Source organism: Dermacentor albipictus, chromosome 2 (genome assembly GCF_038994185.2).
Source record: "Dermacentor albipictus isolate Rhodes 1998 colony chromosome 2, USDA_Dalb.pri_finalv2, whole genome shotgun sequence".
NCBI classification, from domain to species: Eukaryota; Metazoa; Arthropoda; class Arachnida; order Ixodida; family Ixodidae; genus Dermacentor; species Dermacentor albipictus.
Window position 1 is genome coordinate 166,725,002 of NC_091822.1, and position 60,948 is coordinate 166,785,949.

The window sequence follows — 60,948 nt, forward strand, 5'->3', positions numbered from 1 at the left end:
GTATTTCTAGAATATCCGTCGAGTATGTGGTGTTTAATTTGCTTCATGGCATCCTGCGTGGAAAGTGCAGACCTAAAACCCAGCATGTTGTGAGTGTATATATTATTGTCTCCTAAGTGGTCTTTTAGCCTGTTAAGGATTGCGTGTTCAGCGACCTTCCCCACGCATGATGTAAGTGATATTGGCCTTAAGTTGTCCAAGCTTGGAGGTTTACCCGGTTTGGGTATTAGTATAACCTGTGAAGTTTTCCATTCTTCTGGGACTTCGCCTGAGATCCATGCTTCATTAATGAAGTCTGTCAGCGATTCAATGGACGGCTCATCGAGATTTCTAAGTGATCTGTTTGTTACTCCATCAGGACCGGGGGCTGAATTTCGATTTAGTTCACTTAACACCCTCCGGATTTCGGATATGGTGAAGGGTTGGTCGAGTTCCGGTTGAGCGGCTCCCCTGTATTCTGATGGAAGTGGCTGGTCCTGCTCATTTCTAACTGGTAGGTATTTGTCAATTAGTTGTTTGGTAACTGTTTCGATGGGCTGATCCCTAAGGGCTACGTGTATGGCTCGGGCAAGGCTGTGTCTTTGGTTGGCTTTAGTGCCTTTTTCATCCAGCAGATGCTTGATCAATTTCCACGCCTTGCCGTTCCTGATTTGCCCATCGATTGACTCACAAAACTCGTCCCACTGTTGCTGGCAGAGGGTGTTACAGTATTGTTCGATTTGTTTGTTAAGTTCTGCGATTCTTTTTCTGAGCCTACGATTTAGCCTTTGTGCCCGCCACCTTCGGGTTATGGCTTCCTTGGCTTCTAATAAGTGGGCAAGTTTCGAGCCCTTTGCTTCTACATTAGTATCTGTAACAATTCTTTTGGACGCTGTTTTGATGTCCCTTCTGATGCCCTCACACCAGTCTCTGAGATTGAGTTTGGTGGTTTCTTTTCCGCTTTGGGCTCTTAATTTACGAAAAAGGTCCCAATCTACGACCTCGAATTCTCGAGTTCGGCCTTTCTCAACTTCCAGTGTGACTTCTATTACGTAATGATCGCTGCCAAAATTCATGTTTGTATTAGTCCATGAAACATGCTCTGTGTTCTTAATGAACGTAAGGTCAGGTGTGGTGTCTCTGCAGACAGAATTGCCAAGCCTTGTAGGATGTGTCTTATCCGTGACTAAGACCAGGTCTAGCTCATCCGCGTGATTCCACAGATTCCTGCCCTTGGCATTCGTCCTAACGTAGCCCCATAGCTCGTGGGCTGCATTGAAGTCTCCTAATATAATCAGAGGTCTACTTCCAGCTAAATTAGTAGCCTTTTCGAATAATCTCTTGAAGTGTTGTTTCTGGTGTTTCGGATTACTGTAAATGTTGAGTACGAATAAGCTATTGTTCCTTTGATTTTTGTGTGAAGTTGGTACTACAACCTCAACCATGAGGTACTCTAGGTTTTTGTCTATGACGCCTAATTCATGTGGGATGTGTGTAAGCTGCTTATTTACAAGCACGTACAGGCCCCTACCGAACGTTTGACACTCTATGGCTCTGTATCCAGTGAGTGTGACATATCCATATTTTGTCTCTTGAAGTGCGATAATATCCGGTTTAGACTGAAGTGACCTAAGGTATTGCTGGATGATGGAACGTTTGTTATTGTACCCCCCGCAATTCCACTGCCATATTCGAAATTCCCTCTTATTGTGAGCCATATTGCATATTCATCTCCCCCGCCTGGGGAGTTAGTGTAGCTCTGAGGAATGACGACCCGCATTGTTCCCTTACGTCCATTGACATAGTCATCATTTCCAGGGTTTTAATTCTTTCGCCAAAAGCCTTCAGTCCCTCCTTAGGGTCATTCAGTGCCGTCTGTATATGGCCTACATTCATTGTCAACTGTGAGACACTGTCCATAAGCATCTGCATGTTGTCTTTAAAAGACGCCAGCGCTTGTTTGACTTCCTCCATCTGTGTTTCAGTGTTCTTGAGTTTACTTTCAACAGCCCTACGCTTGGCTGACATTGGGCCTTCACCAGCAGGCGCCGGGACTGGGGCTTCTTTGCGTGTATTAGTGCTATCTTTGTTTTCTGCTTGTTTAGCCTCGCTTAAGAGTTTCCTTATTGCCGTCATCTCTCTAATCTCTCTAATCATGTTCTGATTCATTTCCCTTAGTTCTGCATTCTCTTTCTTAAGTCTTTCTATTTCACGATCCTTACTTTGCTCTGGGGGTGGGTCACAAAGCATGGCACTTACCGGATCGGTACGCGCGTCGTCGGCCCAGATAAGTCTTGTTTTATTGTTGTCCCGGTGAGGAGGCGTCTTGTCCGCTATGGCCGTTCCCTTGACTTTGTCGGCCCATGTGGATCCGTTGATTCCTTCCCCGGGTTTCGATGCAGCCGATATTTCTCAGCATTCTCTCGTTGCGGCGTACTCGCCACAATTATGTTTTGGTTCACGTTCGGGCATATGATGTCTGATGCAATGTGGTCCGAGCTTAGACCAGCTGCTTCAACGATGGTTTTGCCTATCTTGGTAGAGCCAATCTTGCTAATATTGAGTCCGCCGCGTGGTCGGAGTATGATTTTAAAGTGATCTTTCGGCAAGTATGGCATTCGGGATGCCCTGGCGACCCTGTTCTTGACTCGACTGCCGTTCTCGAATGTTCTAGGCGACGTAGCCATATGAGGCCTAGCTCCGGCTGAATTGCCGCTAACAGCGGATCTGGTAGAAATTCGCCTAGAAACTGCTGCCTGCCATCCGTACTCTTCGGTGCACTTGTCGGGAGGTAGTTCCTCCCCATCCATCATGACTTGCATGCCTGACTCGCCTCCAATTGCCACACTCAGGCAGCACCTGGCCTAGCGCGGCGGCAATGGTGGCTGCTCGAAAAAGTCTCTTAAAATGTGAATAGTCGACCCACCGTAGAAATCCTGGTGTCGCCGTAATCCTCTTGATGCTAAGCGTCGATTGATGTAACCGAACCAAGGATACACTCAGACTAATGGGTCGAAACCGATGTTGAAAGCGGGAGCCGATCTTTCTCCATGTTCTTCGATGCTTCTTCTTCTTCGTCCATCTCTGGAAGGGAAGGCTTAGGTAACGTTGTCTACAGCTTTTGAGAGAGATTTACCTAGAAAATGACGTTTGCGTTGAATGGGAAGGGATGAGGAGCGAGGAGAAAGTTCATATCAACAAGGGACTGAGGCAGGGGTGCCCTTTATCCCCGCTGCTGTTTATGATGTACATGGTGAGGATGGAGAGGGCGCTAGAAGAAAGTAATATCGGGTTTAATCTCTCATACAGACAGGCGGGTACAGTAGTGGAGCAGCAACTCCCAGGTTTATTTTATGCGGACGACATTGTGTTGCTAGCTAACAAGCAAAGTGATTTGCAACGTCTGGCTAATATCTGTGGACAGGTAGGTTTCAAACAATTTAGGTTTGAAATTTAGTGTTAGAAAATCAGGTGTTATGGTATTCAATGAAAACAGTGAACAGAAAGTGTAGATACAGGGCCAAGAAATACCTCGGGCAACAGAATAGAAATACCTTGGTATATCGAAAAACGAAGCAATAGATATATGGAAACACAGGAAAGAACCATAACAGTAAAGGGGAAGAGAAATGCAGCCATAATGAAGCACAGAGCGCTATGGGGATACAATAGGTACGATGTCCTCCGAGGTATGTGGAAAGGAGTAATGGTTCCAGGACTTACTTTTGGAAATGCGGTTGTTTGCTTTAAATCAGGGTACAATCAGGACTCGACGGGAACCAAAGATCAGTGGGTCGCCTCGCATTTGGCGTTCACGGGAAGGCTACGAATGAAGCTGTGCAGGGTTATATGGGCTGGACTAGCTTTTAATTGAGGGAAGCTCGCAGTACAATTGAATATGAAGAACAGCTGAGGAATATAAAAGAAAGTAAATGGGCTGGGAGAGTGTTCAGGTATCTGTACGGGAAAAAACATTGATTCACAGTGGAGGGAAAGGACTAGGGAGCTTACCAGCAAGCATGCGGTCTGTAGGGTGGGCAACACAGCAACAAAGAAGGTCAAGCGGAAAGTCAGAGAGGCTGAAATAATCTCATGGGTGGCGGCAATGGAAAAGAAACTTGCCATGAGTAACTACTTAAGAGGAAAAAACAAAATCAGGAAAGAAGCCGTTTATGATAACTCAAAGGGAAGCTCATTACTTTTCGAAGCGAGATCGGGATGCCTTAGTACACGCACTTGTAAAGCGGGATATAAGAAGGAAGAGGAAGCATGTGGTTGCTGCGGTAAAGCTAGGGAAACGACGGAGCATGTTTTATCAGAATGTGAAGACGTATATCCAGCGGTCGATTTAGGCACCACTGGCCTCCTTGAAGCCCTTGGGTTCAGCGGGAGCAGTGGTAAAGCAAACATGTCCGCAATAGGCATTAGTAAGAGGCGATCGGATGATTGGTGGAACAAAAGTGGGGAAATGACAAAAGGCGGAGACGTACAAAAGCACAGTTGGTAATAGGGGATCAGAAAATTTGCGCGTAGTAGTTCTTAGTTGTTTTTTTTAATTGTTTAACCTAGGTAGGACATTAGGCAGTATAATAGCTGGAGCTTGGTGACGCAACCCACCGCGCCGTTCCAAAGGGGACGCTCATAACATTCATCCATCCATCCACACGCTGGAAATTGTTGGGTGCCCTATAAGGAGTGTTCTACCGCAAGAATTTTTCAAAATATAGTTCATTAGTAGCCGAGTGGAGGTATAGAAGTGCCGCGAACGCGTGATGTGAAGAGGCCAGCGCCACTGCCAAGAGACACTCTCTCCACTTGCCCCGTCTAGCCTCCGCAATCGGAATTCCTTCCCTTTATACACGGACACATCACGCACTCAAGAGGGCTATACCTCGGTAGTTTTGCATGGCACCGAATCCCTGAGAAACTCCGCTGCAATGCGCGGAACAAATGCCGCTTACGGAGAAATTCTCGGTGTTGCTCTTGCGATTCGATACGCCATCCGTGTTCCCGAGGAAGTGTGTATATTGACGGACTCGCAACAGGCATGCCGGGCGTTCCTATATCAGGACATGGCATCCCGAGAGCGGCGCACCAATTTCTCAAACAGGTCCCGCAAAATGCACCAACCACACCTCCCCGCGTCCACTTATACTCTGGACTCCTGGTCATACCTCGCTGCCGGGTAACGGACGCGCACATATGGTTGCCCGAGGAATTTCCCTCCGGAGGGCTCGGCGTGGCGAGGCGATTAGTTCAGAGTGGAGGGATCCCTTGCTCCGTTAAAAAGACATACTCCGTCATTATACACGCATTCGTCGCACCCACGCCGCACCACCGCCGTCCTTCTCGCGAGAAGAAGCAGTGGCATTACACCAGCTACAAGCCGCAACTTTTCCAAATCTTGTCTCTCTCGATAAAATCCATCCACATTGTTATGCAGATCGTTGCCCTGGCTGTGGCAGCTCGCCCACAATCTTCCACGTCGCGATTGAGTGCACTGCAAACCTCTTTCCTCCCTTGCCAACTCTCCTTCACCCCCTACGCAACAAAGAGCTGTGGGACGAACCCCTCAGCGACGGACCTCCCGAGGTCCTCCGAGCTGCGATACAACGGGCTCGAAACATCGCCGGAATCCTCTTAGGGACCCTGGACTGAGGGTTCCTCCCACACTGCTCTCGTCGTCCAAATATTAATAATAAAGATGTTTTACTCTCTCCCTGCGTTCTCCTATGACGGTACCGGAGAATCACGTGACGTTTACGTCACGGGCCCCGCCTCCCTCTTCTTATTTTTTTATTTTATTTATTTATTTATAGATACTGCGATCTGAAATCAGATCATAGCAGGGTGGGTATACATAGAAATATACAAGCATGTAAACACCTACAAATCCATCACATATGCAGGCATTTTCAGACATTGGTGAAGTATACATAACATACAAGAAAAAAACATACAAGCAGATAACGCACACTAATTCATAACATTTGCAAGCATGTTTCAAAAATTGGTAAGGAATTCTGGGTAACAATATGAGAATTAAGATTATTCCAGTCTGTTATTGTCCTAGGAAAAAAAGAATATTTGAAATAGGTATTCCGTGCGTTGATGGGGGTTATCGATAAAGCGTGCCTTCGTCTCGTGTTATAACCTGATGAGTAAGTAAAGAACTTGGAAGTGTTAAGCTTGTAATGGCCGTTTACAAGTTGAAAGAGGAACTTTAATCGATAGATACGGTTGTGCACAGTCACCGGGGGTAATCCACTGCGCCTTACGAGCTCACCAACAGACGCGCGGCCGTATGAACTAAAAACAAACCTAGCTACCTTGTGCTGTACACGTTCCAGTTTTTTAATAATGGTTAAAGTGAATGGGTCCCAAATAATTACGGCATACTCCAACAACGGACGAATGTAGGAATTGTACGCCAGTAAACGAACATCAGACATAGATGATTTCAGTGAGCGCCTCAAGAAAAACAGTTTACGCAAAGAATTCGCAACAACAGTATCTATGTGCTTCGTCCAGGAAAGCTCATTGGTTATCCATAGGCCCAAATATTTGTACTCTCTTACCTATGATAGAGATACGTTGTCAACATTATATGCAAATTGAAGAGGTTCTTTCTTATGTGTGATTCTCATAAAAACTGTTTTTTCAAAATTAATAGACATTTGCCATTGTTCGCACCAAGCAGTGACCTTTGCCAGGTCGTTATTTAGACGCACCTGATCATCAACAGAAGATATCCTTTCATACAAAATACAGTCATCTGCGTAAAGTTTCACAGAAACTGTAAGTTCTGCGACTATGTCATTTATAAATAATAGAAATAAAAGTGGTCCCAAAACTGATCCCTGGGGGACTCCAGACGCAACCTCTGTATTGTTAGAAGAAGTATTGTTTAAGGTGACACATTGGTGTCTGTTAGTAAGATAGGCTGTGATCCATGTAAGTATCTGCTCATTTTTTATATAATACCCTAATTTATGGATTAATTTGTTATGTGATACCTTGTCAAATGCTTTACGAAAATCCATGAACACAATATCTGTTTGCTTCCCTTCATTAATTGCCTGTGCGAGATCGTGAACAGTCTCAACTAATTGAGTACATGTAGAAAACCTATGCCTGAAACCATGTTGGACATCTGTAAGTACCTTGTGCTCTTCTAACTGAAATTCTTTATTGCTACCTCTCCAAAGAAACAGCTCATCTGAACATTTAATTGTGATCCTGCAAGGTTGCACAGTCCTAGCTGTTGTAACTGTGTTTGTGCTTCATGCTTGCTAGCGATTAAAAAAAAGCACACTGTATTCACATGGTACATATTGCTACATCAGCGAAATATCCGCACCAGAACCCCGATTGAGCGAGTTAATATGCTCGCTCGGTTTGGTAATGGGATGTGCCGGGCGCATGTATATGTGTACATGTGCCAGCGCAGGTGAGGTTGTGTATCCAGGTTGAGCCTCTAGGATCGAGAAAGACTGCGGTTAGCCGGACCTGCGCCACCGCGTGGTTAACCGTGAGAGGTCCATATACAGGGGAGACGGTCAGGGCTTGAAACGGTGCGTTCGGCCGCTGCGGGATGTGCACGGGTACGACCGAGAACACGTTCGCTTCGATTGGAATGCATGGGCCTTGCCGTGCACGAGGCGAACGTGGTACGCGGTCGTAACTGTGAACAGCCGGTGATGGTCGAGCGAAGAGCACGGGGCATAGGGTCAACTGCCTCGGCGGTTGTAGGTGGGGCGCTCAAGCCGTTTTAGCACTGCCTCATATTATAACGCGTACAAGAGGCGCGGGCACATTTAGTTTTGTCCGTTTTATTCCCACGCTACCACCGTGCATTAAGAGCAGCACCGTCAAGTGCAATTCTTTGGGCGCTGATACGAATTGTGCCGCTCTGCATTATGTTGTGACACGCTGACGAAGATGTCAGCTTGGTCGGAAGAAGGACGCTCTTGTACTTCGCGCGCTGTCTACCATCTTTTCAGCTGCTACGATTATTTTAAATATTGACACGTGTACTTGGTTTGTCTTTATCGGGCGACACGTTTCACCGCCTAACAAATGTTATCGCACAGCGCACGACGCGCCTGCGTGTATCGGAAGTTTCTGGAATGTTATCGATGCTTTCATATCCGCTGTCTGTGACCGAAGCTTGTGTAATATGATCGCATGTGTGCGCGACACGAATGATGTAGAACTTTTGTGGAAGGCACGCGGGTCACAGCGATTACTCTGGTACATTCGACGACTGACGTATAAAAGCCGACGGGCTTGACCCGCTGATCAGATTTCGACGATCGCCGATCGTGTTTGCCGCTACCGTTGTTCTTTGAGTGCAGCCTGTTTTTGAATGCACAAGTCCGCCAAATAAAACGCTCGGTTCGGTAGTCGCAGTTTTGCTGCCTCCCTAACCGTCACTACAACGTGACAATATCCTGTACATATACGCCTGACTGTTTTTAACCCTGTAACATTTTCGGTGGAGGTAGCGGGATCATTATCAAGACGGATTTACGCAGGGGGCGCTCCTTGGCTGCATCTACAATGCCAGCACAAGGCGAGGATGCTTCGGGCCCGTCGGCAGCCACGCCCACGGTCATTCTAGCACAACACCGCGACCCAAGAACCTTTTCTGGCACCGATGACACTGATGTTGAAGACTGGCTTCGACCATATGAGCGGGTGAGCTCCAGCAACCACTGGGATCAGACCATCATGCTCGCTAATTTGATATTTTACCTCGCGGGCACGGTACGCGTCTGGTTTCAGGCCCACGAGGAGGAACTTACCAGCTGGGACATTTGTAAACAGAAGCTCAAGGATTTGTTTGGCAAGCCTGTTGGACGTCAGCGCGCCGCCCAAGAAGACCTCGCTTCGCGTGTCCACACGTGCACTGAATCCTACCTCACGTACATCCAGGACATGCTCGCTCTGGGCCGCAAAGTGGATCCGAAGATGTCCGAACCTCATAAAGTTGCACATGTCATTAAGGGCATATATGGGTTTACGTCTTTGTTACGTCACACGCGAGACCAATCACCAGAATTTTTCCGTGTAGCTGTTGACGGGTTTTTAGTGATCTTAGGTACTTCACCCATTTTCCGGAGGCTATGTAAGTATGTGTGCAACCATTCTTCCGCCTACCTATGTCACTGGGTAATTTGTAGTCGAATGGGCAGCTGTGCTTGAGGGAAGAGGGTTCAAAAGCAACCATCGCTCGAACTGGGGTCACTGCATGATGAGAATGTGTTAATGTGCACTTGTGCCGCTCTTCAACGAATTTCGTTCCCGCCGACGTAGGTTTGTACATATGCGTGACTGGCTAGGTAAAAGTTGATTAGAGATATTTGACGAAAACTTGATTGAACCACTGTGTACGTGCCACTCAGTCTGCGATGGTCTTCAATGAACCTGTTTCACGCTCTCGAATGACGGGCCACACAGCAAATTTTGGATATACGCTGGAAATTGTTATGTGCCCTCTAAGGAGTCTTTCACCGCAAAAATTTTATTCAGATTAGTTCATTAATAGCCGAGATAGAGATATTGAAGTGCTGCGAACCCATGATTTCAGGAGGCGAGCGCCACTGCCAAGAGAGATACACTCTCTCCACTTTCCTCAAGCGAAATTCATTCCCTGCGTTCTCCCACGACGGAGCCGGAGAATCACGTGATGCTTACGTCATGGGCATCGCCTCCTCTTTTCTCGCTCTATTGGTGCGCGGCGCACTTCCGGTGACGTCCTCGCCGCGAGGGGGTTGCGATTGTCTTGTTTCGCGCCGCGGACGATTTTGCGCGCTCTGCACGAGAACACCTGACTAATAATATTTGGGGTTTTACGTGCCAAAACCACTTTCTGATTATGAGGCACGCCGTAGTGGAGGACTCCGGAAATTTTGACCACCTGGGGTTCTTTAACGTGCACCTAAATCTAAGCACACTGGTGTTTTCGCATTTCGCCTCCATCGAAATGCGGCCGCCGTGGCCGGGATTCGATCCCGCGACCTCGTGCTCAGCAGCCGAACACCATAGCCACTGAGCAACCACGGCGGGTAACACCTGACTAGCGGCATCAGTCATTGCTACACAAAGGCGCAAACTGATCGCACAGCACGACCGCACGCTGGAACACGCTCGAAAATGACGTAGTTCCGGTCTCTGCGCGAACGCGACTACAACTCATGGGAACAAGCAGACGAAACGTAAGTGCGCCTCTCTTAGTACGGCATGAGGTAAAACAAAAACACGCAGACATTCGGTTTGTGTGTTGTATTATTTCTCTAAACTTTAATTCGTCTATTTGGAGCATCAGATAACACAAGTAACAGATCTTGCCCTAAATAATTCTCGAAGTGTCACGTGTCACTATGAGCGACACTAGCAGATACACGCCAACCCTCCGGCTTGTAGCGCGGCGCCCGCGATGAGAAGGGTAAACGGCGTTTAGCTGGAAATTTGAGCTCTTTCCACTAGAAATTTGGCAATGGAATTGCCGCACTTTTCCCAAGCGCGCAGCCGCACTCCAAAATTATATGAACGGTGCACCAATCCGACCAGATGTAACATGCCTGCAGGAAATTGGCCCCCAGGTGGTCAAGCTGCAAGGATATTACACCCTGCAAAATTCAACTTAGCCCCGCGTTGCCACCCATGGTGAGCAGGACTATCGCGGCCAAAGCAGAGCAGATAGAAAATCTTCAGATCAATCATCAGATAATAAGCTAATTCCCTCAAAAAAGAGGCAAGGAAAGAACTGTAATAGTAAATTGGTACAGTCCCCCCAAACACAGTAATGAAGATTTTAGCAAAGTCCTTGCGGAGGCTCTTAAAATCTCGGGTATCAAGGACCACCTCGTGGTGGTGGGAGATTTCAACGCTCCCAACGCCGCACGGGGCTACCCAAAATTAAGACACACCCAAGGGAACGCGTCTCGAACACGCTGCATCCAGGCTGGGGCTGGGCCTGATCACGCTCCCCACCATGCCAACCAGGATGGGCAATACAGCGTGAGTAGAGAAACGTTCCCGGACCTCACTTTCACACGCAACATCAGGGACGCCACCTGGACCAACCTAGATGAAAATCTAGGAAGTGATCACTTCCTCATCAGCATTTCCATATCGACTCCCAAACTACGCCGGGTGGCGGGGGTAACGACGCTGACAAACTGGACGAAATTCCGACTACAAACCCTTCATCCAATGCCGAACCGGATTCAATGGGGGAATGGTCCGATTTCATTAAAGCAGCACACGGGCGGACATCGACAAAGATTGCACGGACGGTAGAAACACCGGCGGTGGACTGCCACCTCACAAGCCTGTGGGAAAGCGGGCGTAAGCTGCTAAAAAAATGGCGAAAACGAAGTTTGAACAGAAACCTTGTGTGCAGGATCGCAGCTCTGGCAGAGGAAGCAAATCAACATGCCAGTAAATTGGCAACTGAGGGCTGGATCCTGTTTCTCAGTTCGCTACGAGACACACTGAGCACCGCAAGAACCTGGGCTGTCCTGAGGAATATCCTAGACCCGGGAAAGTCCAAATCCGCGACCAGCACGACATTGCAAAGGATCGGGGAGGAATTTTCCAGGCACGAATGAAGCAATAATAGAGGATCTCAAGGAAAGATATGTCGGAGGGAGCGCGATACAGTCAACAGGCCTAATTAATTATACGGGCGTCCAAAATGCGAAGCTAGACGCTCCGATATCCAAGGAACAGGTTTCTGAGGCAGCCCAGGTGGCCAAGAAGAATACTAGCCCCTGGCGCCGATCAGATTACCAACGCTATGATTAGAAACCTTAACGATAAAGTCATAGAAGCTATCACAAGGCAATTTAATGAAAACTATTGGCTCAAGGGAGAGATCCCGGAAGAGTGGAAAACTGCAAAAATTATTACAATACCAAAACCCGGAAAGAAGCCATCCCTGCAGGCGCTCAGACCCATTTCGCTGACGTCTTGCACGGGAAAGCTCTTCGAACGGGTCATACACACTATAGGCTTCAAAATTTCATTGAAGACAGGGGCTTGTTCCCTGCCTTCAATGAAAAGCCGTTGGGCTTCCACAACGGCCTCTCGACACAAGACGTGCTCCTCCTGTTACAGGAAGAGATACTCAAAAGCGTATACCCAAGGGCCCACCCTTGGGTATACGCTTTTGAGTATCTCTTCAACACCTATTGTCACCTTTAACACCTATTGTTAGCTCTTGACCTGCAGGGCGCCTTTGAGAATATATCACATGAATCGATACTTTCAGAGCTTAATATGATTGGCTGCGGAGAAAATGTATTGAATAACATTAGAGCATTCCTCACGGGGAGGGAGGCTACGATAGGAATATCGCATGTCAAATTCGATCCGTTACAAATGCCCAACAAAGGTACGCCTCAGGGAGCGATCATCTCTCCTCTACTTTTTAATATCGCCATGTGTAGACTTGCGCGGACCGTAGAAGGGGTCCCGCTGCTGGGTTGTACTATTTACGCGGACGACATCACCCTTTGGGCCAGGCGCGGGTCCCTAGCAGAGAAGGAGCAGACCCTCCAAGAGGCGGCCACTGCAGTTGAAAACTTTGCCAGGGCCAGCGGTCTCAGCTGTGCTCCCGAAAAATCGGAGATAATACGCATCCATGGGAAACGATATAAAAGTAATGGGAACATAGAAATTGAAATCAAAAATCAGCAAATCAAAGAGCTCACTGTTGCTCGGATCTTGGGATTCTGGGTTCAGAGCAACGGCAGGGCCAGCCAAACCATCAATTTACTAAAGTCGGCAACAAAACAAGTGGCGAGGATGATTCAAAGAATCACCTTCCACAAACAAGGCATGAAGGAAAGCGATACTGTCCGTTTAGTACTGGTGCTCGTTATCAGCAAACTAACATACAGCCTCCCTTTTCACACACTCAACAAGAGTGAGGAGGAGCTGGTTGACACTATTATCAGAGGCGCCTACAAGGTGGCTTTGCGCTTTCCCGTAAGCGCCCGGCAGACAAGCTCCTTGACCTTGGTGTATACAACACATACGCCGAACTCAGGGCGGCAACCTTAATTTCACAAAGAAGCCGGCTTAGCCAGACGAGATCGGGCAGAGAGATCCTGGTGAGGGCGGGTATTGCACTACACCCCCAAAACTTGGACGAGGTACTGGTGGATATTCCCGGTCCCGTCCGAAGCAGGATCTCAGTCGCTCCTGTCCCGAGAAATATGCGCAAAGACAGAAACAAAAAGCGAAGAGAAGAGAGGGTGAAATGGTTAGGCAAACTAGTCAGAAATAATGAGAATACCGTTTATGTTGATGTCTCTCAGTACAACTGGAAGCGCGCGGTAGTCACTGTCATAGGCAATGACGAGACTAGCCTAATCTCAAGCGCTTCCCTGATCACGTCCTCTATTTCCAAGGCAGAATGCTTCGCCATCGCCTTGGCAATCAAGGACCGGGAACGGACGGGGCCGTCGTACAACACCATCATCTCGGACTCTCAGGAGGCGTGCCGCTTCTTTATGAACGGCCGTCTCCCTTTCAAGGTTAGCCACCTCCCGGGAATGGAACTGAAGAATCCCTACAGACTGGTCTGGTGTACGGAACACGCAGGCATGGAGGGGAATGAGAGGGCTGGCGCTCTAGCTCGAGAGCTCACGAACCGAGCGGAGCAACCATCACCCTCCCATCCACAACCCGCCACTTCACAGGAAAGCCGTCGCGAGGAGGAGGGTAACGATCCGGCACGTATGGCACCACGCGATATTCTTGCTCACCAGCGCGGCATGCGGCAAAAATACCCCCTCCCCCCCCCCCCCCACACACACACATCTTTGAAAGGGGAAGACGCAACAGACCTTCGCAGGATTCAAACGGTGGTCTACCCAAATTTATTAAGATTGAGCAAACTTTTCCCAACGATGTACGGGCTTGCCTGTCCGTGGTGTAGCGACTCACCACCGTCTTTGTACCACACCTCATGGGGATGCCAGAACAGACCGCCGGATTTAAATGCCTGCTTGGGTATAAACTAACCAACACACTTGAGCAATGGGAGGCACAACTCGCCAGCTCAGACCCGAAGGTGCAGATGTCTCTTCTTGGTCACGTTCGGCTAGCGGCAGAAGCCAGTGGAGCCCTGGACTTGGGGCGCCACCCATCAAGCTCCTAATCCCCTATCCCCTTTCCCCAATTCAATAAAGTTATTCTCTCTCTCTCTCTCTCTCAGCTCTATCCGCGGGGCGTCGCGATGCAATACTTAGCAGACAGTGCAGAAGAGTACGCATTTGGCCTGGTTGGTTCATGATTACGAGCAATAAACAGCGCTAAACAGGACAAGGAGAGTGAAACAGATAACAGCGCTGTTGTCTGTCTGTGTCTGTCGTCTGCGTATTTGAACGGCCTATGACTATGTGCCGTTCAAATAACGTTCGCCTCTTCGAACCCGCGGTAAAACCATCTGAACAGGTGGAATTAAAAAAAAAAGAAGCAAAACGCAGTGCATCTCTACGAAGAAGTTTCATTTTTATGTGTCTACTAACTGGAAAACGGCAAACGTTTTAGTCTCCCGGCAAGCGTCGATAGCCACACAAATTAAAGCAAATTTCAGACACCAAACACCACACATTGCAAATTTTGAAATGTTCCTGCACTGTGTCTACTTACTATTTTTTTAAATAGCAGCCCCCGCCACATGAATTATTGATAAGTCCGACAATACATTGAAACGACCAACCGTTACTGGACGCCGCTTCACGAATAAATGACAGTATATCCAAGAATGGCGCGTCAAACAAAATATTCGGAAGCTGATAGCATCGCAGTGATGCGTTCTCGCATGCCGTATGTGAAGGACAGAACTCTCCCCGCTTATGTCTGTTTGTCGTCAAAATACGATAGATTTTCACTTACGCCGAACGCACCGTGTATTCCCTCGCACCGCGTATCCGTGTTAACTTCAATCTAATTTTGAAAATTGCCCTCTTTACTGTGCACGCGGCGACGTATGTTTATTATTTTTTTGGTGTCATATTTACCTCTCTACGGCACCGGGCTCCCGGGGCCGCCAGCGGACAGTCGTAGCGTCCACACAGCGTTCCTCAAGACACCAGCGTGCGCGCATGTGACCAGCTATAAGCGCGTTCGGCTTTCGTGCTGTCTAGCGCACCATAGAGAAAGAAAGATTTTTTTTTCTTTCTCTATGAGCGCACTGTCTAGCGCGTGTCTTTCGTACTGTCTAGCGCGTGCTGTCTAGGCCGCGCTGGCACGCGACATCAGTGACAGCGTTCCAGCGTGGCCAGAGTTGGCGCTCGTTCACGTGGCGTTCGATCACTCGGCGGCGAGCACGAGCTGGCCGACGCTGTCGTCCCGACCACGTTACTTGTCTTCGAACACTTCCTGTCCCGATCGAAAACTTCCAACGAACCCGAAACATGCTTCACTTCCTGGGCAACTTGCGGAAGCTCTTCAGGGCGCGCAAGGTGAACACCGACGGCAATGTCTTCCGCCTCCACACCGTCGTCACGGTCGCCATTCTGATGGCCTTCGGCACGATCCTCACCACCAGGGAGTACGTGGGGACGCCCATGGACTGCCACTGCCCGACGGTTCCCAAGAGCGTGGTCGACTCCTTCTGCTGGGTCGAGTCCACGTTCAGCTTTCGCGCCCTTTTCAATGCGTCGTACAACGGAAGCGTCGTCTATCCTGGCGCCGGCCACAAGCCTCCGGGAAGCGGACTCGGAGACCGCAAGTACCACACGTACTACCAGTGGGTCTGCTTCCTCATGTTCGCGCAGGCACTGTGCTTCTACGTGCCCCGCTGGTTCTGGAAGGCCTGGGAAGGCGGCAAGGTGCCCGCCATCGTCGCCGCGCTCGACATCCGCTCGACCGTGACGCAGGACAGCGCCGAAGTTCGGTCGCAGATGGTCGACTTCCTGGTGCTCAACATGAACCACAACCGCTGCTACCTGGCCAAGTACCTGCTGTGCGAAGTGCTCAGCGTCGTCAACATCGTCGCCCAGGTGGCCTTCACCGACTACGTCCTGGGAGGAGGATTCCTGACCTACGGCTGGGACCTGGTCCGCTGGCATCGCGGCGAGGGCCGCGACTTGGTGAGTCCGGCGGTGGTGGCGTTCCCCAGGATCGCCATGTGCACCTTCCTCAAGTACGGCCAGTCGGGAACGATCGAGAACCGAGAGGCCATCTGCGTCCTCCCGCTCAACATCATCAACGAGAAGGTCTTCGCGTTCCTCTGGTTCTGGTACGCGTCCCTGCTGCTCGCTGGCGTGTTGGCCGCGTCCTATCGCGTGCTGCTCCTGGTGAACGCGCCGCTCAGGCGTCGCCTGCTCAGCTGGCGCTACCCGGACAGCCAGCGCATCTCGACCGTCGTGTCGGCCATGTCGGCCGGCGACGTCTTCCTCCTCAGCCTGGTGGGGCAGAACGTGGACTCGCTCGTCTTCAGCCAGCTGGTGGCGGAGCTGTCGCGCCGGTTGGTCAAGGTGCCCGCAGTCGTGCTTCCGTCAGCTCCGCTGCCTCACTGAGGGAGGCAGTCCAACAAGTGCTCGCTAGTTGACTCTCCCCCTCCGTGCGGGTATTATGCGGGAGAACGCGCATCCTTCATTGTTTTGTTTAGAGTGATTTGTTTTTTGTTTTGTCAGGCTGATGATAAAATGCTTTCATGTGTGCCACTCATCATTCGTCTGTTAATATTGGCGACTTCATTAGGCAGCGTATCTCGCCGGCTCTTTCGCGGTGGCGTGTGTTGGCTCGGCGATTCCGACTTGTTCTAAAGAAAATGGAGGAAATGCATGTCGCAGAAGAGGAGGAGAGACTGGCGTGGAATGAGAATGAGAGAGGGGGGAGTAGGGGAGGGATATCGCCATCGCAGGGAGATACACGGACAACGAACAGCGTCGTGCTGCCGTGGCATGCCAGTATGCGGTGCTGGTATGGAGGTACCATAGGTGGGTACTGTCACTATCATCGCGCCGCGTCGAAGAAGGACATTCTGCAGGAATTATGAAATATGATTGACAAAGTACTCGAAGCTTTGCTTCCCTTCTTTTGGCTGATGCGGCTTCACGTACGTACTGCGTCACACTCACAGGTCGATGAATGACCGCTATATATCCTGCGTTCTGAAAGCGTTTGGGAGCCACTTCTTCCCCGCTTTTGTGGTGGTGCAGTGCCAGAAGTGCCAAAATTCGATCGAATCGAATATTTTTCTAATAGTTTGCGAATAATTTTCAACAACAATTTTCGCATACAGGTATTCACGACTATGGAAATTTTTTTTTGTCATTACACAGCACACATTATAAAGGATGCTTTATTAAAATCACAGAAGGAGCCTTAGGAAAAACCAAGCAGATTGCTTGCATACTCTGGACTCTTCGAAGCCGTCACTGTAAGTCATTATTATGTGATTAGATAACGGCAGTCATTAGGCAACGTTGCGGGTAATATTTGTGTATACCTTCGGGACCAAATAATGTATGCGTGTTGTATGCGGTGATGGCAGACAGACAGACAGACAGACAACGAACTTTATTTAGTCCTGAGGAGCTACTTTTGGGACCTCCTAACGGGAGGCCATTGTAGCCGCTGGCCGCGCCCACGTAAAGGACAGAACGCCGTGACGCTCCGCTCTTTCCTGGGCCCTCTGGATAGCCTGGGCTTGCTTTCGGAGTACCGTGCTTCTGATGGCCTCCTCCCACTCGGCTTCGCTGGAGAGGAAGTCGTTAGGCAACGCGGGACATCGCCAGAGCATGTGAGCCATTGAGCAAAAGGTTTCAGTGCAGTCAGGACAACTAGGGTCCACATCCGAGTAGATCCTACTGAGGAATCCCCGCGACGGGAAAGATCCCGTCTGCAGCATTCTAAGTGTAGCTGACTGACCTCTACTGAGCTTCGGGTGAGGCAGAGGATAAATTCTCCGACCAAGTTGGTAATGTTTAGTGATTTCATTAAATGTGAGGAGTGGATCGTTCTGCTGAGGCCCTTCCTGCCCCTCCGGAGCCTCCAGACCGTCGCGGCGCGTTAGTTCTCGCGCACGGTCGTGGGCAAGCTCGTTGAGGTTTGGGAATCCCTCGAGAACGTTCGTCCCCATGTGTGCGGGGAACCACGTGATATAATGAAAACCGGAGCAAGCCCTTTTCTCTAAAATGGAGGCCGCTTCTCGTGCGAGGTTACCCGACTCGAAAGCTCTGATTGCGTCTCTCGAGTCGGTGTAAATGTAGGTACGCTCTGGATCACACAAGGCCAGCGCAACCGCAATTTGCTCTGCTATACTCGCGGTGGCCGCTCTGACCGAGGCCGAGGACCGAAGAACCCCCCGCCCGTCTACAACCGACAGCGCGAACACTCTCCTGTTCCCGTACTGCGCCGCATCGACAAAGACCGCGGAATCTCTGTCTTCCCTAACTTTCTTCAATATGGCTCGTGCACGGGCTTTACGTCTACCCTCGTTATGCTGCGGATGTACGTTCCGCGGGAAGGGCCTCACCAGGTATGTCGCCCGCGTTTCTCGTGTCAATGTTATACGCCGGTCCTCCATTATCCTAGGAGCCATGCCAACCTCGTCGAGAATTCGCCTGCCAGCTTGGGTCGACGATAGCCTAACCACCTGGGCAGTGACCTGTGCCTCTATGATCTCGTCTATGCTATTGTGCATACCGAGTTGATCTAGCCTGTCGGAGCTCGTGGCAATAGGCAAGCCTAGCACTTTCTTGATGCTCTTGCGCATGAGTGTATTTAATTTGGTCTTTTCCGTTTTTGTCCACACTAGAGCTGACGCCACATAGTTAATATGGCTCATGAGGAACGCGTTGTACATCCGAAGAAGGTTGTCTTCACCTAACCCCTTCTTTCGGTTGGACACCCTAGAAATTAGCCGCAACATATTCTCTGTTTTAGCTGTAACGTGGGTGATTGTTCTGGCATTACAGCCCCTCGCGTCTATGAGCAGGCCTAGGATCTTAACTGAGTCGACTCTGGGAATTTTCTGCCCATTATTCGCGTATAATGCCACGGGTAGCTGGTTGAGGGGTGTCAGACCCCGAACCCCTTGCCTTGCGGGTCTGTAAAGCAACAGCTCCGATTTACTCGTAGACAGCTTGAGACCCGTGTCCGCGAGGTAAGCCTCCGTCTCGTCCAAGGCCGCTTGTAGAGCTTGCTCCATTTCAGCGAGGGAGCCCCCTGGGCACCAGATCGTGATGTCATCTGCGTAAAGTGCGTGACCTATGCCCTGGAGGCCGCCCAGCCTATCTGATAGACCCTTCATGACGATATTGAAGAGCAGTGGCGAGATGACTGATCCCTGAGGGGTACCCCGAGCTCCCAATTCGTACACGCTCGACCGAATCTGCCCCACCTGAATAGTAGCAGTTCTATTCATGAGAAAGGACCTGACGAAGGCCTGGAATTTGACTCCCAGGCCTATCCCGGCCGTGGCTTGCAGAATGTATCTATGGAACACTGTGTCGAACGCCTTAGTGAGATCCAGGGCGAGAATCCCTCTCACGTCCCGGGTGCCGCTATCAAAGATTTGCTTCCTTAGCATTAGCATAACATCCTGCGTCGATAGGCCGGGCCGAAAACCAACCATATTATGTGGGAAGAGGTTTTGGCGCTCTATGTACCCGGAAACCCGGTTCAAGATCGCGTGCTCCGCTACCTTGCCTATGCACGAGGTTAGTGATATTGGCCTCATGTTGTCCAAATGAAGAGGTTTTCCTGGTTTAGGGATGAGTGTCACTATAGCCGACCTCCATCTGTCTGGCACCTGTCCTGTCTCCCATACCCTGTTGACCTCCTTAGTAAGTAGTTCCACTAAGTTTCTAACAGGCTATTACGAAACCTGGACGATAAAGCTGCGGTGATGGCAGAAAAAGTTTTTCTCTAATTCGAATCGTCCCGGCAGATGGCGCCGCTATTGTGTAAAGTACGGTGCAATGAAATGTATTCCGACTTACTCCGATGATAGGACAAAAGCGCTGCATTTATAAATAGTACCAAACAATACCAACTGCCGGATACCATGTATAAAGAACATTTTATTTCGAATGATCATGTTTAGCCAGGAAAGTATGGCTGTCAGATCGACGCAGCGTGGTCTAGCACGTCGTCTGCTGTGAATGGAATGAAAGTTATTGCATTTTTGCTTCGATTTCAAGCTTAATAGTGCAGAGTCACTGGCGTAAAGCTTAAAAAGAAATTCGAACACATTTGGATATACGAGAAAGGACTTAGATTCGATGACGTAACTGAATAGCGACTATTTGATTCGATGACCGAATCGAATATCACTATATTCGCTTCATTCGCTCGTGCTGCTGCTTATTACGCGCCAGAGCCTACTCTTTCCTCCCACTACGCGAACCACATACTACGCAGAACGGGTCACATCTAGCCCGTATGTCTAGCCCTTACCCCAACCCGGCTGTGAGCAGCTCCATCGAGAGAGGGCGTTCTGAGCTGTACGCCTCTGACGTCACAAGGCTCTACGTGGCAGCACCGGCGGCGGTTGTCGCGAGCAGACGACCGAACGGGCGCATTCTGTACAACGAGCACAGTTTGCAGTGAAATTAAATTTTGGCCACCCGCGTTCTTGCTTCGCTTTTGGCCTTCACTGCATAGCGAGTGCGTGACGCAGCGAAGACACATTGCAGAGCAATGATGAGAGGAGACAGCGGTCACTCGAGCGTCGGTGCCGTACTGCAGCAGTCGATATGAATTAACTGCGGAGGCTACGCTCGATAACATCTCGCTGCGCATGGACGAAGGCACGATTGGACGCGTACTGACCATTACCCGTCTGCATGTTCGAAGCACGTAAGACAAACCGCGGGCTCGGAGTGCTGCAGCCGCTTCCTGGCAGTACAGTACTCATTTATTCGTTACCGCGAGCTTTGCGACGAGAAAGCAGCTGACAGCCAAAGAGAATGCCACTCATAGTAAATCCGGCGGCTGTGCTGCATGCGTATCGTTCGAAGTCGAGAGAAGTACACAAATATCCGCAGAACCAGCGCGAGTGTTTGAATCTATCTATCTCGAAGCCTGTTTGAGTTACCGAGGTATGGCAGCGGTATTGAAAGACGCGCACGGCCCCGTCGCCTGTTGCCAGGAGGACGGGGCCGATGTATGGTGCCTGCTTAGGGATGATGCTCGCCATTTACAGAAGCAGAGGTCTTGGGAGTCTGGCCTCACAGCTCATCAGCGTCGAAAGCACCCGAACGTGAAAGACTTGAGTGCCCGACTTCAGATACGCTGCACCTGGCTTAGCGATGTGAAAGTGTGATCAAGACTCGTGTATTAATTCTGTCACTTTTTCTCACTCCCCCAACCCCCTCTCCACGTGTAGGGTAGCAAACTGTGCAAAGTCTAGTTAAACCTGCTGCCTGTTCTTCGTCGCTCCTCCCTCTCTCTCTCCTTATCTTGCCGAGGGAAGAATTGCACAGAGAAGTGCAACATTTGTGTCACATACCCCTTGTGAAACGTCCTAGGGGATCGTCCAAGAATGGGCAGGTACCCAGGGGCACATACCAAGTTGCACCTACCAATTTACACGTACCAAGTTGCACATAGTAAATGAGTATCCCAAGTTGTCTATATTTCGAGGACGTGGCCAGTGGCACTTAACGAGTGGCACGAGTTGTTGTCTACTTGGCAAGGTATAGCCCGCAAAGCAGGGAGAACAGTGGGAGAAGGCGGCGAAGAAAGCTTCGCTTTAAAACTTCATTGGTTGCTTAATGACGTCTGATGAGCAGGCGGCCACAGTTCAGAATCGGCGACAAACGGTGTGCGGTGAGGTGCTGGCGATAGCTGGCGTACAAGTGCGGTTTACCAAAACATTACCGAGGCCTCAAAGATCAGTAGTGCGTCACGCGTGACCCTGGTAAAGTTTGCGCAGCATTTATTACAGCTGTTGCCTCCATACTGATAGTCCGGAAATGAACGAACAGCTTTTCTTCGGTCATCTGTTCAACGTGCATGTGTGCTTCCTGTTCGTGCATGCGTTCGTGGGAGCGATATTTATGACAGCGTAGAATAATTTGCGCGGTAAGTTCATTTTAGAGTAAATGCCATACTACGCCATGTCTCGCGAGGTCATTGTTGTGTTGGCAATCCTGTGCGCTCGGGTGCAGACTGCGGGTAACCGGCAACCAGAACCTGTGTGGCCGGTGTGGCGGACACAGCCTCGCCTACACCGCTGGCCAAGTTGTAACCGTTGTAACGCCTAACTGTGCAACTCCCCTGTGTGCCGTAAGCTAGCGGCTTAGTTAATAAAGATACAACAGTCATTCATCGCATCGCAATGACCTTGAGCTGCCGGAGCGAAAGTGTGGCAGTTGTGACGTCACGCCACATGATCCGCTGCGGAGAGGCGTCGTCGTTGCGGTACCACGTGACTAGGGGAGGGGTTAACTATATTATAGTTTAACGGTTGCTTCGCCGGCGCTCAGTCTCGCCATAGATGGCGTGCCGGCTGGGCTTTGTGTGCGTGGACTTCAGCGCAAGCGACAGGCTGAATCAAATCATCCAGTAGATATAGCTGGACGGCAAGCTACAAAATCTCAAGCAAAGACAAAGTTGCCTACTGAAACGCCGGAGCAAATGGAGGCCAGATTAGCATGTTACAGAGAAGCTTACCAAGCGCGGAAGCGTGCCAAGATTGAAGCTACTGCAAAAGCCACCGTCATTCAGCAACACGAACAACAAGGAGAAGGAGACGAAGTTCACTAGGGTTGAGGATTGGGCGAGTAGTTGTAGCATTCTAAAACTGGTACAGCGCAACATAGAAAGGAAGGAACAATCCGAGCCGGCCAGATTTTCGAAAGTTGTAAGTCAGCGCTTTGTTCTTTCATCTGGCCGGCTCGCGGCTTGTTTCTTCCTTCCTGTGTTGCGCTGTGCCAGTTTGAGGAGGAGACGAAGCCGTGGATGCAAGCAGCGGCACTCACAACGAACGTTTAGACGAACCACACTCTTTGGCTGGCGGCAAGCTCGACTGCGACAGCCACGTTTCACCGCGAGTTCACGGACAGTTCGGCAGCGTGTGTAACGTGTGTGGAAGACTGTGGCCTAACTCTAATGAATCACTGTGTGCATAGTCTTTGCAAAACCAAGCCAAACACTCGTGATAACTAGGTTTACGAGAAAAAAACGTGAGTCTATACCGCACTTCTACAAAGGGAAGTTTATTGATGTACTAGTAGCAATAACAGCACAGGTAACTAACTTGGAAAACCGTGTACATAAATACTTATATAGGTAAAACAAGCAATTGTTCCCCCCGTCCGCATATTGTGACTGAGCATCAAGAGTTGGGATCACTCGACAGAAAAAAGGGAAAAAATACGAAACACACACACACGTACAAAACAAAAATGTCAAATTTACTGACTGCAAGTTATACACGTAGCGGAAATACGTGATGCCATCTTAATTTTCTGACTGTACATTTCAACTTAACCCATGAGTTTCTTCTCTTCCTGTCGTCAAAGTGCTCTTAAAATGGCAACATTGGAAACTCCATCTGGCCCTTCCTCACTACAAAAAAAGCTAGCATGCCACATTGTGAGGGAAGCTTCTTCCCCGCGGGCTGTGATGTGTTCTGAAAGACACCGCACCATAATTAAACAAATTTCTTGTGCCTAATCTGACGTTTAAACACTAATTTACATATGCGTGTAGAAGATGCAGGTCAAAGATGAATACACCAACTACCACCCAGATGCCAGACCGAAGAATGCGTAACATTGAACTTAATTGCGCTCCTATTGTCTTTGCGGTGAAAGTATGAAAAGTTGTACGCGCGTATTAACAAAACTAGAGCAAATATATTTCGTTCATAATAAATACAAGTTACGTATAACGTATTTTTCTTTGCTTTTTTCCCTTGTTACGTGTGTGTCACGTCAGTGCTATTAATAAATCGAGGATGCAATTGTGCCGTTACGACAAAATACGAAGCTAACGCTGCCGAATGAACGGCTCTTCCCGCGAGTGTCAGAAGGGGCGAAAGGAAGAGATGATCTTGCGACCGTGCAGCCTCTGCGGCGGTCGGAAGTTGTCCGAGAGAAAGCTGCTCTTGGTGTGCCCACGGAGTCTGCGCAGGCGGTGCAGCTGAAACAGTTGGAGAGAACGAGAACTTGGAACAAGAGCTTATTAGTTGCGCTTTCTCAAAGTCATGCTAGCGTGATAAGAGGTGACGCAGAAGGAGAGAGCAAAGAAGTGAATGAGGAACTTCATTTGTTGTGTCTGTGCACGGTTCCCAAACTGGATATTCACAGGGGGATGGTCAGTCGAAGGGTTCCCAAGGCTCTGGAGCATCCCGAGATGGGGACGTGCGTTGCACCGCCCATACCCTCCCTCCCGACCTTTGACGTGGCGTCTCTTCAGAGCACATTCTTTCTTTTTATGCGAAAGCGTTAAATGGACCATTGAGCGAACAAGTCGGCTGCGTCTGTAACAGCGAAGCTTCCCACTGAATGCAACGTCACGTGACACTGGCTCGCGCTTGCTGGCTTGGGCCTCGGCGGAGCAGAGCGAGCGAAAGGGAACGCCTACTGCCATGGCAATGCGTGAGGGGAGAGGGCATCGCCGCGACGCCACGTCACCCGCACTCTCGCTCTCGGAAGCATATTTTATCCGCGCGCTCCTTGTCCGCGCAAGCTCTCGACGGCGTTCTAACTGCGCCTCGGTAAGGCCAAATCAAAATGCGCGAAGCGTCTCAACGCGTCCGTCACCCTCGAGGATTTCACAACCCGAAGGATCGCTTAGCGGCCTTCAACTGGACATTAATGCTTTCGCATTCAAAACTAATAACAAATGCTATAGGTCTCTTCAAATTTTCATTTTTTTTGTATGGAGGTAACACGGAAATAAGCTAGATAACATGCGATACGATTGCCCGAAATTTTCAAGGGTGAAATTATATATTTTCCTTCGAGCTGGCGACATCGGCATGTGTTCCAAACGCACAGATTTTATTTCTTTTTAAGTTTTTTTCTGGCCACAGCTAATCTTACTTTCACCAGATAGTGTGACAGTAAGCCCGTTAGAATGCTCTGTCTGTATCGAAGCGAAGTGTGTTCCCGTGTTCACGGCCATTATAAAACTCCATGACTGCATACACAACAACTCTCCGTCACGGCGGTGTGCTTACCAGCGTCTCGGAGACGAACGCGTTCTTTCTGAACACGGTCCAACGCACGGACTCCGTGCAGGGGGGCGTGGTCAGCGAGCCGCGGTAAGTGTAGAACTCCTGCAGGTCCGCTGGGGGCATCAGGCTGTTCAGCGTCAGCGGGAACGGCGCGCCCTTGGCCGCGCCGGACCCGGAGCCCGCCAGACGGCGCACCATCCACGGCAGCAAGCGGCGTAGCAAGCGGCGGAGCGTACGGCGGCGTCGCCGGGTCGGCGCCTCGGACTCGAGGGCGTCCAGCACGCCGCCCATCGCCCTCACCGAATCGAAGTTCACGAACGTCAGCTGCGAGGGCAAAGTCGTTGACGGTTGCTGCAGCTGCTGTAGCTTTTTACTGCGCAGTGCTCTGCTGCGACCTGTGCTCTTTCTTTGCGGAGTCGCGCAGGTCGCAGCACAATAACCAACACAATAACCCGAGTGCGGAGCAATGGGAGAGTCAGCTTACCAGCTGCGAGCTCAAGGCCCAAAGGGCCTTAGTGCAGCACGCTAGTGAGGTAGCTATAGGCTCAGTGGAGCCCTGGAATAGGGGCCCACCCTTGCCGGAAGTGGTTCCCAGTCGCCGGCGCCCAAGAAGACGACGGAGACCTCGAGACGCTAATTCCTTGAAGGAACCAAATAAAGCTTTCTCTCTCTCTCTCTTTGCGAAGTCGCAAGGTTTTGATGCCGCGATGGATGGTTGTGCTGGATTACGGCGTAGGTCCCTACTAAACACAGCTGTGCACGATAGTCATGGTATGCTTCGGAAGCTGTCACATGCGCGCGTACTCGCGGTTCTTTTGTTCGTCAGAGTCGGCTTCTTCGCAATTGTAGTATTCATGTGGGAAAGCCCACCTGGGTGAATAGACTCGCTGTTCACCACGCACTGAAAAAACACGTTATATTTAAATGGACTGCTTAAATGTCGCTGTACGAGCTCATCTTGGAGGATAAATGGCGTAAGGATGGCTGTTGCGTGAAGCACGATGGATTGGACGAATCGGGTTGTTCACAGCTGAGGAGGCAAAAGAAATATGTGCTATGCGGAGACGTGGGATATTACGGCGGAAGTCGAGAGTAGGAAGTTGAGCCTGTGTTTTTAAGAGCCGAAATGCTTGTACTAGCTATACGAGTAATTGATGAGAATTGATCAGAACTGATCGAGTCACACGGTTTTTGAATGATCCTGTGGAGTGTTAGATTAGCTTCGTAAGCGACAGGTGCAGTACTGGCGCGTTCTAGTTTCGGGATTGCGAAAACTTTATAAGCGCAAAGAGAGGAGCATGCAAGCACGTGGGTACGACGGTGAAAGGGAAGCACCTGATTAGCGGAGTTTGCAATGTCACTAACATATGACGGGTCCACGTCAGGTCGGAAGAAAGGCAAACACCGAAATGTGTCTTTCGTTATGCTGCAACTAAAATCGCTGTAATGGTTACCCCTCTTGAAGGACTTCGCCCCTTCCCACTCCCCCTTCACTTCATCGGCGCATGTTTTTTATTCATTTGTTTTGTACTCACAAAGTTTTCTAGAGCAGCAATAAACTACCAGTTGCAGTTAAACGCTCGCGCTTATGTGAGTTGATGTTCCTCCGTGTGTCGATAATACGGGTGTGCGAATAGTGATTTCGAGACCGAATCGAATACGAATCGAATTGTGCCATAAGCGAATCGAACACTTTTCGAATAGTTTTCGAATAATGAGCAGCGTTATCACAATTAATACAAAACGACGTTCACATTCCAGTATAGTTAAGGCTAGCAAGTTTTTGTTATTACGTAGTGCGTTATTAAGCGCTGTTTATTAAAAGCACAAATCGAGCATTAGAAGCAAACGGTAGTTCATTCGCATGCACAGGTCTCTTCAGAGAGTGGGATCGAGCGAACGCTGTACAGCCTGCAAAGTATGGCTACCTAAGGGACTGCTCCACTACGCAAGTTCTCGTGTGTTATGTATATACTATAACCGCGGGGGTGAAAAGTTACCCCACTTCTGCCCCAATTTAAAGTTTATTTGGGTGCATTTGACGTGCTGAAATGTTCGAAAAGCATTCGCAATTACGAATAGTGACTTCGATTCGAAGGCCGAATCGCATGGAACACTGCAGTTGATTCGTTATTCGAAAGTTTCTAATATTCACACACACACACCCGAAGTCGATAATAAGTGGACCTTTGGACCAATAACGGCGGCCAACCAATACTTCCTCAAAAAATGACCAAACAAAGGCAATCCTGAAAGAAAGAAAACTTTGTTCTGAGAAGAGCTGAAAGTTGATCGAAATTCTACGGAATGTATATATAGCAGCGCAAGGGAGACAACGGGAGAATCGTTTGGCGGCCCGCCACCAGGTGGCGTAGTGGCTATAAGGCTTCGCGCTATGTATTAAGCCCGAGGGCGGGAGATCGAATCCCGGCCGCTTCGGCCGCATTTTGATGAGGGTGAAAAAAAAGAACGCCCGTGCAGTGGGTGCGCGTTGAAGAGCCCCAGGTGGTCAAAGTTGATCTCCCACAGATACGGCGTGCCTCGTGGCTTTGGCACGTAAAAGCGCAGAACATAATTAATTAATAAGCCTTGTAGCGCTCTCGTTGTATCTTCCGTCGTCGTCTTCCTTGCGCTAGTAAGGCAATCTTCATCCTGACCGTGCTAAGATTTTTTTTCGTTCTTTCGTACACACCACTTTACAAAGTAAGTGTTTGCTGCCAATCCGATATTAGAGACTTTTAGCGTGTCCGGTATTCGGGCAAGCGTGGGCGGTTTTCCGGCTTAGCGGGGGCGTCAAGGTGAGCGGCCCGATTGGTGGCGCCAGCTGGTGGCGCAAAGCTCAACCACACAAACACAGAGCTAATTACTGTATTCTGCTTAGCTGCTGGCGTAAATTTTTGACAGTGGCGTAATCGTGTTCACAATTACGCCGCTGCCAAAAATTTGCACGAGTGGCGAAGCAGGATATGGTGAGTTACTGCAGTTTTAGCTATGCGTTTGTCTGGTTGAGCTCTACAACACCAGGCGGCTTCACCGCTCACGTTTACGCCCCGACCATCCGGTAATCCGCCCGAACCGCTCCCGTTTACCGGAATAGCGTACAAGCTAAAAGTCTCTATTATCTCGAGGGTGGCGGCGTATATTCGCGCGAAGATCTTGGCTGTGACGGAAGTAACCGTTGCGAAGTTTCATATGCCGCTAACTCAAACCTCGCGGCGTCATCGCGCTCGTCCCTGCAGTCGAATCCTCGACAGTCGCCACTATAGTCTCAAGGTGATTCTGAGCACAACGAGCTTTGCTTTCCTTAGGACTCGCACGTTGTCCATGCAAGGTGACAGTCCGCGCAAGCGCTTTTGCGCTTTGCTTCGCGCTACGAGACCGGAAAGTACAGGGTGGGCGAATATTCGAATAGGAATCGAATATTACTCACCGTGGGTAATCGTATTCGAAAGGGAAGTATCCGGTATTTATTGAACGTTCAGAACCAACCAAATATATCGCAACAAATGACCGTAAAAGTATGGCCTCCATTCTCCAAGTATGCTAAACAAATTATCGTAAATTATCAGAAGCGAAGCAGCAACGACATTTTTGAGGCAATGCTGAAAGACAAAGGATAATGCAAGCTCCGTTCTCGGTTTTGCGGTGGAAGCCTAATTGACGACTCGTGATTTTTTGCTTGTAGCCTGTCATTCAGTGTAACCCGCCGTGGTTGCTCAGTGGCTATGGTGTTGGGCTGCTGAGCACGAGGTCGCGGGATCGAATCCCGGCCACGGCGGCCGCATTTCGATGGGGGCGAAATGCGAAAACACCCGTGTGCTTAGATTTAGGTGCACGTTAAAGAACCCCAGGTGGTCGAAATTTCCGGAGTCCTCCACTACGGCGTGCCTCATAATCAGAAAGTGGTTTTGGCACGTAAAACCCCAAAATATTATTATCATTCAGTGTAGCCACCGCGGCATCTCGGTGGCTGTATGGCGTTGCGTTGCTTGAGCTCGAGGTCGCAGGTTCGAGCCCGTCCGCGGCGGCGGTGTTTCAATGGGAGAGAAATGCAAGAACATTCATGTACTTAGATTTAGCCGCACGTTAAAGAACCCCAGCAGGTCATAATTAATCTGGAGTTCCCCCGCACTACGGCTTGCCTCATAACCAGATCGTGTATTTGGCACGTAAAAAACCCAGAATTGTTTTTTTTGTTATTTAGTGTTTTTTTTTTGCCAGTCTAGTCATGTAGAAATTTTATCTTATATGGAACAGCCAGTGACGTTTTCCTTCCAAGTGGCTCCTTTTCGTGTGTCTACGAAACACAACTACTTTAGCAGCTTTCTCTTTCTCTGTTTATTTTTTTCCACAACCACTGACATGTTGCCGGCAAGCATTTGTTTACTTACTGTATAGGTACCTATAGCTATATCGAAAAAAAATGCACCGACGATTACGATACACCCTAATGCAAATTTTCAGCACAGCTCTGTAGGTGTTTTCATTTCGCGATATATTCGCTGGCGCGCACAATCTGTCTCGTGCGACACGTTGCAAACGGAGCGAAGCATTGCGCCACTGCCCCGCTCATCGGGAGATCGCGAGAGAGGCAGCGCGTGGGTGACGCGTTGGCGCGATTCACAGCAGCCGCCGCAGACAGACCTCCGCTCATGCGGCGCTTTGTTTCCATATATGGTATCGGTAGACGCGCTCGCCGCGTGCCCTATATATCGATGGCGTCATCGGCGAACAGACGGCGGCGCGCTACTCCGGCGCCATCTTGTAGCGGTCGTCGCCGCAGAGCCCGTCTTGCGCGGAACTACGCATTTCTTCTCACGCTTTCACCTCCTCCTCCTCCTCCGCTTTCCACCTCACGCTCTCTTCGCCGTCGCCGTCTTTCATCCCCCGCTGCGCTCTGCGTTCACTCTTTCCTCTTTCTCGGTGCTCATTCGCTCGGTTACGCCGAGGGACGCCGATGCTCAAGGCAGGCACGGGCGCCTAAGAGCAACACTGAAATATTTCTGCTGTAGATATACGCGTCTGCACTTGAACTATTCGATTCGATAATTGCTGTTCGCTAATTGCTCTTCGTTTTCGATTCGTGTTAAAAAAAGTTAACGTTCGCCCACGTCTACCAGAAAGTAAATGGGATCGAACGCGCACATTATTTGGTTAAACAGGAAAATTCGCTGCAAATTCTTTGCTATGGTGGTGCCCGCGTTACATGAATAAGGCATACAGATGGCCGGACCATGCCATTCACTTCGTTATGCAGGTCGTTTCTTCATAAAGGCATTAATTTGTCGTCACGGCTTCCGATTTATTTATATAGATTCATACCCATTAAATGCATAAATGACAAAGTGATGATGCCGACGCATTAAGTGCTGATTGTCGAAATCGGTTCATGCACGAATGCCTTCCGCTTTTTCTCCGTGGAGTATCATTGGCAGCGCAGACTATCTCGCCGTGCATGCATCTATAATGCAGAGTGGGAAGACGATGCTCTTCGCGCGCTCTTCGTAATAAACGAAATTCGCCATTGTAGTTATATTATAGTAGAAGTAAAGCCAACCAACAATTACAAGTCAGTATATGACTAACTCCACGTATGGAAACGTTGGCCCAGACTCCCTCCTGTACTTTACCTTGGTTTATTTCGTTTTATGCACAGTCTGTTTCCGTCTATCAATTTATCCATCTTGGGATTTTGAAGAACTTAGTATGATTTACATCATGCGGATTACAACACCATTAACTCTTATTTCTTTTTTTCGACTCACACATTACCTTTGAAATACTTCGTCAATAAAAAAGGAATGGTAACGACCCTCAGCGTTTATCGCTGCAGAGAATGAAAACGAAAAAAAAAGAGCACCTGATAGAGCGTTGAGATAATGGCAATCCTGTCCGTCTGGTCCGGCTTATCTACGTTGGCGTACTTCTCGTTTGTGTACACCAGCTGTGCCTGAACAAAGAAAGAGCCAAGTCATAAATTTGATTCGGCCAGCTGGAGTCTACAGCAATGCTATCTATCTATCTATCTATCTATCTATCTATCTATCTATCTATCTATCTATCTATCTATCTATCTATCTATCTATCTATCTATCTATCTATCTATCTATCTATCTATCTATCTATCTATCTATCTATCTATCTATCTATCTATCTATCTATCTAATCTATCTAATCTGTCTGTCTGTCTGTCTGTCTGTCTGTCTGTCTGTCTGTCTGTCTGTCTGTCTGTCTTGTCTTGTCTTGTCTTGTCTTGTCTTGTCTTGTCTTGTCTTGTCTTGTCTTGTCTGATCTATCAGGTCTTGTCTTGTTTTGTCTGATCTATCAGGTATTGTCTTGTCTGTCTGGTCTGCTCTGTCTGGTTTGCCTGCCCGCCTGCCAGGGTAGATTTTCCTACCCACCTCCATGGGGTATGCGATGCCGTCGAGGCGGTGTTCGGAGCCCTGCGACGAAGTGGAACCCCAGTGAAACAGCGCATGCGTGAACTCGAAGGTGCCCTGCAGATGACCGCCCCGCACTGTCCTCTTGGTCTTGTCCGCTGGCGAAGGCCGGAGGGTCACTGCGTGGCGCCACCTCAGGTCGCGTTCTTTGAACATACTAAAGCTTGACATTAACATGGGACCCGGACGTGAGAAGGCAAGCTGGTGAGACTTCTGTCGACCGAAACACCGATATGGCGGTGGCGGGCCAGTATAGCCGATATGAGTATGCGGGGAGGGGTCACATGCTGTGTGCATGCGTGTGCGTGTGCGGGCGATTTCCAACGACCGACGCAGGTAGACGAAAACATACATATATACTGATGTGACCCTCGGAATTGGGCATGCCTTGCTTAGATAGTTGTTAGAGCCTTTAAGAGTGTATGGTAGAATAAAACCTGATAATTATTATTAAAATTGCGGCGAACATTAGTAGAACGGTCTATTTCCGCAGAATATATGGCAGATAGTTTTTTTTTCTCGAAGTTGCTGATAGATTTCAACTAAACTTCTACAGACTCAGGTGATCTTTGTGAAGACTTCTGCATCCGGGAATGATTGCATTCGTAAAAAAAAAAATGTTAAGTGTGACGCAGCATATCCGCGATCCTTCCGCTTAACAAGTTTAATCACTTAAATTGACGATTAGCTGTAGACAATGGACGAGCCCTTTCACTGGTTCTCCTTCCTGGTTGACCGATGGAAGCCATGGCTTTTGTTGCATTACGCAATTATTGGTGAAGGCGGGAAAACGCGGAGTCATCAACAGCAGCGACGACAGTCCCGCTCACGTGACAGGCCGTCGTTGTGCACCGTGAAGTTGCGGAGCGGGACGTCGTGGGCGTAGAACTCGAGCGGCTTCATGCCGACGTCGTGCACCACGCTCAGCGTCTCGATGTTCACTGGAGACTGCTGCGCCCCGCCGCACGAGTTGTTCTCGATGCATTGGAACTCGGGCCACGACCACGACTCTGCACGGAGGAGCAAAATTTTTGGAGAGCTCAGGCAGGCAGACAAGCAGAGGCAAGGCAAGGCATAGCAAGACAAGACAAGACAAGGTAAGGTAAGGTAAGGCAAGGCAAGGTAAGGTAAGGCAAGGTAAGGCAAGGTAAGGCAAAGCAAGGTAAGGCAAGGTAAGTCAAGGTAAGGTAAGGCAATGCAATGTGATGCAAGACAAGGCAAGGTAATGCAATGCAATGCAATGCAAGGCAAGGCAAGGCAGACAGGGCAGGCCGGGCAGGGAACGCAGGGCAAGGCATGACAATGCAGGGAGGGGTAGGCAGGTGAGAAGAGCAGGCAGTAGGCAAAGCAGACAGGTAGGCAACGCAGGAAAATCAGCCAAAGTAGGACAAAGCAAAGGATGAACTTCAGGTGCAATAATCTGAATATCGATACCATACAGAAACCACGATCTACGTAACTTCATCCGACATTCGCAATTTCTTTTCTAGTTTATCACCGGTTGATTAACGCTCAGATCACACACGGTGATGACGTGTTTCATTGATTTGTCTTACGTAATTACCTGTCAATGTTCCGAAGCAAGACCAGACATAAAACTCGCCGGACGGTGTTTTAGTATTCGGTGTCTGGCAGCAACAGTAAATATATGTATAGGCAACCATGAACCTCTATGCCGTCATCATAAAAAAAAGGGATTCATAGGTCGACAGTAGCGGTAAACACAGCATTGTCGAGCAGATTTATTTCAAAGGTCTTAAGCGGCCTGGGAACACCTGCAACCGACTGTGAATGCCCGGTTTGTTAGGTTAGGTTAGGTTAGGGGTTGTTTTTCCTAGCCTAAAATCACATGCCGTTATCTGAAAGTCAGGCACCCAAGAAGCCGAGCCGAATGAACAGATTTTGACAGCTGTCCGGCTACGACAATGCGCACCGTTACGAAAGTTTCTCAGACCAATGGCCACTTGGACGAACAAAAAAAATGCTGTTGTGTTGCCAAATTTGAATGAAAGCAATTAACGGTAAGCGCAAAAACTCTATTTCAATTGTCAGAATATCAGAATAAGAACTCAGTCAGTACTGTACATTTCCTATTTACCAATCTTTACTGAAGACTCCACAATTTTCTGAGCAGCTTTCCCAATATTTCCATCTCAGTTTGTGACAACCTGATACACTGATGAGAATCCGTCTATCCCGACTGTGTTGTTATTCAGACTAGATCGCAGAATGCGATCTCTGTGTGAAGTTTGAACCACAACGCAGGCGATTTTTTTCCATTGTCGAAATAAATGTCGCGATAAAGTTGGCATCACACTTACGGTCATTGTCATAGTTCCAACAAGGCTGGCCTCTCACTGGGAGGTAAAAAAAGAAGAAAGACAGAAAATAAGAACAAAATAATAAGGCCACAAAGACAAGTAACAGCCATAGCCAACATCAGGGTGAAAGATATCACCTACAACGTGTAGCCGAATTATTGCCCGATTTCTATGTGTACGGGATCAGTCTAAACCGTTAGAGACGAGCAGAGCTGGGATTCGGACAATAAAGCACTTCAAATGGTCAGATACTATCGTCACGAAAAAACATTCAGACGCAAATAATCAGACAAAACGCTTTCTTTCTTCAGTGCCAGCACAGTGAGCCCCAAATGCCATCGCATAGAACAGAAACGTTTACACGTTGCAGCATGACATAAATAATTAAATGTTCACTCGTTAGAGAATGAGTGCGCAGAATGAGCAAGCCAACGCAAGCAGGCAGCGCGCAAAGCGTGCAGAAGGCAAAAAAAAAATAATGTCGTCTGCAAAAAAAGCAGACGACATAAGCAAGCAGGAAAGAAGTTGCTGCGTAGAGGTCACTGAACCACGTCGACCTGCGAATATCAGAAAAAAAAAAGAAAGAAAAACAGAACGATAATATATGCGTAATTTGTGCTACATGCGAGTTCAAGTGTGCGAAGCTGCAGTTAGTTCGGGTTCAACATTATAGAAAATTTCAGCTACGTGTTGTAAACAAATAGGCGTATTACCGGCAAAAAGAGCAGACCACAAAGTCGACTGTTCTTAGCTGTTCGCTGGTTTCTATAATAATATTTGCCATTAATAATAAAAACTCGACCACCAATATTAATCTTGCTTCAGAGAAAACTTCTGCGATTAAAGTCAGTCCAATTTTTGTCCCGCACTGACGCTGACGACAACGCCGCTTCATCTTCGTGACATCACGTCCTACAACTCGTCTGTACCAGAGTGCACTAAAGTCAGCGCCAGCAGTGCAGACGACAGCACAAAACGAGGCACACACGTCTTCGCCCTCTGCCCTGGGCTGCTGGCATAATATTGTAATCTAGTGCCTGCGTGCACATCGTAAACGGTGCGACAATCTCGTTATAAGGTGGCGTGTCGACCGGTTCGTCTGGAACAGTTACCACCAACTGGTAAGTCCAACCAAGCGCTGGTCTAGCACTGGCCATATGGAAGAGCCTGCGAAGAGAAGTATACACACACAAGCTTAGTCCACTACACAAGCGAAAAAAAATGGCGAGTTTCCTGCGCTAAAGTATTCCTTCTTTAATGCGATTCTCATTGAATGAACCAACTTTGTACAAGACGACTTCTCAGCTACCTAAGGAAAGGAGAAGGTTGGTGCGAACAACTACATAATAAGGAAATAAATCGAGAAGCTATAAATTGTTGAGCGAGTTCTCCTCAGATATGACATCTATGTCTACAGCGCACCTCTCTTTTGAATTCAGAAACATGACAGCTGTATGCAAACATGCCACCCGCATGCGGTTTCTATTCTTTCAGAGCTCGCAGTGGTGATTCAGCGCGGGATAGTCGTTTCATACTGACAGGTGGACTCCACCTGTTTTTGTTGCGTTCACATAAATGCTTTATACGTGTCTAGCTACACGCACGCAACCGTGCAGACCTTCTTTCTTTCTTTCTTTCTTTCTTTCTTTCTTTCTCTCTTTCTTTCTTTCTTTCTTTCTTTCTTTCTTTCTTTCTTTCTCTCTTTCTTTCTCTCTTTCTTTCTTTCTTTCTTTCTTTCTTTCTTTCTTTCTCATCTATCTTTATTCTCACCGGAAAGCTACTGAACAAGTACTGTTCTGCCTCGCAATAGAAACTACCAACGGCGATGGCTTTCATCTTAAGAGGAAGCTTTAGCTCGGGCGCTCCTATATAAATACATGTAAAAGGCGAATTCGCTTTTCTCGGCAACCACTGCACCAAATTTAGTAGGTTTGCGCATTTAAAACAAAAACTTAAAATCTAGTAACTGTTGGTTTCGAATTTTTTATTTAGGTGCTCAAGTTTTTATTAAAAATTGGCAAAAATCGAAAGTTTTCGCAAAACGAAACTATCAAGTTTACAACTCCAACTCGGCAACGAAAAATGATCAGAATCAGTTTATTCAATACAAAAATGGGGATAATTACATAATGAGTATATACAGAAGGAGGTCCTGTAGTTAGAAACTGAAATGGGACCTCCTGTGCATGATGACTAGAATTAATAAAACAACAATGGCAACATGTGAAATTTCCGATATTAAAGGTTTTAGGAGACAAGGCATAAATGAACAGAAGAGCAGCAGATGGATGTATTAAGCAATAACAAGGCTTTGGATTAGACAACTACAAAAAATAGCTTAAGAAAAAAAAAAGAAGCAAGAAAATGCGAGAGACATATAGAGAAACGAAGTGAAAGTTAAACATATAACAAATAGTACACTCAAATTGGAAAGTCGGAGGAAGCTAAAAGAAAACACTTAAGTTCTGTGCGAAACCTGTCAGATAATACAGACAATACAATTATGTGAATTGCATATGATAGCCCATCTAAAACGGACAAAACTGATATGTGGCACATGAATCTCCAGAAATTCAGTAATGTGGAAATACAGCTTTTGCAGAACCCTTGTACACAACGTAACAACATCACGTAAGATGTAAAATCACATACCGAATTTGTCCGCTTTCAACGATCTAATGGATGCCGTTTGCAGAACTGCGATATATGGTCTTGATGCAGAGCTATGAATTTTCGAAAATCTTTTTAACAAAATACAGAACCTAAATAGAAATTCGGCTTCTAAGTCACTAGAATTTAACTTTCTCTCTCAAATGCAATAAATTTCATTAAAATCGACCCAGGGGTTACGTCAGAAAAACGTTTTTTGCAATTTACATGTATTTGAATAGGCCGCGTCGGAGTTGGGCCCGAGCTAAAGCTTCCTCTTAAGAGGCACGGCAAAAAACTGCGTTCAAAAAAATAAATTGTCAAAGATTGACACGTAGCAAAAGGTGAGCAAGCTTCCGTACAAGCTTTGTCGAGCTCACTTTACGGCGCGTTGTCCTGGCATTCCCGGATCTCAGGACGCTGTTGTTGATGCTGCGTCTTCGAAGAATTGCCGCACACTTACCAGTGGCTGTGACCACAAAACGCAAGTCACCAAGCTCAAGTTGATGTTCTTGTTGGGCGCTGACAAAGCGATAACACCGTGACGATGACGATGATACTTCAGAAAATGGCACGTACCCATAATGGGGGACGGGCCAAGAATTGAGTGGTCGTGGGCACTGTCATCTTTTGCTGTTGTTGTTGTTTCTACATGCGATATTGAGATAGCCGGCCGTACCTGTAGCCAAATTGCCCAATTTTTATGTTTATTAAGAAAAGGTAATGATCAGGTCAAGGATGATAAACATGAAAAGAACAATAGCGTGCATCTGAGAGGTGAGAGGAGATGAATGGGTGATTACATTTAAAAAAACAATAAAAGAGCAACTTAGAACGGAATTAATTTAGAAGACTTAACTATAGTAATAGAAGGAAAGTAAGAATGAGCATGATATACGTTTGTTGCCTGAATGAAATCACACAAAGCGTCTAACGCGTCCCTGTGGCTAGAATCTGGAGCCTAGGCCCCTAGTAATACTCTACTACTGATAAATTCAAGCCATGTTTACTAAGCGGCGTTTCAAGAAGTCTTTGTGCTGTAAAGCGGCGACAGATTTGAAGATAACGAGCAATAGATGGCATAGGGGCGTTATCACCAGAACATGCCTGCGTAAATATAGATTTGGCGTGGCAATACGGTAAGGTAAACTATCAATCATAACCTCAACACCTCAAAGCTGAGGCATTGAAACTCAGTCGAGGGCGTTATTGGTGGTGGTGATGATGATGATGATTACCCTATAACATGCCTCATACACACCCTGGGGAATGGGCCAAGAATTGGGCACCTAAAGCTTTACATATTATTTCAAGAAACTACAAATAATGTGTAATATATCTTCCTGATCTTCGCTTTCATCTCAACTTAGAAAGATTATGTCACAGGATGTTCATGTCGAGTCTTTAAACCATGGCACATACTCATGGCGGGGATTGACTAGGCAATAAATACTCTGACCGCAAACAAATTCCAAACATTGTAAAAAAAAACAATAGTTGTCGAATCACAACCCTCCTTCTCCGTCCGCTGAGCAAATAGGTTTTATTGAGGAGTTCGTCTTATCCTATCATAATCGGTTTCGCTTGTGGTTACATCTGCTTTTCTTTTATTACATCTTGCCACCCCATGCATTCTTGACCTAACCTCCATAGTATGCCGGCGCCTCGAAACTCAATATTACTCGGTCGGTAGAGTCGGGTATGTAGATCCTATGGCAGCTTCAAACTTCTCAGGAGTAGTTTCCGTGTCGCAAAGCGAAATCAGACGTCTTGCAAACAGAACTGGAAGCCAGCTCCATGCACCTGCTCGAGTTTGTTCGCAAAGCTTCGGACATTAGCGTACAACTAAATTAATACCATTAAGCCACAAACCACGGTCAGATTAATAATACTTTTTATTCGAAGCACGGTACAAGAACAAAACAAGAGCAATAAAATAATGACGCCCACTAGCGTCAAAAGTGTGTATATGGAAGTTTTTCACAATCAAGAAAAAACGAGCTGAACACGCTGCCAAGTTCAAGTGGACGAAAGAAAGTACACAGTGTCCAACTTCTCAATTCATCGCTGCTCGCTCGAACCATGCTAAGCGGCTGCAGAACACTTTGTGGACTTAAGGCATCGGTGTCTCCTGTGCCACCAAACAGAGCTAACTTAACCGGGGCATTTCGCAAGAATAATTTAAAACACAGAAATACCCGACAACAGGCACCACAGAATGTGAAAGTCCCAGCGCAAACTACTGTGTTAAATCGGGAGATAGCGCATTAAGAGATGTTTCGTCGAAAGACCTTGAAGGCAACAAGACAACCATACAGCCTTCGCTCTTCTAGCTTTAACTAGAGATCCAATCAGAAACGCAGAGGCTCGCAGGAGATCCAGTCACTGATCAGCTGCTTATGCGTACGGATCACCTTTGACTTACGATCGCAAAATCGGAGGCTTGAAGCCTTTACACAGCGTTTTCCGCAAGAATTGGGTCTACATAGACATGAGAAGCCTTGCCGTAGGTGAGGCCACCAACACTGGAAGCGATATATCGTGACTCTGCGCTCTCCTTGAGCCGCACGACTTTTTGTTGACGAACCAGAGGAGCCCAACAGTGCCTTCAAAAAAGCGGAACACTTTTCTTCCAAACGACAAAAAGTGTCGTCGTTATCGTAAGCATTGTGTTACTGTGTTACGCACCGTATGGCGGGGTTAACAATTGTAATTTCGGCAGCAGCATACGTGATTTGACAAATATAACAACGCTAACACATACAACCACAAAGGAAAAAGGACGAGACACAAGCGCCGAAGTGCTTGTGTCTCGTCCTTGTTCCTTCGTGGTTGCATGTGTCAGCACTGTTTACATTTGTCAAATCAAGTATGCACCGACTCGCCGACAAATAAGTTTTAATGAAACAGTAGCACACCATGCGCGTGACACCGAGCATACATAATCCGAATTTGTCTGCAGTCATGCATTTGAAGAAAAATACAGATATCACTTATACTCTCGTCCGTAACGAAGCGTTAAGTCCTTGTCAACAGCTTTATAGGTGAACGGAAGAAGGGGAACATAATCTCTCATAGTAACAAGACTACCACAGCGCCCATTGGCTGACCACGATGATGACTGATGATGATACAATGGCACCCCCTTTGAAACGGGGTGGTGAAAAATGGTCACCTAGCCCGCTTGATTTATTCGGGTATGCTGTACATGTTTTTTATCTAGCATTTCTGTGTACTTCACCTTCATATTTTTATTCCCTTCAAAATCTACTTGTGCCGCTAGCCATGACTGTAGATCCGGTCGTATCAATCTCTTCCCCGCTTTTTTTTTCAACCAGTACTCTAAATGTCTGTTGCTTATCTCGACTGCTCACCAGTTGACGCTTCCGTTCACTTTAAACCCACGCGCTTCTGGAAGGTGTACGCTACCTACGGTTCTCTATGGATGAATCCCTTCGCATTCCATTAGGATGTGCCGAGTGGCCTCCGGATTCTTGCTGCGGCATGCACATGCCTCACCTTGCTGCGAATATTTGCTCCGGTATGTTTTTGTCCTGAGGCAACCGGCTCCCGCCTCAAATAGCAAGGCGCTGCCCTTTGTCTTATCGTACAGATTTTCCCTGCTAATTTCTTTCTTCTCCATTCTTGTGAATCTCCATGGTCCTTCTTGTTTACATTCTTTGCATCCAATTACCTGTCTCTGTTTCTCTCGCTTTCCTTCTGATGACTCCTGGACGTCTATTGACACTTTGAATTACACTGCACTTGGCTGCCAGCTTTCTTGACTTCATCGACTCTGTGTCCACGGTTTTCACGTGCAGATACTCGTACACATTAGCCACCCATTTATTTTTCAGCCATGTTTCCGAGTCTTTCTTCAAAACGAATTTTGTTCTGCGCTTCTCTGACTTTAAAAGAGGCTCAAACCATATGTCACCCTGCACCGCCTAATTTGTGGTTTTACCGTGGGCTCCCAAAGCCAACCGGCCTATCGATCTTTGTTTAACTTCCAGCCCAGACAAGATATCCGATTTTAAGCATATAATGGGATTTGCGAACGTTAGCGCTATCACCATTACACTTTTCCAGATTTCACGCACCACCTTATACTTAATGTGGCCCCATAGTGATCTGCGTTTCATTATCGCAGCATTCCGCTTCCCCTTTGTCTTCAGATTCTGTTGGTGGGTGCTTGAGTAAACATTTGTTTCGTATATGTATACGCCGAGGTACTTATATTGCTTGACTATGGGCATGATCTGCTGTTGAATTGACACCACGTGATTACTCGTATATTCATTAAAGATCATAATTCCCGATTTCTCTGTGCTAAGCTTGAAGCCTAGATTCCTCGCTGCATTGCCACAGATATTCGCGAGTGTCCGTAAATCTCTTTTATTGTCCTCTAGTGGCACTATATGCCGTCCGCATACATCAGTCCAGGGAGAATCTGTTGTATCACTTGTCCATTACGCATGTAGGGTAAATCAATCCCTAATTTTCTGTCTTTCAGTCGTCTTTCTGCGCCTTTAACATCACATATGAACCACAATGGGGACAGAAAATCCTTGCTTTAGTCCTTGGTGAATTTCCACCATTCCATTACATTTTCGAATTTCCCATACAACTTGTACTCGGTTGTCCCTATATATCTCCCTCAGCAGCTCCACGAAATCGTCCTATATGCCTTCGTTCTTAAAAATATCGCATAACAATTTCCTGTCGGCGTTGTGATATGCTCCTTTAATATCTAGAAATGCTATAGATAAAGGTCTATTCTGAGCTACTGAAATCTCTCTGCACTGAGTTAGTACAAAAATATCGTCTAAGCGACTGCCTCGCCTGAACCCATTCTGCGGTTACCCTAGTACATTGTTTTTCTACACTCACATCTACAGTGCTAAATTTATGGCTTGCATGACCATTCTGCGTTACTGTAACTGGCCTGCCCGAGCTTGTCTTATCCTTATCACCTTTGCCTTTGTAGATGAGGTTCAGCTTGCTTTCACGACATCCAACCGGAATTTTCTTCGTTCTAATCACTTGCTCTATGGCATTAGTCAACAGTGTCTTGCTCTTTGGACCGAGGTTTTTGATTAGCTGTATCGAGATTTAATCGAACCCTACTGCCGTATTATTAGAGATATTTTCTTCCGATTTCTTTTTCCAATAATATCTTTCTACGTTAAATTTTGATCTCTCAGGCTTCTCTGTTGTTGCTGGATCTGTTTGAATCTGAACAACGCTTTTTTTCGTGTCTAAGTTATCCCTAATAACGTCTGTGATGTACCGCATTGCATCGTCTCCTTCGTATACGTTACCGCCTTACCTTATAGCCGTTTGCACATATTTAGTTGGACCTCCGAGTTCTCTTATATGATTCCAGAATCTCTTTGGGGCGCCTTTGTCTCTTTTGCGAATGTAATGCACTCAACGTTCACTTGCGCCTTTAATTTTTTCTTGCACGAGCCCACTCTCCACCCTCTTCTTTTCTCGGTATTTGTTCCATCTAAGGGGCACCTCTTCGTCGTGTAATCCCAGACTTTGTGGCTTCCCGATGAACCCTAGACGCCCGCCTACGCTCTTCTATAGCTTTCTTTAATGTCTTGTTCCATCACTTACGTGGTTTCCTCTTTCCAATCCAACAGTTTTTTTTTTTGCCGTGTCTGTTTTATATCCTGCTGCATAACGTCTACCAGTTTCTTATATTCTCAGACTGCTGTAGAGAAAAAGCCTCCATTTCGTTCCGTATGCTTTTTGCGATGCCTGTTATTTGCTCTTCATTCACATTTAGAAATTCTCGTGCTATTGCTTCGTGTGTTGTGTTACTATTTCTCGCAAAATTTAACTCTAAACGTCTGCGATCGTTACCCAGGCTATTTTTCCATGTTCACCTATTGTCATTTGATCTGGTAGACCATTTGCGAGACTAAGGCGTAGTCTATACACGACTGCCTGTTTCCGCATTGCAACGTTACCCGTCCCCGACGCTTGCTCTCCCTGCTAAGTGCTATAAGGTTCTGTTCATCACACAGATCCAGCACAAGAGAACCGTTGTAGTGAGTATATTCGTCTCAACCATCCATGTGCGCGGTCATATCCCCCGCTAACATCACCTGGCCTGATTTCTTGAACTCCTTAATATCGCTTCAAATGCAATCAATCAATTCCTTATTTTTATCTCTGCTATCGCTGCCTGTCCATAGGTAAGCTACTCCCAGTCACGTCTTTTTGCCTTTCCATGTGCCGCTAATCCATAAATGCTCCTTACATGTCTATTTTACTATTTGCCACTTCAGACCTCGCCTAATTAGCATGCCCACGCCTCCTCCTTTCCTTGACCCAGTCATTCTGCTGCACACTTACCATACAAATTTGTCAACAACGCAGCACGCCAAGATGTCGCCACCGTCCTGATGCTCCCGTATGAGTCTCCGGTGTGTACCGCGGCAATACGATAGTTGTAATGCGTATTGGTCAAGCCGAAGAAGCACGGCTACCCCGAGTACGCGTCCTCGTTCTATAGACACCAGGGTCTACAGAGAAACCACATACTGCATCCGCAGCGCAGAACACGTATGGTTCTGTTTGCACAACGCTAATTGTAGCCCGTGCTTGCACGAGCTGCTTACGAAACGTTAAACTGCACACAGGCACCGTTTCAGAGCTCGAGTGCAACGTGCGGTAAAAGAACGTCAGAAACAGTCGGTCGGTCAAAATTTGGTTGTTTCGATCTCGTTATGGTGAGCTTTCAGGCCGCCCGACTGTGCTGTTAGCGACTACAAGGTCGCGTGGTTTCTGAACTTTGTGGCTATAATGTACCTGTAGTTACAAGCTAACGAGGGAATGTTACAACACAGAGTCTAATGACATATTTATTTATTTATTGTGGATTGGAAATGTTGACAACAGACACAGTACGTCGACGGCTTCCATACACAACGTCAAATTGCTAAGTGAATGAACCGACCCATCCCTGTGGCTATGGAGCTCTGAGCGCGATGTCGCGGGTTCGATTCATGACAAAAGCGACCGCATTTAGGTGAGAATGAAATGTAAAAAAAAGGAAAAAAAAAACCCGTTCGTATAGTTAGATTTGTGTGCACCAGATGTTCTAAAGCCAATCCAGAGCCTTCCACTATCGAGTCTCCCATATGCCTGTTTTTACTTTGGGACATTAAACTAGATGGACGAATAAATAAATGAATCATTCAAGCATGCAGACGAAGCAGCTGACCCCGAGCGGTTACCGCTGACAACACGCACCATCAGGGCTGATGGATGCGGTGACGTAGCAGCTTGACCCTCGTAAAGGAAGCGTTAAGCCAAGAAAGTATCACGAAAGTCTCGTACTAAGCTACACCGGTACACTGCCTGAATGCATTTTACGAAAGGTTGGCCTTCAAACGCTTTTAGGACTCTCTTCCTTTCTTTTTTTTTTTGATAAAAGAAGTAAATTTAGCGCAATCAAACAAGCCAAGCTATCGCGCAATCCATTGACGCCCTTGGCGCAGCTGTCTCGACGCGATCCGAAAGATCGAAAGCCTTGTCCAATGCTTCACTAATAAGTATAATCACTCCTTTGCCCCGAAGGAATGCTGACGCTGAGTTTCGAAACCGCGATTTAGCGATATAGCCTATCTCACTTTCTCCAACGTAGCCTTTCCCTTCCGCGGCCCTTTAACGTTGTCTGGGATGATCAGAAAGTTCCTGTAGACGTCCCGTCCGTGCAGTGGCATGGTAGGCCGGAAGTTGTTCACCAAGCGCTCCTTGCCATCTTTGTCCACGCTTTCAGCTTCCAGGTGACGAAATGCCCTCAACTGCGAAGAAAACACGGGCTAAATATGCGGCTGACATTCTGCGAAAGGCACTTTGGTGAGTGAGCGAGTGAGTGAGTGAGTGAGTGAGTGAGTGAGTGAGTGAGTGAGTGAGTGAGTGAGTGAGTGAGTGAGCGAGTGAGTGAGTGAGTGAGTGAGTGAGTGAGGCAACTTTATACGGTCCACAATAGACGCGACTAAACTCAGCGTCACCTAGCTAGAAAAAATAAACGTAACGCGCATCCCATGCAATGTGGGGACCGGCCCCTCGCCACTAGCTGGCACCCTCCTCTCCACAAGAAAGCGTTGCCGTCGAAAAAAAAAAATCCCCGTACTTTTACTGACTGCAATTTCTTTAACCGAATTACAGCGAACAGTTGTCTGAAATTCGCGCTATGCATGCAGACTGTTTGCGTGCGAATGTATACAGGCCGTCCCTGAAAAACCGCTCTATTTTTCGAGGGTGGAAGAAACTCTTGGAATCTTTGAGAAAGTATTCCAGATGGGGACACGCTCAAACCTAAGTGTCTGCGCTCTGCTCCACTGTACACTTCAATCGTTACATTATCTTTTTTTTTTTTACTTGCCTGTTCTTCGCTTATTTTTGCCGGTCTCTTGAGCACCGCCCAAGTGACTGCCTCGGCACAGGGGGGCGTGGTGAGGGAGCCCTTGTAGAAGTAGGCCTGTCTCGGGTTACTCGGGAGAAGGTCCGACAGTGAGATCGCCTTGGACAGCTTCGCTCGCTTGGTCCGCAGCTTGATCATGCGGTCCAGCGAGTAGACGACGCTGTTCAACGCTCGGTTGTCGCGCCGATAGACCTGCGAAGACGCCGACGCTCTTTCACACACACGCACGCACACACACGCACGCACACGCGCACACACGCACGCACACACACACACACACACACAAAACGTGAGCGCTGACACACCTCGTTTTACACCTTCCCTGCAAAGCTACCGCGAACGCTGCCATTGCCAATGTTGGAAAAGCCACTCGACGATTGGGAGGTATACTGTTTTTTTTCTTTTTTTGGGGGGAGGGGCGGCGAGTCGGTCAGTACAGCTGCGTTGCATGACGGCAGATTTTGCGCAAGCACGAGGGAACGATAATAACACGTGACCGGATAGACACACGCTCGCTTGTGTCCGTCCCGTCACGTGCCATTTGTCCCTCTATAGTTCGTGCGCAAAAAAGAAAAAGAAGAAGAAACCTGCCGTTGTGGACGCGCCTCAGTCTCTGCGCCGGTGTCTGAGAGGTACACGCGTCTGCAGCTCCCGAGGATCGTATTAACGCGACAGCGTTAAGGAGCTCGTGTCGCAGAAAAGCCGGTGTCGTCGGCGTCGGTGTCGGCGTCGTCGGCGTTGACCGTGAGCGATAAATCCCTGCAGGCACTTCATGAATAAAAAACAACTTTCAACATGGGCTGGGTGGGAATCGAACCAGGGTCTCCGGAGTGTGAGACGGAGACTCTACCACTCAGCCACGAGTTCTTTTTTTTTCTTTCTTTCATGGTATTTATTATAGTTGCATTCAACTGGACGTTCACCAGTTCTGCACAGTCAGAGAATGGAGGGCACAATGAAAGTCACACAGAAGAGGCAGCGTTCATACTGTGAGTAGAAACGTTCGTGTCATTTTAGAAGGGTGGCAAGGATAAGCACCTCACCAAAATAGGGTACCAGTCCGGTTGCACACCGAGTCCATCATAAACCTGCTTTAGGTGTAGTGTCATCTGGATGAAATTTGCCCTTGTAGGTACAACCGTTTCGGCGTTGCGGTCCATCATTCGCGTTTTCCACAAACTGTGCATTCCCATGACAAAAAACATATCGAAAGGTGCACTATTATCAGAGGTTGCCCGATTATCAGGATGCCCGATGTCCCCACTACTATTCGCTCTTTACCTGGAACCGCTATGCTTAAGCGTAATTCAGTCGAGCAACATCCATGGCTTCAATATACTGGGTAATGAAGTTAAAGTCTTAGCTTACGCAGACGATCTAGCGTTCTTCTGCACGGATAAGTCCAGTGTTGAAAAAGTAGTATCGAAAATAGAAGAATTTGGCAGCGTATCAGGAGCGCGAATGAACTCCTCAAAAAGTTTAGGCTTATGGTTTGGCTTGCAGGCGTTAAGTGGACTGATGTCCCGCCAAAGTATCTTGGCGTGCCGCTAGACGCATATAAATTAAGCGCACACTATTGGAAAGAACGGGTTTCGGTACTGCAAAGTCACGCCCAGACATGCGTTCCACAACGACTTTCTATTTTTGGGAAAGCCGAAGCCTGCAATAAGTTCTTGGCAACAAAAATTTTCTATGTATTGCAAGTTATCCATTGTGCTAGGCTATACATCCAACGCTTTCACCGCATCTTTGCAACCTTCGTATGGTCTTCAACTTTTGAGCCCATGAGGCGAGACAATATTTTTAGGCCTGTTAGCGAAGGTGGGCTGGGCTTAGTACATCTTTATGTGCGGCAGATAGTGTCTCGTTTCTTCTTTTTTCGCGATACTTCCCATCCTGTAATTCGTTCATACATGCAAGTCACACTTGTTAATGCATTACCTGATTTAGTTGTTTCTTCAAGTTTTTCTTCGCGCTTAGGCTTGTGGGGGTTCATGCAAGAAGTTTACTTGGCGGTTCGTTTCCTGACAGTTCGGTTTTCCACTGAATACTTGTATTCTGTGTCGCGCAAAACGTTGTACAAAAACTTACTATCCATGCTATTTCCGCCTCCACTTTACTGATCAATATACATTAACTTGCCAGGCCACGATGTGCTAAAGCGAGTTCGCAAAATGTATTTATCCCCTTGCTGCAAAACATTCTTTTATAAAGTTCATAGTGAAACCATACCGGTTAAAGCATGGTTACAAAAAAAAGGTATCTTTGTCTCTTCTGTTAACTGTCGCCTTTGTGATGTACCAGAGACAATTGAACATTGTTTTATTAGCTGCATCGACGCCATCCTATTTTGGGATGTCCTCCAACGGACTTTAAAGAAAGACTTTGAGATTAACGCTCATACTGTGCGATACCTGCTGTCAGCCACGAGTTCGATGCTTCAAAGCGGTACAAAAGTGTCTCTAGTCAATGCGGTGTTGCCTTAGAAACGAGCTGTTTGTAAGGCAATTGAACAATTGAACATTGAAACAATTGAATATTGTTTTATTAGCTGCACCGACGCCATCCTATTTTGGGATGTCCTCCAACGGACTTTAAAGAAAGACTTTGAGATTAACGCTCATACTGTGCGATACCTGTTGTCAGCCACGAGTTCGATGCTTCAAAGCGGTACAAAAGTGTCTCTAGTCATTGCGGTGTTGCCTTAGAAACGAGCTGTTTCTAAGGCTCAGGCGTGCGTCGCTTGCTCAGGCGCACGTTTCGTTGCCGCGCCGAACGCGGCGCTGCTCGACGCTCACCGCGTCCGATGCGGGGCGCGTAGTCGCTGCGCCGTAGCCCACTGTCTTACACCCCTTGGCGGGTCGACGGGAACGCTCTCGCGTTCCACTCTTGAAGGCGAAGCTTAAGCGTCCTCCAATTTTTCAAGCGTCCTTCCTTTAATTAGATCACTATCATCATCATCGTATTCCTAGTCAAGCACGCGGGAGGCATTCCCGAAGTGTCGACCGGTGTCGACACGAACCGTCGCGAGAGAAAAGCAAGCGCGCAACGCAAGGATCACAAACGACAGCGCCCAGATTCACGAAGCTGTTCGTCTAAGAAAAAGTACCAGCCGTGATTAGAAGTAGCGCACTTACATCTGGCACGTACAGGCGCCCAAATCTTTAACTGGCGTGCGCGAGCGGCGACTTTTCGGTGTGTCAGCGCCGTGTGACGGGGCGAGGCTGGAAACAGCCTGAAGCTAAGCGCATGCGGACAAAGCCCGCTCAGCTGGGCCAATCGTCTGCTAGGCTGTTTCCAGCCTCGCCCCGTCATACGGCGCTGACGCCCGGAAAAGTCCCCGCTCGCGCACGCCAGTTAAAGATTTGGGCGCCTGTACATGCACCCGTAGAAATGACTCCTGCTTTATTGCTCAAAGGGACTTTTTTATTCATAAAGTGGAAATCCAAGAATGTTGGCTTTGTTTTTGTGTTTCTTGTGTGTGCGTTTTACTCTGCACAGGTCTGGTTCACGCCTCACTGCCATCAGAGCACGCGCGCTTCTCGAGGGACACTATACAAAAAGGCGGGTCTTTGAGCAATAAAGCAGTATAGTTGCAGTACAGCGCCTGTGTATGTCCTTTTTATGCGTGCGTGTACGTGTCAGATGTAAGTGCGCTATTTCAGCATCGTGGCTCACCAACTAGCCCGTCAGTATCCTCTCAGTATCAGTACCAGCCTGTACAGATAAAAGCAGACGAGGTGGGCAGCGAGCGGCAAGCAGTTCTTGTTAACGAAAAGTTTTGTGAATTAAGCCCATGAACCAGCGATCCTCACGTACGGGAAGTAGAGAAATCAACGCGTAACACGTGTTATAAAACACATTTCCTCCTTGTACCGAACTTCAGTATCATGAACAATTGGTTCATTGGCTGGCGAGTGTATACGGCTGGTCGCGCAGGTCTGTAACGCTATACAGATGGGGCGCATGCTTGAAAGATACAAGAGAGAGAGAGCGCGATTTTTTTTTTCTTTTTAAACGGGCAGACTGTTTCATAAAAAAGAACAGGCTATGGAAGTGTAGCGAACGTGAGGTTCTTGTAGATTGGTTCTATTTCGAGGAGGGCATACTTTACCTTCGAATAACGTGAATAACAGAACGCCAATTCAGACGCAAAAAAAAAAAGAAGTAGCAGTTTCGCCCGAATGGTGAGGCATCGATTGCGATAATAAATTAATAGACAGCTATACGAAGTAAGGATAGTAGTTTTGATCGGCCATATAAACTTGCAAACATTGGCTTTCCTCTGAAAAAAAAAAAGGATGAGAGGAAAGTTAAGCCGTGAGGGTCGATGAAGCAGTGGAGAAAGCGATGACATCGATAGGGCGCCTGTGGAGGTGCGTCGTCTTGAACGGATCCTTTGCAACGACCTCTGCATTGTCATATACTTATTTGTCATGTATGAGCGGATTTCACCTACCCCCCACCCCCTTTAATACTTTCCCGGACTCTGACCTGGCCTACAACTCAATCCTTGGCCTACAAAGCAGCTTACGCAAATGATTCGCGCTTACGAAGCAGTAACGACTACTATACACTATAGATGGGGGACGGTACCTTGAAGATCACGCCGATGACCAAGAGACCGTCCTGGTGTCTGTAGGCCTCCTCAGCTGTGGCGTACTTCGTGTTAGTGTGTACCAGGTGCATCTGAAACACAGCAGGCGAGCAGCAACACTGAGTGACAATTTGACAACTAATAACAGACAATCCGGTATTGACAAGTGATGCGATGCCCGCCTTGTATGAATAGGATCACGTGCTGGGGTACCTTGATTTCAGCCACAGGATGGTTTTATTACGCGCGTCGCACCTGCAGTGGTGGACTTTTGTAGGAATGCGCTTAGCCGGGCAGCGTAATTAGTCTTTAACTATAACACATATCAGGTTTATGCCGTAAACCGAAACGTTAGCACTAAATGCAATACTAATTACCATTGCGTTTCAATCGGATACGCACAACCAAATCTGCGACCATTCCACAGGGCGATTTTTACGTCTGCAGTCTATCGTCTCCCGCTGACCGCGGTATACTTACGTTGTGAGGCTCGGTTCAACGTGCATCACCAACTGTGCACCAAGATTAGCTTCGGACAGGAGAATGACGGCAGCCTAACGTATCGACGGAGCGCTTAATTGCTTTTACTTGACTGATTGCCAGGTGCTTTGCTGCGTGAACATAAAGTGTTCCCTCTATCCCGCTTTCCTCTTTCTGTTCCCCTTTCCCTTCCCCCAGTGTAGGGTAGCAAACCGGACGCCCGTCTGGTTGACCTCCCTACCCTTTCCCTCTTTGCTCTCTCTCTCTCTCTCCCTCTCGGTGTGACGAAATTACGGCTTGACGATAATCTCCGACATTATCTCACGGCTGCATGCCATTACTCGGTTGCATATATGACCGTTAGTCTAACAAGCGTCACGTCAGGCAAAGTATTTAAAAAAAATAAAGAGTAAGTTGCAGGATTGCGCGACCTTCACAATCACAAGCCGATTTACGCTCCTGAGCGCGATAGTCGTGGCCTTGTCATGTCGAAGCAAGAAGTCTTCCGCAATTCACTTCGTTGGCGCGCCTGGGCATTGTGGGTAAATGCACTTCGGTTTCATTTGAGAGTCCTTCAAGGGGGCAGACATATGCTGGCAAGTAACCATGCACATAATGTGAGAAGATTACGTATTCTTCCGCGCATGCATATCGTGCAGACAGTCAGAGAGGATAAATGTGGAATGGAGTTGTTTCGAGTATATTCTTCTTACCACGTACATTGGAGCGCGTGTTTGCACATTATTGCACCGCGTGTCCCAGCTAAAGTTAGCCAAGCTGTTTAATGAAAGAAAAAGAAGAAATATTTAGTAGAACGAATTGCTTGAAGATAGGATTATAATGCATTCGGTGCTCATCAGAGGTCTGACTACCGAATGCCGTAGCAAAAATTTAAACTGCGCGAATTAGCGAACACGGGGGAGAACATGACATAAGGACATGCCATGTCCTTGGGTCATGCTCTCACTGTTGTCTTTAGTTGGCGCTGTTGAAACTTTTGTTAAGCTTCACCAACTCCTCTGACAATAAATTTTATAGTCATACCTTGAAACGCAATTCTGAAATCTCTCTCTCTTTTAACAGCTTGGCTAACGTCAGCTGGGGCACTCTATGAGACTTGTGTCAAATCTATGTGGCAGCCATGGTAGCAAACTGGATATTTATTTTCCGGTTAACTTACCTGCCTTTCTCATCTCTCTCTCTCTCTCTCTCTCTCTCTCTCTCTCTCTCTCTCTCTCTCTCAATGTGACAGCATTTTACTTTTTTTTTTCGCATGACGTTTAGTTGCATTTTTTTCTTTGTTTAAATTGTGTAATTTCGCGTCTGATTTCCCTCCGCCTGCATTTTTGTCTCCGAACTTGAATATGTGGCTATCTACCCCATTATGTCCGGAATGATGCCGATTCGCACTATTGGCAAAAGAAATGTGTCATTAGCACAAAACTCGCACAAGAACGTCTCTTTCAAGTTAAGTTTCCTGACTATACGTGGAAATTTCGGAGCTCTTCTGCGAACAAGAGCGCCCATTGTATAATGTGAAGACTATACACCTTTAAATTTAACTACACCTGTAGTTTCTTTACATTTATGCGTTAGAATCCCTCAGTAATGCCTATAATATTCGTCCGCGTTGCTATATCTCGGCTTTTTAGCTGTAAAAACGCAAGCTCGTTGTTCACTATCCTTCAGCAACTGTTCGTAACGGTTTAAAGGTATCCCATAAATATGTTCAATCTTTTTCGCTCCTGCTACATTAATTTCTTTCGCATTAAATGAAGGAACAAACAGATTTGGGATGCGTTTAGTGATGTGATAGCTACATAGCATGTCTCCCGTTATAGGTAATACAACAGCAATTAGAACCACAGGGATCCCATGTACTTTGAGTTACAGCACGTACGTGAACCGAGTTCTATAGTGCCTCTTGTGTGTCCCGCACTACGAAGACGCTTATAACTTTTCTGAGAGACAACGACAAACTCAACGACAAACTTCTGTCACAGTTGAACCGATCCCTAGCGCTCGCAGTTAAAGGAGTCCTTGACGGACTCACCTCCATGGCGTGGGCTTCACCGTCGATATGGTGCTCGGTGCCCAGCGTAGAGTTGGATCCCCAGTGGAAGTGGAACTGATTGAACCTGTACACGCCGGGCAGGCCCTTGGCAGTCACTGTCGCGCTGCTACCTCCCTTCGGGGCCGCCACCAAAACTGCGTACACGTTATGCGTGTTTTGGGGAACGAAACCCACGTCCGCATACATGCAACACCGTTAGCGTGTAATAGCTCTGCATGAATGAACACAAACCACAACATCGGTTCCCACAGCTAGAACGTTAAAGGGACACTAAAAAAGCAACACTAGCTTGGTTTAGACTCGTCCGCGGTACGTATTATGTCAAAACTATACTTTTTTAATCGGTGGGAAACAGCTGAAATTGTTATTGACGAAAACGAACGTTGAACTTCCCTTTCGGTTGAATTTCGCGCGGAAACCTCACTGCCGGTATACCTCAACGTGGCGTCACGATTTTCAAGCTATTCGTTTCGTGTTTAGGGCCTCTAAGGAGAGGGAAACGTTCTCAAAATTTTCTTGGTTGCCCCTCCAGTTCCTCTGACATGCAATGCAGTTCGTACTTGCCGGTAAACGGTTAACACCACCAGGGTGGACACTGTCCAAGATCATGACGTCAAGGCAAACTGCAGCGCCGTGCGGCAACTACACGGTCGTCCTTTCTGACTACATCAAGCCTCCTCTCGTGAAATGTGCGATCGTTTCGCCATTGCCGAAACGTAACCTGCCGACGGAGCCTATAACTTAATAGGCCGCTGTACGTCCTTTCAATGAGACCGTCTAAACCTCTGAGATGGTGCAAATTGTTGTCGTTGTTGTTTGAAGTATATATTTACAATACAGGGTGCGGTTCCTGGCGAACAGTTTAAAAATAAGAGGATCGCACAGAGCAGTCCACATGGAGGAGTAATCTTCGAGCACATTCGGCGCGAAATTCTGCTATCATTCGCGACCCAACTGTAATAACACAACGTGTGCCGCATAGTTTCTTCTCGTGCGTTGTTCTCTCGCGTTGTGTTCCTGCCGCCGAAAGCAAGCAGTATAAGTACTCTCTAATCTCCCTATACTTAGATAAGTACTAACGTATAGGCAACACTAGCTCAGTTCAACGAGCTCAACAGTAGCTCAGCACGTATAGGCGCGCACAACGAAGTATGCGTTTACCGAAGGCGCAACGCGACCGAGCAGCGAGCCGCCGCGGTGGCAGCATTTTATGCGAAGCATACTAGCCGCACAACCACGCTCTTCCTTGCTGCGCTGCGCGCGGCCGCGTAGCTACCATATGACGTCATAACAGCTGCAAAAGCGGAGGCTCAACTCGTGCGCTCGCTTGCGGCCGCGTAGCTACATAGCCGGGTCTCAGCTCGTGCGCTCGCCTTCATGAGTTGTTATGGGTTGCATATTGCAATCACTCAGTTCAGCCCTTGGGCGCGGCCCGGCAGCCACCATTGAGGGTATCAGCCATTGTTCATTGCTGCGCGTCTCATATATGGGTCTATTCTCTTTTAAGTGTGCTATGTTTGTTATTAAGTTGCTTCTATTTTTATGCGTTGCATATTGCAATCACTCAGTTCAGCCCTTGGGCGCGGCCGGGCAGCCATCATTGACCTTTAGCGCAACCACGTGACGTGACGTCACGACAGCCGGAGGAAAAGCTGGGCCCCAACTCGCGCAATATGCAACGCATTCTTGGCTTAACCAAGCTAAGCCTGGCCATTTTTTCTTCGTCTAGCCGAACCAAATATAGCCAAGCAACAGCAGTTCACCAGGCTAAACAGTGGTTCAACAACTAAAATAAAGGCTAGTATGCTTCGCATCCTGGGCTTAACCTTAGCTAAGCCACAGCCATTTTTATTGCGACTATATATGTCACCTATACCTGTGTCGGGCCCCTCGGTTAACCCCGTTTCTTCTAGTTTATTGCATAACGAGGGTCTCGAATACGGCAACATTGGTGCCTTCAGGTAGCACGTGGGGGTTTATTGACCAGTTGCCTTCACCCATAAAGATCACTGCCTCGTGACGCCTGCGGCAGAAGGAATGTTCCACGTCCGCCGCCAAGGTCTGTGAGTGGTGGCGCTGGCTAACACTCCCAGGGTTCTTACAAGTTGGTTCTTTATACTATGGTTCTACTAGGAAACACAAATACCCTAGAAAGTGGATGGGGATACGGCGCCGCGGTAGCTCAATTGGTAGAGCATCGCACGCGGAATGCGAAAGTTTCTGGGATCGTAGTCCGCTTTTTCATGCACTTTCATTTCCATCAATCTATCGTTTGTTTGTTTCATTTATTAAGCACGAGTAATTTCCCCTACGTTGTCCTTAGTGTCAGTGTTTGTTGGCTTCTGAAGATATGACTAATAAAAAATCGGGTCCCTCGGTTAACCCCCTTTCTTCTCGTTTGTTACCTGTGTGACCGTTGTTCACGACGAAGGCGTCCCGCAGGTCTTTTCCGTAGCCGGAGTATTGGAGCAGGCCCAGCGAGATGTTGAACCTGGTCTCGTGCGTTCTGATGTTGATGGGTGACTGGAATTTGCCGCCACACTGGTTCATCCCGCCCATGGGAAGCTCCGCCCACTCGTCAGTTCCTGCGTGGACCAATGGCGGTCACGTGACGGCATATACTTGGTGCCGCACATCGCAACTACAGGGTGTGTTAAAACAGGGGGCATTTTGGAATGGGGGAATTTTCGTGGCGAACTGAATATGGATATTCCGGAACAAACGGCTTCGAACCTCAAAATCGGCCGTAATATGAACTATCGCGCATATGAACTATCGAAAAAAAAGAAGAAATATGGCAGTAAGCTTTGCACGACGCCCATCAAAGTTCTAATCAAGAATAGTACTATACGTGCGCTTCCCAGCTAAGGCGCATCCTTTATTTCTTTTATTTTTCTTTTGGGGTCTTTTACTTGCCACAGTACTTCGGTATACAGTTCAGGGCTGGGACATTGCGCTAGTGAGCTCCAGGTTCATGGAAGGTTCAATACCAGCAGTGGCGGCGGCCACGTTTGGGTGAGAAAGGAATACGAATACGCTCGTGCACTTAGGTTTAAATGCACGTTAAAGTACGTGGTCAAGATTAAGCTGAATACGTGGTCAAAATCAAAAGTGAGCAACGTAATCTAACTCGGCATTGCCCGCTCGAACGGCTCTCTCAACGCGAATCTTTACATTTCGCGACAGCACAGGGCAGCTCAACAGCTAAACAACTGCATCGTCAAAAGCAACGTCAACAACACATCAACAAAGACAACGAAAACACAACAAAGACAACAACAACAACTAAAAAGACGAGAACGAAAAGGATGACGACGACGACAACAACAAAAACAACAATGACAACAACAACGACGACGACAACAACAACAACAACTATGAGCAAGCTCGTAGAGGAATCCCAACCAGCCAACAAACAATGACAAGGAATTTAAGTAGCCTGCTTCGTAGCTCGAACAATAGCTGTAGCCCCACAACAACTGACAAAACTGACTGACAGTGAAAGTTTTTTTTCCTGTGGGAGCGAAGGGATGACAAGGCTGGGCCAGGATTCCACTTTTGTACACTGTGCAGATGCTTCACCTGTAAGCGACAGGAGGACAGTTGCTGAGTACGCGTCCCCGTCCACATTAATCTTGTCGATCGATCGATCACATATACATCTATATATAGACAAGTCTGCTACGGATGAGCTGCGACAGCTTGAATTTGTGCACGAGGATGTTTGAGCGCTAAAGTTGGCTTAGTTTTCTACAATATAGCTTGTCCCTACAATATATATTCTTTTTCGTCTTTCACACTATACGTTCACTCCTACAACTCTTGTGAAACACTTTCTTGGACTAGTTGGTTCATGCTTGAATGGCACCGGTCCTGTCGTTTGTGTTCTTCTGTCCTGGTCTATTGCCCTTGCTCTTTACTCCTACAATTCTTAACCACTTTTCTTAGTCTGAACGCACCTGCTAGACGGTGGATACAAAAACAACAAACAAACAAACAAACAAACAAATCAATAGCCCGCGGCTTTGCACGAACATTGCCGCAGACTGCTGGGGTGTAAGAATATTCGAAATTTTTCGAGGAACGAATCCAATATTGTCCTATCCGGTTCGGTCCTCTATTTGTAGAGTCGCTATTCGCAAACACGAATATTGTTCGACGGTTTTCAAATACTTTCAACAGCCAACTGTGCACAATCAAGCATGACGCTGAAACAAACGTGCGATAACTTTTATCCCGGCTATAGCGAACATGAAGATGTGTGACACAGGGAGCCATGGACTGTTTAGGTGAAGCCGCGGTCGTTCACACTCAAATTTGTTTCACATATGACGTTCGGCAGTGGGTACCGTTTGGTGCTAATTGTCTACGCTGCGCCTGTCTACTCGCTTTGGATAACACCTGAATACGCTTCCATTGCAAAATTATTTGGTTTACTAGTCTCTCCACCAGCCGCGATCATTCCAACTAAAGAAGAATAAAATAATAAGCATGTGCGTTCTTTCTTTTTTTTTTAATATGCTATCTACGCAACGACACGCTTTTTCAATTTAGTGTCGCAGGTATACCTGAATGGTAACGGGCTCGTAAGCTTGCCCTTTAAACCTTCTAAAATGAGCTGCTGGGCTATTTAGTTATGATTTCAGCTCATAAATAGGGGATAAAAGACATGAACGAGAACAACAGGACAAGCGTCCTCTCCCTCTCGTACATGTACGTCTTCTTTTTGCTATTCTTGAAGTTGAATTTTCAAGATTTATCCTGATAATGAACGTATGTGCATTATCAGTTTACTCAGTGGTTACTCAGTGACCAGGCCGACTCGCTAACCACTCAGTTACCGCGATCAAAGAACAGTGCCTACAGTAGTTCAGATATAAGACTTCCCTGAACCCATTGCCAATAGCTTTTCTATTCCTTATGTACAGCTCCGTGGTTGGCCCAGGAACGTATTGTATCTTATGTTGTTTGTTTGTTTGTTTTTTAAGTATGGCACGTACCAACGAGGGTGGTTTGACCTACGTTCGCACTGGAAACAACATGAAATGACTGTTCCCGGTCGCGAACTTAACGTTAATGATAGCACCAATAATTGAGCTAGCGTCGCATCCATCTGTTCACTTCGCGACGTCGTTATCATCGTCACCGCTTCCGTTTAGCTTCCTGCCCAGCATTTAGGTCCACTACAGGGCAGTGACCTCTCAATTAAGTTACGCCTGTTCCCGCGTCATCCGAAGCCGTTCAAGGCGATGTGTGCGTGCACCAAAAAGTACGGAGCACTTGCCTTTCCCTCCGTAACTCCAGCCGACGCCTTTGTGACTTCCGGCTGCTGACGGAAGAAAAACGAAACACGGAAACATGAGCACGCGATAAGAGAGAGAGAGAGAAAGAGAGAGAGAGAAATGCTTTCCGATTGCGTTAAAGGACAAGGAATGGCGTTGCCGCGATTTTCGCTCGCAAAGACGAAACGCGAACGAAACTGTCCAACTACAAACACACACATACACACAAAAAGTGCACGAACTTTCACTGATTAATTCTGTTTAGCCGTAAACCCGTTTGTACACCAGCAGGAAGCCGTGCAACGCACGCCTAAGTTCTAATCAAGCACGTTAATATGTCGCGAACCTCAAGGAAGAACTTCACATTGTGCTGTTCAGCGATCTGTATAGTTTTCTGTTCTGCTTTCTTTGATGAACCTGCGGCGCGGTGTCTCGGTGGCAATGGCGTTGAGCTGCCGAGGTTGTGGGTTAGATTCCCGTCCTCGGCGCGATGTGCATTTAGACGGAGCAAGGACGCATCGCGCGCCACGATTTGGGTGCACGTTAAAGAACCTCCATGTGTTAAAAATTAATCCAGAGCCCAGCACTATGGCGTCCCTCGGTATACCGACTGCGCAGTTTCGGAACTTGAAAGCCCCACATTTATTACGGTGAAGCTGTATATGGCTAGCCGATTCGTCCGTCTGTCGCCTGTACGCCGAAAAGTCCTCCGGCGCAACCCCATGCGCATGCGCGAAAAAAAAAAGAAAGAGAGGCGCGCGATTGGCTGTCCCAGTAGTGACGTCGTTGCTCTCCGCCGCTGCCGAGCGCGCGCTCAGAAGTTCCTCTCCGGCTGCGAAATAGGTAGGCCTGAGGAGCAGGCAGCTTTCGATCAGCAACGCCGCGAGCAGAAGCGGGAACCAGCTCGTCTGCGCCGTGCCGATGCTGCTGCACGGGCACAAGAACAAGCTCGTGCAGCCGAGCGCAAGCAGCAACTGCGCACCGAGGATCCGGCAGCCTACCAAGCCGTCGTTTAATAAACCGTCGGGATTAGCCCAGTGATGAACACCGGGGCCGCACGTTTCAGCTTCGCTGGTTAACCAGCTGTATGGAGCGCTTGGGCGGTGACTATTTTTTTTTTTCATTTGAGAACGATAGAGCGCAGTGCACAGCGCCCATAGTACCTGGTGAGGTATCTGTGAAATTTAACGTCACAAGTTAAGCGAGCGTTCAAATTTCGTCACCGAAGTTACACGCGCGCGTCGAAATAAGCGATCATGATATTGCTCGAAAATATTTTACGTGATGCACTACAGTTGCGAACAAATTTGACGCACTCGGTGAAGCTACCATCACCATGGCGTTTTTGTAATAAACAATGTACGAGAATCAACAACTTCAGAAATATTCACATCAAGAAACTTTGAGTCCTGGCAGATTTCACAGAGTAGTAAGAAATCAATAGATTATAATTACTTCCCTCAAAGACGTAATTGGCCACAGTGATGAAATGCTGCTCCGCGAAGCTAATCGAACGATTACTAAAAAGTATAATCATTCGCTTTTCCTCACAACCTTTCATTGATATGCACAAATGGAGCGAATAAAACGAGCTGGCCTGATTATTTTATTTCGTCCTCTGCACCCCGAATTCCTACTGTTCATCGTCACTGACATTCGCTTATCGATGATTTATCGGTCATCTCACCGATACTGACTACCCTGGCTTGTCTGTCCGGATATGTGCATATTAAAAACTATGTGAATATATATACACGTGAACATAGCACGACCGCAGCCGTCAATTCTACAGTAGTTACCGCCAAATTCAAATTCTGAGGTTTTACGTGCCAAGACCACGATCTGATTATGAGGCATGCCATACTGGCGGACTTCGGATTAATTCTGACCACCTCTTAAGCGTGTACCCAGTGCACATTACACGGACGGTTTTTCATATTGATCCCGTCGAAACAGGGCTGCATGCCGCAGCCTGAATCGAACCGGCGACCTCGTGTTCAGCAGCGTGGCGGGTCTTAAGACACGATGTCTTAAGTAACGTAACATCCTTCCGCATGACGTACGTCTATTAATGTAGTTAATGAAATTTCTCGCACTTCCAAACAGCTAACGAAACCTTCGGATATGACATCGTGATTTGCAAACTTGCCACACTCACTGCAGCTCACCAAAACCACGGCCGCATTGTTACCGTTTAAAACGCACGTGCAGCACCAACTTCACCTATAAATCCGTTAGGAAACCGAAGGTACTAGACACTCAATAGCTTTTAACCTCGCTCTCGCGTGTAACACAGGTACCAGCAGTACTCACATGCGCCGATGACAAGGAGCCGCCACCAGCAGCAGCAAAGAAACCATGTCGCGAAACCCTTTCGCTCGTTAGCAGGAAAAGCCATGGCAATGAAGGTACTCGTCCTCGCTCGACACGATACCGTTCTGCAAGCCTCGACTGTCTGAGTGGGCCGTCTTCCGCCAGCGCGCAGGGGCCTGGCCGTGTTTTGTCCTTCGCCCTGTTTTATTATATGTATAGCTTTTTTTTTCTATTCCACGCTCGCCGCGAACCTAATTCAAGCGAGGTGGCACTGTGAACCAGTCTCTGCGCAAGAGGCAAAAACAAGAGCCTATTTGGACCGCAAAGTAGCACGCAAGAACACCTAAATGACAGCCGTTGGTCCACTGCACTGTTCTTTCCTGCGCCTATGCACCTATGCAGCTGTTCGCAGGCGCTACGTAGCAAATTTAAGGGTACAGAATGGACGGGAAGGAATAGAAACGTCGCCGCGATTTGCCTATGCGCACCGCCGCAAGAGCTGGACGGCAACAGATGCGCAGTGGAGCGCTTGTCAACTCCTTTCCATCATGCAGAGGGGGCCCGTTCTCAAACGACGTTTCAAAAGGAATCCGCAGGCCTGCGAGCCGCCCCTTCCCGGTAGTTGCGCGCAGCAGCGGGCGACGCGCTTCGTCTGCTCCTCGCGCGACAGGAAGTATAGTCCCGCATTCGGCTGCCCGGCCAAGTTTAGGGCCAACTTTCCCTGGATTTGCCAGCTACCGAGGACGTCTCGTTCTCTCGCTGCTTTAACCTTACAGATCGACGAACAAGCCTGCGTATTCAGAGATAAACATCGTGAGGGAGTTGTTCGGGCAGCGGATAGAAATAGTGCGCCCTACGGCTGGCCCTGTTAACGCAGATTTCCAGACGGTTTTTATGCACGCGAAGTGCAGACGACGCTATATTCCTTGTTCGTCTGCTTCCGTTAATTCTGAAGCCCCTTTCATTCGTTTGCGTATTCCCTTTCCGCGCTGATTATCTCGACGGGTGGTCGTATACGGTACGGTGCACGCAACTACGTTTACGCGCGAACGTCCGGCCGCCCCACTTTCGCACTTTCTATTTTTACCCTCGGACCGGTCGTAGTTGCTGCCGATTGCCTTTGTCTCGAGAACAGCGCGCACTGTTTTCCACACGCGAGACGTCCGGGGCTCCGCGCGTATCATTTCAGCGGTAGCCACGCGCGG

General features: G+C 47.8%; 3 protein-coding genes across 12 annotated transcripts; 1 reads left to right on the top strand and 2 right to left on the bottom strand.

Moving 5' to 3' along the window:
- The first annotated feature begins 15,416 nt into the window (after positions 1 to 15,416).
- Positions 15,417 to 16,523, top strand: LOC139055797 (innexin shaking-B-like). Its single transcript, XM_070533349.1, has one exon. It carries the CDS (start codon positions 15,417 to 15,419, stop codon positions 16,521 to 16,523), a length of 1,107 nt encoding a protein of 368 aa, XP_070389450.1.
- A 6,831-nt stretch (positions 16,524 to 23,354) lies between these two features.
- LOC139055610 (carbonic anhydrase-related protein-like) lies at positions 23,355 to 37,089 on the bottom strand. 9 transcript variants are annotated; one of them, XM_070533138.1, is made up of 8 exons: positions 37,018 to 37,089; positions 34,619 to 35,072; positions 33,906 to 33,941; positions 32,415 to 32,594; positions 31,546 to 31,703; positions 31,005 to 31,094; positions 25,148 to 25,468; positions 23,355 to 24,105 (listed from the first exon to the last, which is right to left on the bottom strand). In XM_070533138.1, the coding sequence occupies exons 4-8, from the start codon at positions 32,485 to 32,487 to the stop codon at positions 23,989 to 23,991; spliced, it is 759 nt and encodes a 252-aa protein (XP_070389239.1). In that variant the 5' UTR covers positions 32,488 to 32,594; positions 33,906 to 33,941; positions 34,619 to 35,072; positions 37,018 to 37,089; the 3' UTR covers positions 23,355 to 23,988. The 9 variants fall into 9 exon arrangements, with proteins under 9 accessions (XP_070389239.1, XP_070389235.1, XP_070389238.1 ...); XM_070533134.1 differs by having other exon boundaries at positions 33,906 to 34,462; XM_070533137.1 differs by having other exon boundaries at positions 34,047 to 35,072.
- Positions 37,090 to 43,418: 6,329 nt separating this feature from the next.
- Positions 43,419 to 60,625, bottom strand: LOC135910609 (carbonic anhydrase 2-like). 2 transcript variants are annotated; one of them, XM_070534379.1, is made up of 7 exons: positions 59,744 to 60,625; positions 57,433 to 57,474; positions 54,554 to 54,733; positions 52,128 to 52,282; positions 49,594 to 49,686; positions 44,959 to 45,189; positions 43,419 to 44,374 (listed from the first exon to the last, which is right to left on the bottom strand). In XM_070534379.1, the coding sequence occupies exons 1-7, from the start codon at positions 59,826 to 59,828 to the stop codon at positions 44,192 to 44,194; spliced, it is 969 nt and encodes a 322-aa protein (XP_070390480.1). In that variant the 5' UTR covers positions 59,829 to 60,625; the 3' UTR covers positions 43,419 to 44,191. The 2 variants fall into 2 exon arrangements, with proteins under 2 accessions (XP_070390480.1, XP_065298693.2); XM_065442621.2 differs by having other exon boundaries at positions 57,433 to 57,477; positions 59,744 to 60,621.
- Positions 60,626 to 60,948: the final 323 nt, after the last annotated feature.

Excerpts from the sequence above, each read along its gene's own strand:
- LOC139055797 (XM_070533349.1), top strand. The coding sequence starts at position 15,417 with ATGCTTCACTTCCTGGGCAACTTGCGGAAGCTCTTCAGGGCGCGCAAG.
- LOC139055610 (XM_070533138.1), bottom strand. The coding sequence starts at position 32,487 with ATGAAGCCGCTCGAGTTCTACGCCCACGACGTCCCGCTCCGCAACTTC. Across the intron at positions 31,095-31,545 it reads GCATCGCATACCCCATGGAG|GCACAGCTGGTGTACACAAA; the intron begins GTGGGTAGGAAA and ends TTCTTTGTTCAG. Across the intron at positions 25,469-31,004 it reads TTATCTCAACGCTCTATCAG|CTGACGTTCGTGAACTTCGA; the intron begins GTGCTCTTTTTT and ends TTGCCCTCGCAG.
- LOC135910609 (XM_065442621.2), bottom strand. The coding sequence starts at position 59,828 with ATGGCTTTTCCTGCTAACGAGCGAAAGGGTTTCGCGACATGGTTTCTT. Across the intron at positions 57,478-59,743 it reads GCTCCTTGTCATCGGCGCAT|CAGCCGGAAGTCACAAAGGC; the intron begins GTGAGTACTGCT and ends TTCTTCCGTCAG. Across the intron at positions 45,190-49,593 it reads TCATCGGCGTGATCTTCAAG|GTCTATCGGCGCGACAACCG; the intron begins GTACCGTCCCCC and ends GCGTCTTCGCAG.